The following is a 62,631-nucleotide window of genomic DNA, read 5'->3' as shown; positions in this document are numbered from 1 at the left end:
AAGTATATATCCATTATTTTGTTGTTGCATTAATTTTTCTTTTTTTCTTTTCATATTGTAATTTTCGATGAGTTAACTAAATTGATAAATAATTTACGAATAAGAACATTAGCATAAGTTAGTAAAGCTTTTATTTCAATTATTGTTAAACATGGGATCAAATCCCCTTTCACCAAGAAAAGGAAAAAATTTGAGATATATTATCATTATATCAAAGGTGAAGTACCAATATACCTAGTGCCAGCTAATGGGTAAAGTTATCAAAGCAAAAGCGAATCTAAATTTAGGAAAGTTTCATAATTTTATAATAATAATAACAATAATAATATAATTAATTATATTAAAAATATACAAAATTAAAATAAATAATAAAATATTTACCTTTTCTTCCATACATAATAAATATTTATTTTCTCTCACTTCTACATCTCAATTAATTCTCAATTATTTATCTCATTTTTTATTAAAAATATATAAAAATCAAAACTAAATTAATAAAATGATATATTCTCTCACTTCCTTAAAAAATCTCAATTTTTTATCACTTTTCAATTCCTATCATGTTAATTCTCAACTATTTCTCCAATAGCTATTTTTCTCTTGTATATATCTCCTATGTGTAATCAGTTAAGGATAATATATATTTAATCATCTCCAATAACTATTTTTTTAATATATAAAATAAATTATTTTTTTAATTTTCAGAGCCAAAAATTTTAAAATATATATATTCAAATTGAAGATAACAACTTAATTAATATACTTAGTGCTTGTTTAATCTGATTTTGTTTTTCAGTTTATCTATCGATTAAAGGAAAAGTCAGGTCAAACAGGATTTTTGAAAAACTCTTTAAAAAAAAGTAACTTATTTTTAAAGAATAAAATTAAACAAAAAGGCTCTAAATCATACAAGAAGACTAGATTATTTTTCAAATACATTTACTGCTTTTAAAATAATATTAACAATTCCCGTAAGCATTGCTTAACAAAAAAATAAGATTTTTTAAATTAAAATTAATAAAATCTTATTTAAGATCAATAATGTCTTAAGAAATATTAAATGAATTGACCATATCATCAATTGAAAAAAATATTTAAAAAACTTGATTATAAAAGTTTAATTAGAGATTTTGCATCTCAAAAAAGCTAGAAGAATAAAATTTTAATAAATTTTTTTATGTTAATTTTAATAAAAGATACCTCATTTGAATATTTAACTTTAAGCTTTTAAAATTATTGAATCACCCTAAATATATCATATGTATATCAAAGGTGACTAAATGTTTGTTTGACATAGTTTTGAGATCAAAACCAACTGTGGGACAAAATGTGTTCGGCAAAAAGCGGTGGTGGGAATGAGATGAGATTTGATTCATAGGAAAAATAATTATCAAGGACAGTAAGCTAAAAGTGAGTAAATAAATTATTTTAATGTATATTTTGTATTTTATTTCACATCATATGAACGGAAAGGAATTTTGAATAATAGATGTTAACATAATTCTTAATATAATAATTTGTAAAAATATTTCCAAAAATATTAACATAATTCTTAATGTAATAATTAGCAAATAATGTCACAATTATTATTTTTCATATTTTTTATTGAACTAATATTTGAACTCTATGCATTTAAAAAACAATATATATTTCAACTCTACAATATTAACAAATATATAAAATTGTCTATTATTGTATTTGTGCCAAGGACGCTGCCATGAAGGTCATGCTCTTTCTTCTTTTTTTTAATTATTATATATGTTTTCATTGGCTTCTTAGATCATGCCTTAGGCCGACGGCATTCCTTGCTTTATAAGATTCCTTTTTTTTTTTTTTAACAAAAGGAATTGCCAATGCTAGTATTAAACTCTCGCCACGCGTCGGTTTTTTTGTTTTTTATTATTATAATTACGTTGAATAAAGACTTGGTAGATGTTCCCTATGCTAGAATTATTAATTTTGTTAAAGTTAAAAGATTAAGACGTAGTAACAACTACGGACATGAGGCAGCTAGGCAGGAGACGTGTAAAATTTGAATCCAAGTTTAATTAGAATGGCCAACAAGATTGGCTTTTTTCTTTTATTCGATCCACAAAATAAAATTGTCATTTGGCTTTTACACTTTTCTGCTAAGCTTGCATCATCATTCCGTCTTTGCTAATTGCGCCTAACAATTTGTTGTAAATTACAACGTTGGGTGAGATTTGTCCATTAACCATTCCAATTAGCAAGCTTGCAGATAAAGATGTGAATGGGTAAGATATTTATTAATTTTAAGGTACTCGAATTTTATTAAATTATAAGATATTTAAATTTTATAATTATTTAGATATTTTTAAAATTTATTATCTAATTTAAATCTTAATATATATCTATTATATTATAATTATTTGAATTTATTTAAAAACTCGATTATGTTAAAAACTTTTATTTAACTTTTAATAGGTACCTAATTACTCTAACTTTTAATAGGTACCCATATCTATATACAATTGAATTATATTTCACAATTTACATCTATATTCCATACGATTTACTAGTAATTAAATTTATTAAAACAAACAAATGATAAAATTACAAGTTTATAACAATTATTGTTTAATTTAAATTTATTAAAGCAAACAACCAATAATTATATTTTAATCTCACAACCTCTTTTTAGGTGTATATATAATTTAAGTTTATGTAAATAAAAATATATATTTATGATTAATAATTTTATAAATTGTAATTCTTTTAATGTTAACATAAAATAGAAAATAAATATGTTAATATTAAAAGTATATATAATAATAATTATTATTATATTCCTTATAAATTAATATAATATATAAAGTACATATATTAAAAGACATTACAAATTGATAAATAATTATACTTTCATGAATTGATTTAATGAACTCCATAAGTTTATCCTTAATTATATGAAATTTAAAACAAAAATAAGTTGCAAAACTATTTTAATCTCACAGTCTCTTTTTAAGTATATATATATATATATTATTATAAGTTTACATAAACAAAGTATTATTATAACTAATAATTTTATAAGCTATAATTTTTATAAAATATAAAATAAAAAGTAAATATATTTATATTAAAAGTATATATATAATAGTAATTATATATTTTTTAATATGATATGATATTCAAACATAACTAATAATCTAATAATTTTTTAAGTTAAATAAATTAATGACACAATATTTATAATTTGACTAATAATCATATATCATTAATATATCTATCAATTTCTATCGAAATGAATTATTTCAAATCCAAACACCAAGAAAAATTTACATAATTTAATTAAATTATCTATTATATATTATATAAATAATAAAAAAATATTATTAAATAAGTATAGGGTTCGAGCTTAGGACAAGCACCTACCTAAATTAGAATATCAACATAATCAAGTTTGGAAATAAATATCTAATGACCGGTACTTAAACCCGTTTCAAATTCAATTATAAAATATTCTAATTTTATGTAGTTGAATTAAATATTCGTATTCATTGACATTATTGTATTCAATTATAAAATATTCTAATTTTATATAATTGAATTAGATATCCGTATTTATTGACATTCCTACTTGTTGCCTTTTCCCATATGCATTAAAGAGTTGTACATGAAAATGTTGGGTTTCACAGCTCTTTGCATCATCCGTTCCAACAATGTACATAGTGGCATTTTCAAGTGTCTTTCCCAGCAAAGGGTATCAATTAAAGAGTTAAAAAGTTTCTACAGCTGGATGAATTTCTTCATCCATCATTCTGCCAGACATGCCTGCTTGTCGCTTCTTTCCAATGGTTGAATCACAAATTCTTTGAATTAAAGAGCTGTAGGTGATGACATCTTGTTTTAAGCCTTTGCAAATCATTAATCTTAAAGACTAAGATGTCTTTTCTATTTTTCCTTCCTTGTATAAAATTTATATCACGTAATTAAGAGTGGTAACATTACCTTGCGAGTCTGTTAACTTGACTTGCATAAGCTGCGAATTTCAAAATTATAAGTCACAGCATTAAGCTTTGAGTCATTAATTCAAAAATGGAATTAAATCTTCTCATTCGACATAGAGAATCGAAGGTACACCATATTTGGAGAGATTCCCGTATCATCCATGTCACTTAATAAGCTTTTGGCATCATCCATCACTCTCGAATGCTGCATAATCAATCAAATAATGTAGTTTAAGTAACATTAGGCTCGATACTCAAATCTAGCATATCTCGGAAGATAATCAAAGCTTAATTTATGCTTCTTGTCCTCAAGAGTGTGGTTGATTTGTACAGTCAGCTTTGAACCGGGGGGAAATCATGCGGGTCAAATCTACATGTCTTTCTATCTTTTTATAGTCTTCTTCTTATCTAATGCTAAAAGGTTTTTCTTCGTTTTTGGCAAGATAAAGTAAACAATCTTATCAAGTTAAAAAGGAAAGAAAATCGCATAACCAGTCCTTTATTTTATCATTGTGCTATATAAATGAGAAGATAGATCAATCATGTCACTCTACAAACATATCTTTTATATTGAAAATATGAGCCCATGACATATGGTATTAGAATAAATTTAAATTTTTATTAATATGAGACTTCTATTAAAAATACAAAAGTCGAAATAGATCTGAACTAGTGTAAAGATTTTTTTTTTATGGGCAAAGTGCAACAAACTAGTGCAAAGAGTCCCTCTTTATGGCAAAAGTGCAACGAACTAGCATAGGGGTTTCTCTCCTCTATAGATATGATAAAATGTTAGTATAGGAGTCTTTTTTTCTATGGATGTGGTAAAATGTTACGTATCCCATATCAATTAGAGATGAGATATATCTTGAATGTATAAATATAAACTTTTCTTCATTTATTAATCATGCTTTTTTTGTTGACAACGTAAACTTGTGACACTTAGCTTCAACCTCTTGACCGTCAAGCCTTTGAATTATTTAACATATGAGTGAATGCAAGTCTAGAAATAAAGGTAAGCCCCCAATGGCATACATTAATACTGGATTTATGCACCTATTTCATGGATGGTTAAGAAGAAATGGATAGTTATTTTTTTTTTCCGAATAAAAAGCTGTAATTTTTTAACGTGAAGTAGAACAAAATAAGAGTGAGACTCACTTCTCATTTGTGAAATAAAAAAGTCAAAACGAACAAATTAATTCTTTTATATATGTTTTCATACAGTTTTTATAAGTTTTTATATTGACCTGTGACACTAAATTCAGTCAAGTTCTAATATACCATAAAATGGTTATTATTGCAAAAGTTTTGAAATCTGAATAACTAAATTTAAAATAAATTATTATAAAAATATTTTTTGTTGCCTATGTGAGACTTTCCTTAGACTTCATGTGCTCATGATTCATAAATTAAAAAGTAAAATACACTAACTCTTCAATTTTTGACCATAATGATATACGGGTCCATTAATTTCAAAATGAATGTTTTGTCCTAAACGAATATTTTGGTTAGATAAATAAATCTTATCATTAGGTAATCATTAATGTTTTTGTTAATTTGATGATATAGTAATATTTTTAAGATAATTTTATCGTTTATTAATTTTAAAAATTAATACTATATAAATTATATTTTAATTTTTTTTTTACAAAATTGTTTTTCTCTCGTTTACAATAAAAATGCTCCCAACTGGCCATCTCGCGATCACAATGTTATCCTGGGGAGTGCATCAAGAGAGTACTAGATATGCTACTCCTTGATTAAGGGAGCACTAGATATGGTGCTCCTATGAGGAGTGCATCAAGATAGTACCAGATCTGCTGCTACTCAATCAACGGAGCACGTTAAGAGGGCAACAAATCTGGTGCTCTCCGCAAGATTTAGAGTGTGCGGTTAGATCTCACATTTTCTAGAGAGATTTGGTCGGATTTGTGATTTAATTGCAACAAAATAGGTTTAGACTCTAGATGTCCCAATTTCTATGTTTCATACGCTTGTGTTTGTGGGTGCCATCCTCCAAAAGAAAAGAACAAACAAATTTAAAAGGTTGGGCAAAGAAAAATGAGGTTTAAGCCTAAAGAATTGAGGAGACCGCTGATGCCATCATTTTAGGGGCAAATTTTGGCCCTATTGGACATTGAAGTTATTGGGCCATTGCAGCCCAGCTTTACTTGACGTGACCAGAAGAAGGAATTAAGCCCTTAATGAACTTAGTGAATCATAATATTTTTTAATCAAAAATTTTAATAAAAAATCTATTTAATGAAAATATTAATTTTTAAAGTCATATGAAATTTGTCTATTCCATTTATTTGACAAGATTTAATAATTATTGGATTTGAATTTTTAAGTTTCTTAATCCCAAGTTTCAGATATAATTAACCCCTTAATATGCATTTGCACATTTATTTATTTATTGTATGCATTTCTTTTGGTGAGTATTTAAGTAGATAATTATTTTAAAACTATGTTTTCCTAAACACGTAAGACTCGGATAAGACACATTCTTTCAAAATTTTTTCTCCTGAAAAAAGAAAGAAACTTGAAAAACCATTCATTCTCTAATTTATGTGGCGGATGAAAGCTTGGACCCGCAAAATCAACCGAATTGACCAAAACACCCCAAGTGTTACACTCTTCACAAGTTCAGGTTAAATATTCCAAGTACAATATCGTCTTTGCACCCTCCAAAAATGAAATCCTCACCGGTCCCCATCTTTCCACTGCCACGCCTCCTTCTCTCCCAAATCCTAGACCTCTCATTATCCGAGCCAAAAGTTTCTCCATCTGACTAAAATACCTTGAGATATTCCACAAGAATTCTCAATTTACAAGGTTAAAATCGTCTTTCTGCACCAACATAGAAAAACCAATTTCCGTCTTTCTATATGAATTCACTCAGTCCTCCTTCCTCTCTGCAACTCATTGCTTTCTCCAACCAGAGGAAATTTTTTTTGACATTTATTTTTGTCCTAATTATTATAATTTCTCAAAAATGTCGCTTCTCCAATTTTCCTTGTCTCCTCCGTCAACCACTCGTTCCTCGCCGTCACTATCATGCACCGCGGCACACCCAATCGCCGCCTCCTGCTTCTTATTAGAATCGTCGTCGTCGAAGACCGTTAAAGCCATTTCGAACGTCAAGAATAATGGAAGGAACGGCGCCGTTGTAAAGGTGAGGTCGAGCTTGGACACGGCTCGAGCAACGGTGGGAAAGGTGACGGAGGTTACAAAGGACACCTTCTGGCCCATCGTCAACGCCGCCGGGGATAAAACCGTCGTTCTCGATATGTACACTCAATGGTGCGTATAAGGGTAGACGTAACTATGTCATTTCAACTTACTTGTACGTATATATACGGTATACATACGTATTCTGTTAGTTCGTTAGTGTGAGGCAAGAGTTTAGTTGAGGCTAACTTTTGTTCTTATTTTTGTTTTTAATCTAAATTTGGAAACTTGTTTTTTTCTGTACTAATATTTAACAAAATTAATGTGCATTCAATAAATTAAAAAGTTTCATTCTGGTCCTTAACTTGAACTCAATTCTTTTTTATTTAAATTCTAAACCTCTTTAAATAGTTTTAATTCAATCATTTATTAATTCCATTATAAGTTGACGGAAAATGTTTATGTCATTATGTGAGATTATTTTGGACATATGACCAATTCTATTTAACTTGTCTTTCGGTGCAAGGGATACATGCACGCACCTTTGAAACCATATGCTTAGTTTTGAGCGATGAATTTCACTCCTAAAGGTTATGGAGAGTATATTTCATGCTTTGTTAAGTTGTAAAATGCATCAACTGTGACATACGCTTTTTGGAATTAAGATTTAATTTTAATAAACTGATCGGTGAGTTTTAATCTTCAAGAAATTGATTAAGATCTAATAACAAGCTGGAAATTGGATTAGATGAATGGAAATGATGACAGAAGGATGTTTGAGTTGCCATAGCAAACTGGTTATATAGCAACTGAAAAGCAGTAAAGTTGACATGTTTCTTAGGGTGAAGAAGTGAGGAAAGTTTTGGTGTCTAAACATACTTTTTTAGTAGCATAGGGTGTTAGATTGTGTGGAATGGAAAAAAAATTAATCAATGTGATCATACCCAAAGACTAGTTGAGTCGATATATAGATCATGATGCTATAATCAGAAGATTTAGGTTAAGATAAAAGCCTATAGTTAAAAAGGACAAAAGAAACAATATTTGAGCCATAACATACCCAAATGGATGGTTGGGTTTCAAGCATTGGAAAAAACTAGTTTTGGGTTGTGTCAGTTCTAAATTTAAAAATTATCAATGGTCATTCCTCCTTATCATGTTTGGTACATAGTGTTTTCTCTCCCAAGCTTCTTGTATATTGTTTGCTCTTTTGTTTATTTATTTACTTGAAAGATCCATTTCTAACTTCTTTATGCATCGAATTTAATTATATAACTTTTTTGAATGTTTTAGGTGTGGTCCTTGCAAGGTGATGGCTCCCAAGTTTCAAGAATTGTCTGAGAAATACCTTGATGTTGTCTTTCTAAAGCTTGATTGCAATCAAGACAACAAGGTTCGCATTAATATATAATTCCAGTTCCATTAGTTAGCTCAACTGTGTTAGGATGTTTAAGTTATGTGGGTTTAGGTGAATTAGCAGCCATATAGTGCTTTAAAGGGAGATTATGTTCCTGTCATGGGCTCTTCTATATGGTACCAAAATTGTGGACTTGTAGTCATTTGGTTGTGCACAGTGCATAACTTCACAGGTGCATACAAGCGTCAACTTGTTTGTACTCATCCCGAATGCACACAAACACTCTCTAAGCAACATTTCTCCGGCTATCTCTCATGATGGATTTTGTAATGATTTGGCAGCCTTTGGCAAAAGAGCTCGGCATAAGGGTGGTTCCCACTTTCAAGATTCTGAAGCACAACAAGATTGTACAGGAGGTCAGAGGGGCGAAATTTGATGACTTAGTGCTTGCTATTGAGACCATTAGATCCAGCTGACTGTCTTCCCCTTCTTTCCCCTGTAAAATACTCCCAACGAAAAGAACAATACCTGCTTTGAAATAACTAGTGTACTTATATGTATCCATTCCTTGTTGCTGCCCAAATAGGTTTCAAGTGCAAGGGGGAACACCCGATGCCGGTAACCGAAACCTGTTTCAGATAAGCGAATGGCGTAGGATACATTACCTTCTTATTTCAGTTTATTGGGAGAGAACGTGTAAATGTGAAGTAATTGTGAATCTACTATCAAGAAACTATCAGCTTGATAGCATTTTGTTCCTGTTGGTAGCATAAAATTTCTAATATAAGGTTGGTGATTTTTCATAGCATTTCCAATTGTTCATTGCAGTGATTCTGAAGTGCTTTACATGTCCTGTATTCACTTCCAGTATAGAAAAATGTAACCATAGTACACATTGGACATATAGTAACGATAAACAAATATAAAATCTGCTGTCAAATTTTCATACCTCGTTATAGCAAGAGCAGAAATTTTTATTTAAATTGAAATAATCAATAAAATGGATTGTCACCTAAACATTTAGCTCATTGATTAGTGTATTATTCTTCTATCTAAATAGTAGGATTCGAATCCCTCCCTCTTTAATTATAAAAAAAAAATCTATAAAATGGATCGATTTCAATTAATTTAATTTGATTTTTTTAAATTTTGATATTAATTGATTAACACATATATTTCGATCCATTTTTAATATTCCAAATTTATAATAAAATTGGTTGAGAAAGTGACCAATATTGATATATTTTAAACTATATTATACAAATATTATGAACATGTTATATATATAAATATAATATTAGTATAGATATTATTAATTTTTTTCAAATATAATATTAAACAATCAACTGATATGGTACAAAAATAAAATTTCATTGTTTTCAATTTTTATTATAATTTAAATTAGTTTTAGTTATATTTAGAGAAATTCAATTCATTCGATTTTAGAAATATTAAGACCAAACGGATAAAACTGAAGAATACTCACCCTTAAAACTTTTGTAAAAATCTTAAAACAAGCTCTCACTTGGATCCTATTTAATATTTTATTTAATATTAAAAAAATATTTTTATTTTAATACTTTTTTAAAAAATTTAAATTAAGTAAAAGTATAATATTTTTTAATATAATACTAGCGTGGGCATTGGAGTGTTGGAATTGAAGTTTTCCCTTACTCATTCCAAAAGTGTTGAAGTTGTTAATTTTAATTAAACGATTATCGTATATCTATTTAGTAAATTAACAATTTCCATGAACAAACACATCAATCTTAATTTGCTTGTGGAGTATTAATTTTTTTGTAATTAATTATTAAATGGATATATGATAATTATCCAATTTAATTTGTAAAGTTAACTTTATTTTTATTTTCAGTTTATAAATTTAATTTCATATTATTTACGCTTTATAAATTACAATAAATATCTGTTCTTGATTCCTTGAAAAAAGAGAAAAGGAAACTAGTCTTGATTTAATGTACTTTATTATTTCTTGTATGCTTCATTTTATTACGCTTTATATGTTCCAGGGCGGCACTTCCTCTTTCCCTTGTCCACTCTCTTTCTCTACTCAAATTCTTTTTCCTTTTCTAGGGTTTCAGATCTCATTTTCTCAGGTATCTTTACGGATTTTTTTCTTTTATACATAACTTCTTCCAGATTTAATTACTCAATCAATTTTGCCGTCCATGGTTTTAAATTGACTTCATCGATCCCAAGATCGATCAGTTTTCTTCATTTCCTAATCTTTTTTTTTTTCTTGCACGCACTTTCTCAGTAACCAAACAGTGCGGTGGATTTGAGATGTCGAGGTTCCATGTCGGTGGCAAAGTAGTGGACAAAGTCGATTTGCTAAGAAGGAAACACAAAGCATGGCGATTAGACGTTTGGCCTTTCGCAATTCTTTATGCCCTTTGGTTAACTATTGTTGTTCCTAGCATAGATTTCGTTGATGCAGCCATCGTCTTGGGCGGCCTTGTTGTTACTCACATATTGGTCTGGCTTTTCACCGCTTGGTCCGTCGATTTCAAGTGCCTTGTTCAATACAGTAAGGTAATAGATATTATTTTAGCATATTCTTTTTCGTTTTCTGTTTATTGCTTTATAATTTTGGAATGCCATGGTGTGTGTAGGTTAACGATATTCACCTTGCTGATGCCTGCAAAATCACTCCGGCAAAGTTTTCTGGTTCGAAAGAGGTAGTGCCACTTCATTTTCGTAAACAGGCAAGTTCCTCTCTCTTTTTTGGTTTTCTTTTTAAAATATGTAGGTATAGTCGTGTGTGCTTTTGTTTCTTGCTCTTTTTCTTTTCATTCTGTACGTTTGGATGGAACACTGAGTAGTGATATTTTTGAGAAATTAAAAATTAATATCGTAGTTCATTTTTCTTTTTTCATTTTAGAACAAATTGAATGATTTTAGTTTTATATAGAACATCAAATATTAATGTTAGAATTGGTGTTGCATTTTAATTGTTTTTTGTTTCTTGCTTTTTTCATTCTATAAGTAGAACGCAAGATGTCCGTTTGGAAGGAAAACTAAGCGGTAATATTTTAATGAATTAATTATTAAAATTGTAGTTCCTTTTTTGCAGAGCAAAATGCATGATTCAGTTTTATAGAATATATTTGTTAGAATTGGTGCTGCATTTCTGTTTTAATTTGCAACGGCTCAACGAAATTGCATCATAGTTTTTAACTTATATTAAATTTCCAAAGTTATAAGATCTATTGAGAGATTTAAGGTGTATTCTTAGTCAAATAAAGGCAAGGAGCTTAGGTATTTTTTTGGCTTATTTTGAAAATTGGATAGATGTTGTGATTGTTCTAGTGTTATGATTGTTGTTTTCTTATTGTTTTAGAGTTCTATTTTCTCATTAATTTTTAGGTTGATTGCATTAGGAGTAGAAATATGAGTGAGAAGCATGGATGATGTAGTTTTATTCGTGGATTTATAAGTTGACATCAATTTTGAGTGCTGTGCATGCATTTAAGGAAACTTCATAAGATGGACATTTAGTGGAGCAACTTTGGTTCCCATGAAATTTAAGGTAGCATGCATTAAATGTTATTTTGAGGTTGGACCTGGCATTGCCTTTGTATGACTTGTTTAGGGATAGTTTAATAAATGAAAGATCAAACAGACTGGAAGGCACCAAAGGTGGATGCCAACCTAGTAGAACACCAATTTTTATAGAATAAATGATCTATAAGATCAATAGCATGAATTGTTGCCTTTTGAATTAAAAGGAGAAAGTGTAGAGGGGATTAAATCTATAGCTTTTCACCTCTCTTTGAAGCATTAACCCACTCTTGAAAAACAATGTTTTGGATATTGCTACCAAGCAAGGAATGGGAAAAATGTCATGAAGTAAATATAAAGGTTGGAGTATACTTATAATTAGAGTACGCCTCCTTTTGAAAGATAAGGTGACTTCTATTTTGGCTATCTTTCTGTCTAGCCTCTATACTGGTGGTTGTTGTTCACCTTTATTTTTGAACTTTGTCCCCATGGGGAGGCTTAGGTAAATAAAAGTGAATATCTGGCTAGTTTATAATGCTTTCATGCAATGTTGTCAAAGGTGCAAGATGTGCTCTAGGCAATATTGCAAGGCAAAAAAAAAAAAAACCCCTGTCTGAGTGGTTGTAAGGGCTAATTTTTTAAAGATAAATAAGACAAAGAAAATCCTATATATTTGTATTTGATAAGCTTAAACTTTATGATTTTCTTAATAAAACATTAAAGAATTTACTCCATTACCTAGTATAACATGTTCTAAATATCTGGAATTATCACAATTAACTTAAAGTCATCATCAAAGAAATCTCTACGTCTCCTTCACTTTAATTTTCAAAATAAATTGTGCTTGGACTAGAAAACCCATTATCTTATTCTTGTAAAGGGAGCTAATATTAGCTTTCCTTTTTGACAATTGAAAGAAGAGCAGATAAATTAAATTGGAAGTTAAAGAAACCTAAATGACACTAAATTCAGACCTTTTTCTTTTTGGCACTTTTTTGCTTCAAAAAGTGTGTGCCTGATCAAAAGCACCTTGCAAAAAGGGTGCGAGGCACATTACCTGGTTTATGGTTGTGCCTTAGTGCGATGGTGCACGCCTTGTAAATACTGATCTGTAAGGTTCCTTTGGATTAGGGACTTTTAGATTGACTACCTAATAATGCATTATCTTTTGTGGGCTTGCAAATTTGTAGTTTTTTCATATGTTATGTTTATCACTCCTGTTCATGTACTCTATAACAATGAAGTTTAGGCCTGTTTTATGTAAACTAAACCTGTGCACTGCCCAGTTATGTTTGTGTTGCATGATACGTTTGTGCCATAGGTATGAGGATGCATGCACACTTGTGCAAAAGTCACTAAGGTGTTAATGTTCTACAGCATATACCACAGCCTCTAAAACAATAATGTAGCTGTAGACTTGAGTTTCCTTGCAGTGATAATTGTTGTTTCTGAGTTTGTTCCTCTGTTTTAGCTTTTTGAATCTGTGTTTTATTCTTCTTGATCTTCAATTTGAGTTGAAAACTATTTATATAATGTTTTAATTATTGGAAATATGCCATTATGGGTAAGTGTGATCATCATTTTTGGCTATTTGTTCTTTCTTTCATTGGTGCTTTGTGAGTCAAGCTAGCATCATTAAAGCATCGTTTGAATGTGCTAAGGTGTAGATTGTTTGGGAAGGGGTTGGGGGGGGGGCAGGTTTATAACTGGAAAGTGTAGTTGAGAAGCAAATGCTAGATTCTTGAGACCTAGAGGACTATCGTTGTTTCTTAATTAGGTTCAGAAGCCAACAGAGGGATTAGTGTAGAATGGTAGGTCAAAGAGTTGTGCTCTTGCAGATGCACACCAACCCACTAATTAATAGTCCGATTGCATTTGTGTGTGGTTAAATACACTCAGATGTGCCAACAGAGAGAGGGAGGAGGGAGGGAGATTCCATCTAATCTCTTGTGGTAGTTGTTGAATGGTTCTCTTTCTCCCCATCAGGAGTTTGTTTGTATAGTTGTGTAATTTGTTAATGCATCTTCACTTGCCCTTTTTTTCCCCTTTCTTGGGTTCTATGTGTCTCACTCCCTTTCAATTGTCTGTCTTTTCATACAAATTGGTGTATTTATATTTGCTCCACTGCCCTTTTTTTTTTCCCTCTTCTCCTTTTTGGGTTCTTAATTTGTTCCTTTCTTATATTTGCATAGGTGGCAAGTTCTTCATCTGCAACAGAGGCAGAGGAGATTTACTTTGATTTCAGAAAGCAGTGCTTTATCTATTCTAAGGATGAGGAGAGCTTTTGCAAGCTTCCATACCCTACCAAGGAAACATTTGGCTATTACCTAAAAAGTTCTGGCCATGGCTCTGATGCTAAAGTTCTTGTTGCAGCTGAAAAATGGGGACGGAATGTGTATGTTGTTATTGTAACAATTTTGACTTTAGCCTTTCAAATTGACTTTCTCCATATCTATATGACTGTTGAACATAACCTTTTGATTGTAGCTTAATGCACTTGGTGATCAATGGATTAATGGTTTTACTACTGTATTATATGGAGTCTCAGTAGTTACTTGTTCTCATATGACAATGTTCTTGCAAACTAGTGTTATAGTTGGTTGAAGTAGAGCTTGTTAAATACATTTGATTCTTGATAAATTTGACATATTAGGTGCTGTTGTTTCACTAATTTCTAGCACCTGGTATATGCTGATTGGGATTTTGGAATTTGAAGAATTCTTTAATTTTGTAGATTTTGCTATCAGAAGTAAAAATAAGGAAGAAATTAAAAGCTTCATCAAGAGGACAAATTTTTCCTACATTAGAACATTATTCTTCTCATAGAATGAAAGATGTAATTCATGAAAAGAAAAACAAACTATCTTCCATTAGAATGTCATTCTTCTTTTGTACTTTCAGGTTTTCTGAAACTGAATATGATAAAGATTCCAGTTAGAACATTGTAATAATTGAAAATGCTCCTTGTTCTGGTAGTTAGGTGATTTCAGATGCTGTTTGTGTCTTCTCTGCTGTAGTGAAAACTTCTGCAACCTCTTTTTGTTTTAATTCTATTTTGATGCCTACCAATTCCTTTTTACAGATCACAATGCTTTCCTCCCACTCATTTTTAAAATGATAATTTACTACTTATATCAGTTGTGACTTGTGAACTACATTTGTATACTGTGACATTTAGGTTATTGTTTTAATTTTATGATAATAAAATGACTTTCATCTTCATGTATATGTCTTTATGTCATGCAGATTTGAATATCCACAACCTACTTTTCAGAAATTAATGAAAGAGCATTGCATGGAGCCCTTTTTTGTCTTTCAGGTTTTCTCCTTGTTACTCATTCAAATCTCTCTCATATTTCAAGACATTTTAGTTTTTTCTTGAACATTTTTATCTTGTTCGTGCATAGGTCTTCTGTGTTGGTCTTTGGTGTCTGGATGAGTATTGGTATTACAGTTTGTTCACCTTATTCATGCTGTTTATGTTTGAGTCAACAATGGCAAAAAGTCGGTTAAAGACTTTAAGTGAGCTAAGACGTGTTAGAGTGGACAGCCAGACTCTAATGGTGCATCGATGTGGGAAGTATGTTTCACTATCATTTTTGGTTAGAAGTTTAAAAGCTATTTCAGAGTTGTAGATTTATCCGTCAAACTTTGGGAGTTGCAGGTGGGTGAAACTTTCTGGCACTGATCTATTGCCTGGGGATGTTGTCTCCATGGGTCGGTCATCTGGTCAAAATGGAGAAGATAAGTCTGTACCAGCAGACATGCTTATACTGGCTGGAAGTGCTATTGTGAATGAAGCGATTCTCACAGGCGAGTCTACTCCCCAGTGGAAGGTGAATCCTTTCTTCTCTATTTTAGTAATCAATGATCTCTTTCCCCCTGGGTATCTGATGTGTGATGGAGAGGGAAGTTTATTTCGTCTGTATTTGTGTGGTTTATGTACTCAGGTTACTGAAGTGTTGAATTATCTGTTTGATTTTTACTTGTATGAATGGCTTGATGTGGAAGTACTATTTTAGGATGTAATTTTTCTATAGTATAACTAACTCTTTTTCTCTTTGATGGCTAGTATTGCAATCTTTTAAGTATGGCTTGAAAATTTTGTATTATCTAGGATTAATGCTGTAACCTTTAAATGCTTTTCCTAAGTTTTATGATTATAGTTTGGATCAGTTGGTATGTACATCTGTTGGACTTCATTTGGGGATGTTTGTCAAATTATTTCCCTCATAGGTGCTGGACTAGGGTGAAGCATTTATCACTTCTGAGTCACATTTGAACAATTTACATGAGATGGAATTATTTTTTAGGTTTCTATAACGGGCAGGGGGCTTGAGGAGAAGCTATCTGCCAAGCGTGATAAAAATCATATTTTGTTTGGTGGGACTAAAATATTGCAGCACACTGCAGATAAGGTAGGTCATACCAAGATTCAGTTATTTGTATATCTGATATGCTTATTCCTTTTATTTATGTTTCTATGTTTCTAATTGGAGTCAGAGCTTCCCTCTGAAAACTCCTGATGGTGGCTGCTTGGCTGTTGTTCTGCGCACTGGTTTTGAAACAAGTCAAGGGAAGCTTATGAGGACAATTTTGTTTTCTACAGACAGGGTAATTTGTTGTTGTTCTGTACTCTGATACACTTTTTTAAAATTTTACTTTATCTATAGGATTATATCATTCTCGTATTTGATTTTTCAGTAGCTCCATTTTCCATGATGTCTTGTAGGTTACTGCTAACAGCTGGGAAAGTGGCCTCTTCATTTTATTTCTTGTTGTGTTTGCAATAATTGCTGCTGGTTATGTACTTAAAAAGGTAAATATTTTTCCTTGAGGTATGTGAGAGAATATTAGGCTTATGCTGTATGGCTAGCTATAGGATAATGATGCTGTTTTCACATATATAGGGGCTGGAGGATCCTACAAGGAGCAAGTACAAGCTCTTTCTAAGTTGTTCTCTCATTATTACTTCTGTGATTCCCCCAGAGCTACCCATGGAATTATCAATAGCTGTTAATACATCTTTGATTGCCCTTGCACGGCGTGGAATATTTTGTACAGAGCCTTTTCGAATCCCATTTGCTGGAAAGGTTGGTTGGCCCAATTCTTTTAATGGGCTAAAGGCCTAGGAATTTGGCATGAAATAGTTTAGAGAAGATAGTTGTAGTTTTAATATCCATGGTTTAGACATGATTGTACAGGCTATACTTTATTTTCTCATGCTTTTTCTAATCCTTTGTTTTGGTGAGATTCTGGTGTGCATGGCACATTACAATACCTTTATGCTGCTTTGGTTCATACTAAATCAGTGCTGCCTGTTGTTTCTTTCCACAGGTTGACATTTGTTGTTTTGATAAAACTGGAACACTGACGTCAGATGATATGGTATGTCACTAATAAGGCCAGATTTAATTTTCTGTAATGATTTTATTTTCATAACACGAATTCATTTCTCTGTGCTCTTTTCCAGGAGTTCTGTGGAGTTGTTGGGTTAAGTGGCAGTTCAGACTTAGAATCTGATATGACTAAAGTTTCTCCCCGCACAGTTGAGATTCTGGCTTCTTGTCATGCCTTGGTGTTTGTAGACAACAAGCTGGTATACTGGTTGGCTAAGCATTGCTTATAATTCCTGTCTTTCGAATCTGCTTTCTTATAATTATTTTTTGGCATGCAATATTTTTCTATTTGATGAGAAGTAGTTTTATTGGAAGCACGAGAGAAACCAGCTAACGTAATGGATGTATATCACATATTTTCAGTGCAAGAAACCTTTAGCATGAGCAAAGAGAAATGCGTTGAGGATGTAAAAATCCACCATTGGTTCTATCTCATTTTCTGTTGCTTGATGACAATCTCCATCAGATGCACCCATGTATTCTTATAGCAGGCTAAATTTTGGGCCTTTCTATGCTACATGGATGACAACCTACAGATGAACTACTTACTATTGGCTTTATGTATTTACTGTAAAATCATTGGTGAAAAATATTATTTTGGTACAACATAACATATTTCACTGCATTTGATAAAAAGTTTCACACTGTATTTGCATCGAAACTATGATTTTAAAGGAAATGACTTGGATAAATCTTTGATGCAAGTCATTGTATTGATGAGGTGAATGATTGTTCTTTCTCTTCTATAGCCTCCTTTTATTTTTTTATTTTGAGTTGTCTCGCACAAGTTACATCAGGACCAACTTAGTTTCTTCATTTAAATTGTACAATTCGGCAAACAATAAATTAAATTCAAAAGTCACTTTTCTTTTAAACAAGTCTAGGATTGTAAATGTTTTGCTTTCTTTTCTCCCCTGGAAAAATTTATGTGGAACAGGGTCTGATGGTTCATCAGTAGGTTACCATTGCATGCACTTCAAGGGATCATTTAGTTCTTCCAACTTGATCTTTGGCAGTATCATTGTCTTCTTTCTACTGCAACGTCAGCATTCTGTTATTGACTGTTAGTTGCCAATTCACTTCTTTGGCTTGCTTCTCTTCTTAGAAAACTTATTTTATTGTTGTAATTTTTAACTTGGTAATGAATGTGCACTACTGCCGGCTCAAACCTAATATCTTTTAACTTGGTAATTTGTAACTAGGGCATTTAAATTAATCCTCCACATCTGCCTTTTGGCTTTATATAACTCTTTAGATTTTTGTAATTCACTCACTTCTACAATCCTAGTTTTGATATAGTCTGCTCTGGAGCATGGGTATGTTGACTGTGCTTTTGTGATCCTGGTAGTGTGACGTTGTGTTGCATTTTTGTTGTCAATTACATATTTGTAGTTAGGTTTTGTATTTCTTACTATTGTAAGTTGCTTTTAAATTCTGCAAATGCTTGTAGGTTGGTGATCCTCTTGAGAAAGCTGCATTAAAAGGAATTGATTGGAGTTATAAATCTGATGAGAAGGCTGTTCCAAAAAGGTAATTTGCAATGCTCATTAGTCAGGTTTGATTTTCGTATGGATTCATGTGTTTGCAATTTTATTTCTATTCTTTTATTAGTGGTTTCTAATATCTGCTGCTTTTTTACATGTTCCGGAATCTGGGCATACTTCATACAAGTTTAAGTAGTTTATTCCCCTTTCTAGGGGAACAGTAAGGTAAAAGGAAGAAAGGGATTCCTTAGAAATGTTGAGAATGGAAAGACAAGATTTCATCCTTGAAAAATTTCTAACTTTGAAAATAAGCCTAAAATTTCTTCCTCTGTTCTTATTTGATGGTGGAGGTGCTGTTTGCAGAGACTTTGTGCTGACTGAACTGAGCCCACCTTATACAGCAATATGAGTATTTGTTGCTACTATGGAATAATTGATACTACTGGAACTCTAATGGATAGTAATAGGAATTTTTTTGTTTCTAGAGAAGAAAAAAAGTTGTCTTTGCTTAATTGATCATTCATTTGATTAAAAGTTGGCTTGTAAATGTCATTGGTAATTAAGAATTAGGGAAAGGCTCTAATATTAGGGTAATGCATTGCTGTACATGACGTGTTTGAAATTTTTAGGTTACTATGTTTTGGGTAGAGTGCCAGTTAACTGTTGGTTAAAATTTAGAGCAACAGTCCCTTAATAAGTTAAGGTGTCTTCTAACTTCAGCCATATGGTTTCTTATTTGTTAGGTAAGAAATGTTCAAAATGGAAACTAAAATTATAGTGAGTTTATGTTACAGCGTTATATTCAGTGCTTGGATTCTTTGGGAAAACAAGCAATGATATTTGCTATTTAGTTAGACTATAAAGAAAAAACTGATTCCATGCTGCCCTATGTACGGGGAACTATATTGAAATGGTTAGAAGACATAAGTAAACTATGTGACCAGATAAGAAACTTGATAAAGTCCAGGATTTGGAAAGTTATTAACAAGATATACTAGTTTAACTGATTGAATCTGAAAGCCAAGTACTCTGACTGAAATGAAAAGAAGTAAATGTGGACAGGAAGTTGGACAGAGAGGTGATAAATGAAACTATTAAGTAGAAGAAATGGATCATAAGCTAGAAGGAAAGTTCAGGATAACCAAAAGAAGGGATGTGATAGACAAGAAAACCTGGGATCCTAGCATTCAGAACTGCTCTTTCCAAAGAAAAAAATGAAAAATTTAAGCAAATAATTCAACGTATAAATGCTGCCTTTCCTTTGGCACCAGTAGTTTGATATTTTGTGAGTGAACAAGAAACACAAATACAAGTTCAGTTGGAGAAGGTTATTATAAGCGTCACTAAAATTTATATATATATATATATATATATATATGAATAGCTGATAATGGGAACTGGGTTCCTAACATAGAGCATCTGATCAGATGGATTGAATCTGTTGCTGAAGTTAGAATTAACAAATTTGACTAGCCCTGTCATACCTATATGATTACTATATGTTTTATTTTTATCTAACCTGCTAGAATATTAAATACGTGGTCCAGCATTTCGTTCAAAATAGTTATTCACTATTTAGAACCTGCTGTTGGCTGTTAATAGTTTAGGAGCGGACTGATGGATAATGACTGATAATTCAAAATACACTTTTAGATATTAATATATGAAAGCTAGCCTGTTATTCAGGTGCAACTTTTGTTTATATTTCACACGTGTTATATTTACATATTTATTCGTCCAGCACTCGTCCCCACTCACTATTTTAGAAGCCCTCTTCTCTGTTAAGTTGTGGTTTCACGCACTCATTTGTTAATCTAATGAACTTCAGGGGAATTGGCAACGCCGTGCAGATTGTGCAGAGGCACCATTTTGCATCCCACTTGAAACGAATGTCAGTTGTTGTTCGTGTCCAGGAGGAGTTTTTCGTTTTTGTCAAGGTCTGTTTGCTGTTGTCCTTTTTTCTTTTTATTCTCTGTTTTCTATTTGTATGGATATATTGGTTTGCTATATCAGATTCTTGCCAAAAATCAGGTTCTGTGCTTGGAGCAGAATTTTTGGATATATTGGTTTCCTTGGAGGCTGTTGATTGATAAAACTTTCATAATGCAATATAACTATCATAGATGTTTATATGTCAAATAGGAAGAATCTCTCACGTCACAAGCGTTTTTGGTTTAGGAATATTTGAAGCATTGTTACCCAATTAAGGGTTGATACTTTTGATGTCTATTAAAACTATGTTTCTCCTCTCTTTTCCATGTGCTAACTTGTTAATAGGTAATAATTGAATCTCCAAGAATGCATTTCCTAGCTTGGGATTGTTGATCTACTGTATGCCATGTGTCATAGCCATTTAGAAAGAAGGAACTATTATATTAATTTTCTCATTAGTCAGACCTTATCCATGCAGGGTGCACCTGAGACTATCCAAGATAGACTCACTGATTTGCCACCATCATATGTTGAAACCTACAAGAAATACACACGTCAAGGGTCTCGTGTGCTGGCTCTTGCTTACAAATCTCTTCCAGATATGACAGTAAGTGGTCCATAGATTTATATTAATCCCCACCCAACTTATCTCTCTCTCTCTCTCTTTCTCCTTTCAGTAGAAGATCAATAATTATGAATCTGTAAGATTGATAGCAATGTTGTTTCAAGTACTTAATACATGATTGCTGAGTGACACTTCAGCCTCCATTTTCTTTTGTTTTAGAAAAACAAAAAATAAAAATTGTTGATACGAAGAATTTCTTGTTCTCAACATTTTGGATACATTTCCAACACTTTTCATGCATGAATGAACAGTACTTTTGCGCAAGCATTACCTCTTTTTAGGGTACAAAAAAACGAATTGAGAAGATTTCATTTTGTACTTGAACCAAAGATCTCATATTTTCTAACCACGTCTATCACTTGACCATGGACACACTATTGCAACAATTTTACATAGCCAAGCATGTTGCCTGTTGTTAAAAATTAAAAACAAAATGAATGAAAAAATTTTGTGAACTCAAAACATAAAACAAAGAATCGACAACTATATAAAACAACCTCCCAATTATTCAAATATTCCGTGCAACTTTTGTTTTAATATAAAGAGAGGAAAAAATGTTTTCTTAAGAGGGGCTTGGATGGGGAATGATGGAGAATTTGGTGCCTGACATGGTATTACCATAGTTCTTTGGATCATTGACCTTAGCATCCCATCTGGGTTCAGCATTTGGTTCCCTCTCATATATATATATATCTCCCTAGAAAAAAAAATTTACTGTGAACTACTTTTTACTTGGGATTAGTTCTCTCATCTTACACCTGAGGACTTCAGACACCTCAAATATATGGAAGAGACCTTGATCGTCAAAAATGTTTAGACACCCTTTTCCTGTGGATAAAAACCAGAAGTGGAAAAGAGTGGAGTCTATCAATATATTATTAAGATAATTATTTGTCTGAGTAATGCACAAGCACCTGCAGTTTTAACTTTTTTTTTCTTTTACTTGTAAATTTGTACAATCTTCTGATCTCAAGTTCTTAAGTTGTTGGCCTGTCTTCTAATTTCAATGTGTCTTCTGCAGGTTAGTGAAGCTAGAAGCTTGGAGAGAGATACCGTGGAGTGTGGCCTCACATTTGCTGGTTTTGCAGTAAGCATTGAGCAATAAATCCTTTCATCTTTGTAAAATTATTTTTTTGTTTGTTCTTTTGGGGCACTAATTTGCACTTTGAGATGTTTAGATCAGTGTTTTGAGTTATGATACTACTTATCCTTTTTACCACTGAATGCTTAAAACTTAATTTTACAGGTATTTAACTGTCCTATTAGAGCAGACTCTTCCACTATTCTTTCTGAATTAAAGAATTCTTCACATGATTTGGTAAGTGGCATCTTCTTCTGGACATCTCTCTCTAAATGTTGTGGTATTCTTCCTTGTAAATAAAGGGTAAAGAAAAGGACTATTGATTTTACTAATTGCAAATCTCAAATTTTCTTTCATTTAGCTCATGTCAGTCTCTTAGAAAGTGGAGTTGTGAAAATTTTTCTGCCCGCGCAAGGTCATTTGTACCTATATATATGCAACAGTGAAATTATTTACTTTTTATAATTTCGGCCTTAGGTTTTCAAGTCTGCCTAGAAATTGTTACTGGAATCCAAACATGAATATGGATTTTGGGGTGCATGTGGATACCTTCCCCCTCCAAATGCTAAGCTAGCATGTAACCTACTCTGAGCATGTACTTTTAAGCTTTAGTTGGTAGGGATGAAGGGAAAATACAGAGATAAAAAGTGAAACAAAAAAAGAGAAGTTAGCTGGTATATATTGTTGGATAGATGGAACAGTGGATGGAACAGAAAAGATGTCTCTTTTCTTTCTTGGTAAGATAAAAAATTGATAGGAAGGAAGATAAAATCATTAGATACTTACAGGTTTCCTATCAGTAATGTTTTTTGGAACATTTAGAATTTTCCTTTCAATCTCTTTTACCAGGATGTACAATTTTTTCCTCAATTTGTATGGAAGTTCGTGTATATTATAAGGAAAAAGAATTGATTCTACTATTTAAGTACCTTACTAATGAAATAAATTGTGGGGCTCTAGAGAGAATGATCTTCATATATATTTTTTTAATTTCTGCCTGCCCTTTCCTTTTTCAGTTCTTGGTTTGTCCTTTCCTGTGAATCATGTCTTACTTTGAGAATGGAAAGTAGTTTTTGCCATTTGTCTGGCATTCCACCATGAGGTTGTTAGGGTTTGTTTTATGTGGAAACTACCCCTAGGTTTCATGTGCTCTTCTTGCCTTCCCCTCTACCCTTTTCCTCTAATTGGAGAAGTCTTGGATTTGGGAAGGAAATTCATATTCTTCTGACTACAAAATTTCCTAATTTTAGGTGATGATTACTGGTGACCAAGCTTTGACAGCTTGCCATGTTGCTGGCCAAGTTCATATTGTATCAAAACCAGTATTGATTCTTGGTCCAGTGAAGAATGGAGAAGAATACAATTGGGTATCACCAGATGAGATGGAGAGGATTCGCTACAGGTTAAGTTTCTGTCTTTGTTATCTACTGTATTTTCTTTACATGTAATTTCCTTTTTCTGGGTTTAGATTCTCATAAAACTTGCTGAGAATAAGTATTGGTTCTTCCATATATATTAAGGTTTGTTTAATCTTACATTTTGTATGGAATTAGTCATATTGCCCTTGCCCCGCTGATCTGGTGTGTAGTATTACTGCCAGCCCCCCTCCCCGAGCCTTCCTTATTCTTCTGCTTAACTGGACTGACAAAAGGATTTGACCTGACATTCAGTGAGAAAGAGGTTGAAGCTTTATCTGAAACTCATGATCTCTGTATTGGGGGTGACTGCATCGAAATGTTACAACAGACTTCTGCTGTTTTACGAGTCATTCCTTTTGTTAAGGTTGCAACTCTACCATCCATTTGTTATGGTCTTCTGCATCATGTAATCTAAGTAATTCCTGCCACAATGCCATTGTAGGTTTTTGCGAGGGTTGCTCCAGAGCAGAAAGAACTAATCATGACCACTTTCAAGACAGTGAGAAGGATAACTTTAATGTGTGGTGATGGGACCAATGATGTTGGAGCTCTTAAGCAGGTAATTTTTTTTAAGGGTTTTTAGGTTGTACACTCATTTTGGCTTCTCATTTTAGCTCTACGTATCTTTGTTTAAGGCAGGTCTTATTTTGTTTAGAGCATTTAAGTTTTGTAGACTTACTTTGGCATCTCATTTGAGCTTTATGTATCAAGGCTATATAGTTTTATTTGTTTATTGTGCTGCCATTGGTTATCAATCTATGAATAATCCCATAACAAATAAAAAAAAAAAGAAATAAATCTTGCCTAGAAATCAACTTAACTAAGCCTCAAGTAGGTAATGGGATGTGCTGGATGAGCTGTCTAAATACCTCGTAGGATTACATTGGTCAGTCATAATTATTTTTTGGCTACAAGATTGATCTGTCTTTTTTATCTGGTTGGGATGAAATTGAAATTGAAATCCAAGTTGCCAAAAGTCTTTCTGTGTTGTTTGTGGCATGGCTGAGATGCAGAACTACAATGTTTTATTTACCATCCTTTGGTTAAATTATAGAAAACTTTGTGTATACATACAAGGTTTTTTTCCCTCTTTACTTTGTCATATTTTACCATTTGTATCTATTGATTTTATTATAAATTCTTTTCCACTGTTGTTTCGTGATTTTTATGCAAATATGGATTAATTTGTGTCCATATTTTGACTAAATCTAATAATGAATTTAGTTTGTAAGCAAAGCAACATCAATCCAATGGTGTCGTTTGATAGAAATTTTTCTGCTTACAATATTTGGTTTAAAATTAAAAAAAGTGAAATTAGTTGTTCAGAGAAGCTAAGATAGCAGAAATGTATGGACATGTAATACCCTACTTCTTTTCAGGCAGATGTAGGTGTTGCCCTATTGAATGCAGTGCCTCCAACTAAAAGTGAAAGTTCTTCACCAGGGACATCTAAAGATGAAAGCACAAAGTCATTAAAGTTAAAGAAATCGAAGCCTAGTGTAGAAGCAACAGGCAAAGCTGTGAGTCTTAATGCAGAAGCCTCTTCAAAAGGCAAAGTTGCTACAAGATCAGAATCTAGCAACCACACAGCCAGTAACCGGCATCTTAATGCTGCAGAGATGCAGCGGCAGAAGCTGAAGAAGCTAATGGATGAGCTGAATGAGGAGGGTGATGGTCGCTCAGCTCCTATTGTCAAACTGGGAGATGCCTCGATGGCATCCCCATTCACGGCAAAACATGCATCAGTTGCCCCAACCACTGACATCATTCGTCAGGGACGCAGCACTCTCGTGACTACCCTTCAGATGTTCAAGATACTTGGCCTTAACTGCCTGGCTACAGCTTATGTCTTGAGTGTGATGTATTTGGATGGTGTTAAGCTGGGTGATGTCCAGGCTACGATCAGTGGTGTATTTACAGCTGCTTTTTTCCTGTTTATCTCACATGCCCGCCCACTGCCCACCCTTTCAGCGGCACGGCCCCATCCCAATGTTTTCTGCTCCTACGTCTTCCTTTCTCTCATGGGACAGTTTGCAATGCACCTATTTTTCTTGATTTCTTCTGTGAAAGAAGCTGAGAAATACATGCCTGAAGAGTGCATTGAGCCAGACTCGGACTTTCACCCCAATCTAGTGAACACAGTTTCATACATGGTGAGCATGATGATCCAGGTAGCTACATTTGCAGTCAACTACATGGGTCATCCTTTCAACCAGAGCATCCCGGAAAACAAGCCGTTCTTGTATGCTCTTGTGGCTGCTGTTGGTTTCTTTGTGGTTATAACATCCGATCTGTTTAGGGACTTGAATGATTGGTTGAAGTTGGTTCCATTACCCTTGGGATTGAGGGATAAGCTATTGCTGTGGGCTCTACTAATGTTTCTGGGCTGCTATCTGTGGGAGAGACTGTTAAGATGGGCTTTCCCTGGTAAGATCCCAGCCTGGAGGAAGCGGCAACGGGTGGCTGCTGCTACTTCAGAGAAGAAGCAGGTCTAAATGAACGGAGATTGGATTGGTGCAGTTACTCTTGGAATGTGTTTGTTTTGAAAAGCAGATGCTGGTTCTAGGATAGAAGTAAAGCTAGACCGAAGGTAAAGAGATTATTAGCTCTCTCTAGATATGCAACTGTTGCCAGGTTAATCGTAGGGCTTCCTCCCTTGAAATGGGAATTTTTGTCAAACGTTATATTCTCTATACTGAGAAGGTGATTCTTTAGCAACTGTGATTTTTTTTAAGCTCAGGAGACCTGGAAGAATAGTTTAGACACGTAAAAGCAAATCTTACGTTGTGAGCTATACAGACCAGAAATTGATGAGATTTACCACAGAATTGTCGGTTGTTATCCTAGGATTATGATTCCTTCAACTATTCATATGAATGTCTGAAAAACATGTGACCCTGTCAACTGCAGGCAGTTATGGCTACTTCTTCCGAGTATGAATGTTTCAGCCTTTTTTCTTTTGAATCATGTATACATATGGTCAGATAAATATCTCTGTCTAGGATGTGATAGATGAATCGTTATTTGTCCTAGAAACCGTGTCGATGCCTGAGTGATTTCTTTGCCGGGAGACAAATCATGCTTCATGCTGTAATTAATTACTGCTGCTGGGTTGATTGGGAAACATAAAAGAGTAATGGTTATATGATATGGTACAGATCAGAGCAGCAGTGCTTCAAAAGAGTATTGTTCCATCTTATTTTCTTCACTCCCAATCCAACTCTGTTATTAACCCAAAATCAACAAACCCCTCCAACATCCCTGAATATTGTTGCAATTCAACTCTTTACTTGTCCGATACAAATTCATTAGAAGATGTGGATGGATCCAAACCCAAGCATGTTTCTACTTGTATGCTTCGATAACTTGTTCATCATTCACGCTATATGATTGTTGGGCGTCACAGGTCTCTTTCTCTGCTCCAGCCCCACTTTCTTCTTCACAATCGCTCTTAAGGCCCTCCTTCCTCTCCCTCGTCAAAACCTGCCCTCATTGAAATTTTCAATGAACCTAACAAGGCCTAATTTGTTAAAGCAGCCAATATGAATACCTCTGGTATTTCGATATTTTCCATAGTTTATACACAAGGACAAAATTATGATAAAATTGTATAAGTTGAGTTTGTGAGGTTGTCTTTTAAAATTAATTTAAGAAAATTACAATTGAAAATCCCAATCAATGGATAGATATAAATTATTTTAAAATATATCAAGTATTTGAATAACTTTCATTAAAAATTTAATACTTAAATAGACATTTTTTTATTAAAATTTGACTTAATATCTAAATAAGCCTCTAAACTATATAAAAAAAAATCAATTATATCCTTATCCTTTTATTGGATTCAAATAAATTTTTAAATTTTTATTTTGAATCAAACAAGCCATTTTCACTAACTGTTGACTAACGAAAGTTAGTCAACTGTATTATACTACGTCATCTACAATGTGAAATGATATCAATATTAGGTGGCATTAAAGCATGCTAATTAGAAATTAGATTTTCTCCTTCTACCCATCTAAATGTCTAAAAATAGTTAAGGATTTGAAAAAAATTAAAAAAAAAACTAATTGTTTCAAACTAAGTCTTGACTATTCTTAACATAGTGTTTTTAACCAAAATAATAAAAGCAATTGGGTTTGAAAAAAACCCAAACATCAAGGTTTAGAATTTATGAAAGTGAGAAATATGTAGGAGAAGACTTTTTGTTACAAATCTTTTTCATAATCATAAATACCTTTAGAATGAATACATGCTTCAGGTTTGGGAAACTCATCTTCAATTTGTATCTGCTTCTCAACATAACAAATTTTTTAAAGAGGCCTAAATTTTATTTTTATAACTTTGTGTTGGGGATTATAGGAGTACTTTGTTCAAAATTTGAAGTTTCAAATTTGATATCGGAAGAATATTTCTCTTCAATATATGGTATATGCTAATCATTAGTATCAAGCTTCGAATTCTCATTCTCACTGAGTTTCCAATTATGAAGCAATGCCATAATCATCCATAAAGGGGATGGATAGATCAGTAAGAAAAAGGCTTTCTTTTTAAGGGTTGATTTTCTTGCTCTAAACCCTATCCTATCCTGGAACTATAAGTTCTATCGAAAGCTTGGACAGTTTTGGCAAGAACTTAATCTTTTTCCCTAAACCCTATCTTGGAGATTCTAGAGCTACAGGTTCTAGACAGTTATAGCAAGATATCGCCAAATGAGCCTGGACTTTTCATCAATATGATTTTTAATGTTTTTTTTTTTCTACACCAAGAAGAGTTTCGACGTACATTTATTCAGGTAAGAGATTAAAAAGGGTGTTGTAAATTTAGAACGTGTAAAAAGAATAATTTTATTTTGAAAAGAATTGTATTTTTTTAATATAAAAATTAATATAAATTTATATAAATAAAATAAAATGACATGTCAATATATCATATTACGGATGAAGTGGTATAAAATTATTAATTATATTATTAATTAATGAAAGTTAATTAATATTTAGTAAAAAAAATTTATTTAATTTAAAATAAAAATTTATTTAATTTAAAATAAAAATTTAATTTATTTTTTTTATATGATTCAAAGACTTATTTGAATATTTTATCTTAAAATTTGGATAAAACTTTGTCATTTTATAATTATTGATTATGATTTGTGCATTATTTAGTTAATATTACAAAACTTGATATTTATCCCATCCCACGACAAAGACAAGCATCAAACGTGCGCAGACAAAATCGCGCGACTGAACGAGAAAAGCGGGTCGGCGTTGGAACCAACGAGCGGGGCCACTTTCTGCTGCGTAATTGTAAAATCCATTTGCCAGGAAACTCTCTCCTAATTTAAGTTCAAAAGGACGCGTCTTTTTGTAGACTTATATATAGATTTGCTTAGCAGTGAAGGAAACTCAATCAAATTTAAATCACAACGAGCCTTCCCTACTGTTAATTTAAAACTCACCATGTTCGGCTGCGCAAGTCAAACTCGATGTTGCCCGAAAGAAAGAAAGCTAAGGGCAAGAAAGGCGGCGATTGCACTCAAGGGTGTCAAGCGCCGCCTTTTATTCTCCCAAAGGCTTTCTAAACTGCTGCCGATGAACACACGGGTGGGTATATCTTTGAGCTTCGTTCTTGTTCATTTTGTTCTTTGGGTTTGTTCCTGCAGAGCTCTTACATGGTTTTGTTGATTTTGTGTCAGACGGTCAAAATAAACGCAACCATAACTCGGTTGAAGAGGGAGATGAAAGAAATTAGGGAGCAACAGAATAGCATCAGAGAAGGGCAAAGGCAAGTTAAAGAGAGATTCGATGACGTTTTATCTGAATGCGAAAAGTTACGCGACGAGACTCAGCTCATTACGCAGCAGAGTATTTGTACCGGCTTCCGCCTCGCCCTTATGTTTCAAATCCTTAAGGCACGACAGAACAATGACTTCACCAAGGCCGCCCAATTGACTACTTCTCTCCGGTTGGTCTCAGCCCCTCACCCTAATAAACGGTCATTTTCTGATGACTAGTCATTTCTACGTTGAAACCAACACTGTTAGGCTTTCCTAATTAACTAAGGAACGATTGCTACTCTGAAATTTTAACTAAGTCGGAAAAATCTAATGTTCAATTTAAGAGAGAACCATCACCTTCACGCTGGTATAGTTAAAACTAACAGAGACAAACAGGGGATCAGAGAGTGATTCTCCCGAAACAGGGGACGCTCTAACTCAGCATGATTTATTGAAAGTTTAAACTCTCAAATACCAAATCCCTGGCTTGTTCTCAAAAGCTTTAATTCATTTTCTTGAAATATATAACTTAAATTTTTCTTCCCTGTTTCCTGTTTTGTTCCAGTGAACTGATAGCGCAGCAGAAGAACCAAAATAGCGCAGCAGAAGAACCAAAGTTTGCAGCAAGGTGATGGGGCAAAGGGCAAGTGACAAATTGATGGCAACGTTGTCGAATATCAGTAGTTCTAAGTTGTGTGTGCCTCTTTTATGAGTTTTATCTTATGTGGCTTTGCAAGGTTATGCTTCCTCTGTAAGGTGGATTGACTGGATCCTAGAAACCGATGTAAAAAAAGTCAGCTTTAATAAATCTCTTATTCAGTAGAGTTATAGAGATTTCTACTTATTTTCGACATGCTCAAACCATGGGAACGTTAGCTCTTGAGCAAACGATAACTGATTCGCTGCCATTTTTATCGTGCATCACTATTGGAGGAAAGCACAAGCTGTTCCACAAACAGATCCAAGTGCTCCTGTAAAGCGAGGAAAAGACAGATTCTGGTGCTTCAAAAATAGAAGGGAAGTACATCTGTCACGCACCGCGACATCAGCCCAGAGGATGGATGCCTTGAGAACACCAAGGACAGGAGATCAAGGCAACCAGCCGAGCAGATATAGGCTAAAAGGGGGCTATGGATCTGATCAGGAGGGCTGGAGATTGTGCACACTGGGCGCTCAGCTCGCTTGCGCACCAGCTAAACACCACAGCAAACAAGCAGCGTGCCAAGCGCTGCTCCAATGGTTCGCTCGCTATTCCAACGGGTAGAAACAGTCTTCTACGGGCTAGAAGTTTGAAAATGTGGCAGTGGCTCTTCCTAGCTGTTAAAGAGTGGGGGAGGGCTTCATAAGAGGTTCCCTTGGCCTATGCAAGGGCACACTCACCAACTGTTATGGGCATAGGTTTTTTAGGGGCTTTTCTTGTATAAATATTGTATATTTGTGAATACAGTATCTTTTTCCTCACTCCTTTCTTACTTACTTTTCTTTGTACATTTTGTTGGCTAAAGATCGAACTAGATGACAATTCAAATTAGTCTAAGATATGGTATATTATCTTTAAAGATAATTTTTACTTTTTTAAAATATGAAACTTGGTGTAAATAGACTAAAACGATTGCCTCTCAAGATTCAATAAGTTTTTTTAAATTAGTTTACATAAACAATTAAGGATATAAGAACAACAAAAAATAAAAGAGAAGGAACCTGTTAAACAGAGAAAGGGAAAGTAGAGAAACGAAAGTAATGAGAACCGAAGGTTAAGGGTTAAACAGAGAAGAGGAAAGCATACTCTTTTTAATTAGTTTGTGCACATAATCAAAGGTTAGCTAGAGAATAAGGGTTAAACACAAAAGAGGAAAGCAGACTCTTTTTAATTAGTTTGTGCACATAATATAATCAAAGGTTAGCTAGAGAAGAAGAAAGCAAACAAAAGAAAGCAAGGTTACCTAGAGAAGAAGAAAGCAGAGAATAGGAAATAGTGAGACCTTACGGTTAAGGGTTAAATAAAAAGAAGAGGAAAGCGAGTTAAGCAAGGAAGATGAAAGCAGAGAAGAGGAAATATTGAGAGGAAAGTAGAAATGAAGAAAGCAAAGAAGAGAAAGCAATGAGAACCCAAGGTTAAGTGTTAAGTAAAAAAGAAAAAAATAGACTCTTCTTAATTAGTTTGCCCAAACAATCAAGGATATAGGAACAACAAAAAGTAAAAAAGAAAGAACCTAGCAAGGTTAAGCAAAGAAGAGGAAAGCAAAGAAAACGAAAGCACGAAGAGGAAATAGTGAGAGTAAAGTAGAGAAGAGGAAACAGTGAGAAGAAGAAAGTAGAGAAGAAAAAGCAATGAGAACCTATTGTTAAGGGTTAAACAAAGAAGAGGAAAATAGACTCTTTTTAATTAGTTTGCACAAACAATCAAGGATACAATAATTATAAACAAAGAAGAAAAAACCCACCAAGGTTTAGCAGAGAAGAGGAAACAGATAATAAGAAAGTAGATAAAAGAAAATAATGAGAGGAAAGTAGCTAAGAAGAAAGCAGAAAAGAGGAGGTAGTGAGAACCTAGAGTTAAGGGTTAAATAAAAAGAAAAGGAAAGTAGGTTAAGCAAGGAAGAGGAAAATAAAGAAGAGGAAATAGTGAAAGGAAAGTAGAAAAGAAGAAAGCTAAGAAGAGGAAGCAATGAGAACTCAAGGTTAAGGGTTAAACAGATAAGAGGAAAATACACTATTCTTAATTAGTTTACACAAACAATCAGGGATATAAGAAGAACAAAAAATAAAGAAGAAATAACCTAGCAAGGTTAAGTAGAGAAAAAAAAATTAGAGAAGAGGAAACAGTGAAAGGAAAGTAGAGAAGAGGAAACAATGAGAAGGAAAAATAGAACAGAAGAAGCAGTGAGAACCCAAGGTTAGGTTAAGTAGAGAAAAGGAAAGTAGACCTTTTTAATTAATTTGCTTAAAAAATCAAGGATACAGGAGTAATAAAAAATTTTAAAAAAAAGAACCTGGCAAGGTTAAATAGAAAAGAGGAAACTAGAGAAAAAGAAAGCAAATAAGAGGAAAGCATTGAGAACTGAGGTGAGAAAAAGAGACAGTGAGAGGAAATTAAAGAAGAAGAAAGTAGACAAAAGGAAGCAGTGAAAAGAAAAAAACAAAGAAGAGGAAATAATGGGAACTCAGGATTAAGCGTTAATTTGAGAAGAGGAAAGTAGACTCTTCTTAATTAATTTGCACAAACAATTAACGATACAAAACAACAAAAAATAAAGAAAAAAGAACCCAGCAAGGTTAAGCAAAGAAGAAGAAAGTAGAGAACAACAAAACGGAGAAGAGAAAAGGAGTGATAATTGAAGTGAGAAGAGGAAAAAATGAGAGAAACATAAAGAAGAAGAAAGCAGAGAAGAGGAAGTACCGAAAACCCAAGGTTAAGGGTTAAGCAAAGAAAAGGAAAGCAAACTCTTCTTGATTAGTTTGTACAAACAATCAAGGATATAGAATAATAAAAAATTAAAAAAGTACCCATTAAAGTTAAGTAAAGAAGAGGAAAGTAGAAAAGATGAAAGTAGTGAGAAAGTAAACTCTCTCTTATTAGTTTGCATAAATAATAAAAATGCAAGAACATAAAAAAATTAAGAAAGAACCCATCAATGTTAAGGAGAGAAGAGGAAAGTAATGAGAGTTGAGTTATGAGCAAAGAGAGGAAAGTGGACTCTTCTTAATTAGTTTGCACAAAAAATTAAAGATATTGGAACAATAAAAAATAAAGAAGAAAGAACTCACAAGGTTAAGTAAAGAAGAAGAAAGTAGAGAACAAGAAAACAGAGAAAAAGAAAGTAATCAGAACTGAGGTGAAAAAAGGAAATAATGAGAGAAAAGTTGAAATGAAGAAAGCAAAAAAGAGGAAGCAATGAGAAAAAGAAAATAAAGAAGAGGAAATAGTAAGACCCTAGGTTAAAGGCTAAGCAGTGAAAAGAAAAACAGACTCTTGCACAAACCATCAAAGATATAGGAACAACAAAAAATTAAATCAAGGTTAAGCAGAGAAAAGGAAAGTAGAAAAGCACAAACAATCAAGGATACAGAAACAACCAAAAATTAAAAAAGAACCTATTAAGGTTAAGCAGATAAGAGAAAAGAGAAAAAAGGAAAGTAGTGAAAACTAAGATGTGTTAAGGTACAAAAGTATCACTTGTGTGTGTAAGGGGAAAACTTGCATTTTTTCAAGGCTTGATCCTATCTCGTGTGCACGTGAGCTCACTTTGTTTTCTTGCTTACAACAAGTCTATGATGAGTTTGCTTATATCAAGCACTAACATATTTTGTACCTAGGCAATGTAAGATAGAAACCTTATGAGATATCACTGTATATCTAATAATCCCTTACATATTTCACAAAAGTTCGTAATAGGAAGTTTTGTTAGGTCTAATCTCATTTGAGTGTAATGCATTGAGATTGGTGCTTTTTGAGCTACCAAGTCTAGAAAGAATAAAATGTAAGTAATAAAATTTTTGTAAAGTTTCTAATTTATATGAACCATAAATTCTTTATGTGAAATATGATTTTTATCCATTGTTGTCGATTTTATCATGCAAGTGCACAAGTCGTAATAAGTAATATAATAGTAAGTAGAATGTTGAATCTCATAGAGAATTATACCAACTATTACTAAGTACTAAAATTAATATAACTTAATCTTATTCAAACAACTGAATTAAAATGATTAATTAAAAGTCAAACCAAAACTAAATAATAACTAAACTATATCTAAAAGCTGATTGAAAAAACTTTACTAGGAAAATTCAATTAATAAAAAGTCTAGAAATATAATATCTCTTAACATTTCGTCTTAATCTTGTTTTTCTCTTTGAATTTACTTTAATGAATTAAGTTAGTAACCTAGAGTCTCAATTTATTTATAAGCCTCTATCGAAGTTCTTATATTAAAATTACATTAAAAAGCATGCAATTGTGTTAAAGTTATATTTTTCATATACAAAGATAATTCTAGAAATTAACAACATATTCCTAGTAAAGTGTTTGTAAACTAAATAGTACAATGTTATATTATCAAGATTTTAATATGCATTTTTATATGTATACCAATGTTATATTTCTAAACAATTACCTTAACAATCACTTAATATGACACCAAACACAACCTCTGTTTCTTTTTCTTTGATATAGCTAAAATTTTGTTGAGAAAAAAAATATGGTCAAGAGCACAGTCAGGATAAAAGTGACTGACCATGAGCAATAACAATTTTATATATATATATATATATATATATATATATATATATACTCGTTGCTTCCTTAGAATTGATGATCTAGACTGATAGTTTGCACCTTGTATTCTAGTGTAATAACATATAACCCAATCTCTCAATTATTATGTAGTCGAAATATGCCCCATTCACAAATGTGTCTCAACCTATATATATGAAAGTTGCCAAGTCAACGCTTAGATGCTTATTGCATAACTCAACATTTTATCATGTGGACATATAAGTGTACTATGTGTTTTGTAAATGGTTCTTCTAATAAGGAGAGATGAAGTATTGCAACAAGTAAGGTGAGATGCACTAAAGGCAACATGGAAGAAGATTGGAGCAATCCTTGAAGTGTTGAGTCCTTTGTGGTGAAAGGTAAGAGATACATGTTAGGAAAAAGGTAAAAAAATTGTGGTGGTGAGCATGGTGAAGCGAAGAGAGAGTATTTAGAAAAAGCTTTAAGAAGAGAATATGTTAAAGAAGGGAATTTGGTGAAATTCTTATATCTCTTAAATTTTTAAAACTCATATACTCATACACACACACCCCAAGTAAAAATAATTTCTTAAGCGTAATTGGATAAAAACTTTTTATTGGTTATCATGGAAAACCACATTTAGGAGAATATGTGTATCATGTAATAACACATTCATCATAGGGATAACATGGTAGCCAACTACATGTGTGGGTATGTGTATTGGATAGTGGGAAGATGTTTTGATTTATTGACATTGTGGAGCTTAAAGCCACATATCAATGTGTCAAGTGTTTTTTTGAGAAAGAGGGAAAAGGTAAAGCACATGCGTTTAAAGGAAATGTTAAAAGAAATACTCTTTAATTACTTTCATAATTTAATCATCAAGATAAACTTTTTAAAATAAAAATTAAAATAACACATAAACTAATACTTGTTTTAAGTTGTCTTTTTTTGCTCTTTATCTGACTTAACTGTCTTATATTTATTCATATTTTACAAAATAAAATTTTAAAAAATAATAACATGTTAGTTAAGATCAGACATTCACATATTTCAATAATAATTTTTAAGTAGACTAAATTAAATTAGATCTTTATATAATTTCAAATAGCAAATAGAAAATTTTTCTATTTTAATATATTTTATATTAAAATATTTTTTTATAATTGATCTTCAACAAATTTTTAATAAAAAAAGTAAAATGTAATGAGATTTTTATAATAGGAAATACAGAATACAAATATATATTAAATGTTAATTTTTTTTATAAAAAAATGATTTTCAAACTTCTTAAAGAGAAAAGATAGATAAAAATTTGAAAAGAAAAATAGACACTTATTCCTATGCTCTGACCGGAAATTTTTATGTCATTGGGAGTCTTTTGACAACACTCATAATGGCGTGCTGTATAGAAAGTTTGAAAATATTTGGCTTTGTGTGGGTTCAGTCTACGAAATCGGTACGAAAGGACAAAACAAACAAAGCAAACGATAGCAAAGGACAAGGTTATTTAGATTCTAATTGAAGTGGCCCTGACAAAAGCGCAATCGTAAGATTCGCGAGGTTTTCTTGTGATATGTCACAATAAATCGGCTGAGTCGAACGAGCCCTGACCGCATGGCAGAATTTGTCCCAACCCCACCTACTTTTCGTGACGCAATTATTTTGTCTGTTGCTTGTGTCACACGTCACAATCCTTATCAGTCCTTTTACTTGATGCACTTGATATTTATGGAAAGGGTTATGACATGGTGTAGTCAACAAGGTCATGCTGGCATCTGTTTGCAAATATCCGGGATGGACAGACATAAAGTGAATGATGTCAGATGACATAAGTAAAGTGTTAAAATGTTTTATTAATTATATTTTTTATATTAAAATTTTATATAATTAATAATATTAATAAATTTATTAATTTTTTATTATTTTATAGGTGTGATCAAAAATTTCAAATTAAAATAGATTTATTTATGATATAGACAATATCTCATCATTCATTGAAGATAGACTTCTCTATTGAACAATGTGGAATTATCGCAATCGATCATTCTCATTACCAACTAATCCTTATTTTACTCCAACGGTTGGTACTTGGATCGATTTATCTTGACTAACAACGAAGATCTAAACTTTTTTTTTTTTAATTTTTTTTCAGCAAACATACATAAGATCAAACCATTTGATAAACTGTTCTTTCTTTGATTTTGTTGTACGATCAGCTTTCCATGAATCAAATACCAGTCTAAATGATCCATCTTCAATCAATTGGGTGTTGATTTTCTTGGTTCTGCTGTGGCATCATGAGTTCACTGCAAATTAATTTGTCATTAAACGGAGAATAAAATTATAGTCCAATGGATACGACAAACTCGCAGAGACTAAAAATATTTGAAGAAAACCAACCCGAGAGACCGAGTGAGGAGATCAACCATAGTTGCATCCCCTTCATCTTCAGCACTGACAATACCGTGCATGATATCAATGCAAGCCTGGGCCCAAGCACTTTCTTCAACCAACTGCCTTTTCACTTTTCTTAATTGATTACATTTTTTCTCTATCCTTTTAAGCTCTGCTTTTGATTTCTTCTCCAATTTTCTCATCCGAATTCTCTTAGCTCGCTTCTTTACCGTTTTCTGTTCCAATCGCTTCACAATGTCCTCCAATTCCTTTTTGCAGGGAAGCAAAACAAAGATAATTTCATGAAAAGAACACTAAAACAGATAGGATCATTAGCATACGAAAAAAGTAGTAATTAAGATATGGAAACTCGAAGAATCTACCGATGCTAGCTACCTCAAGCTTCATTGAATTCCTCGGAACTTTCACTTCACTTGCTTTCCTTTTCGCCATGGAATAATCGTTCTTTTTGTCCAAGAATAGGTACCGCAGTGCACTGCTATTGAAACTTCCGCGAAAGAACAAACAAGTCTACTTATAGATGGGTTATGACAGAAGAACCCTTAAGTAAACTAAACCCCGAAAGTTCCAGATAAAAGAGAGAGAATTGGAGATAATGCATGCATTGAACCTGGTCATTGACTGTCGAATCAGCCGGAGCCGCGTCTAGAACACCGATCAAACCATTCTAGACGGGGTCAAAGATTCTGCAAGTTCTCTGGAATTTCTATCTCATCGATCGTTATCTACGTGTCTAAAATAGTTCACGCTTTTTCTATGGTTACTAATGTTTGACATTACCAAATAGAAAAGAATTTTGCTACTGAGTGTATTTAAGGTTATTGCTGTTACTAAAATTCAATAAACAATTATGTAATTTCATTATTCAATAAACAAATATGAAGCACATATATATATATATATATTTGTGATCCAAGTATTTAATTTTATGATAAATGTATGTATTCTTGTTTAAAAAAATGAATTCAGAAAGCACTGATGTAGATTTTTTTTTTTATTCTCAAATTGGTTTGATATATATATGACAAGGTTTAAAGAAAAAAGAGAGTCTAATTTTAGATTAATGCTTTCGGTAGAGGAGTTATAGTCATTGGGTCAAGTCTAATAATTATTAGAAATTTTTTAAAAATATAACTATATATATTTAACTTATTAATAAAATTAAAAAATACTGACGATATGAACTTTCTCCCAATGAAAAAAAGTATATATGAAAGAATTCATTTTTATTAGGAAGTGGCAAACCAAAGTAATTGATGTAACTATGCATATTTTTTGAAGTATTTTCATATAGTTTATTTATCTTTACTGCTTTACTTAAGTAAATTATTTAAATCAGAAGATTTAAGTTGCAACAAACAATTTGTCGCTGTCTAGAACGGAAACCAACATTTCATTACAAAGTACTTTTAATTTTTTTAATAAGAAAAAGGATTTTATGTTTTGCATTCTTTAACATAAGTATTAAGGACATTAATTTATATTTTTATGATATATTTGTCAAAAAATACTCGAAAACCCTAAGAATATTATGATATATATCATATGACCTCTTGACATATTTAATTTCATAATAGGATACTCGAAAGCCTTATTTTGATTATAATATTCATTGGGACTTTCTTGACCCAATACCCAAAAGAAAATTATTTTTGCATACTTTACAACGGTTTGTTGCTAGCCTTTATTTGGGAGGGTCGTACTTTCATAAAATGGTATAAATATATATTCCTAAACTTTGGAATGTCAGCATCAAGCATTATTTTGATAGAGTATACTGTTTCCTTTAGTGATGAAGACATCAGAGGAGGTCGTAATCTTGGCCTATCGCACGTCCCACCTATGTTGACATCTTTAACGTACGATAATCGCACGATTACCCTTAAATACCATATTATCCTCTTGGTCCCTTAACTTAGGACTACGCTCACTTTGGTCATCCAAGTTCAAAAATTTTTTATTTAAATCTCTAATTTTATGATTAGGATTCAAATGTATGTCTTTTTTTTTTTTTTTTCATTTGAGGGTTTTTCCTTTGTCACGCATGGATAAAAGTATGGGTTTAAGATAACAAAAGAATTTTAAATGGAGAATCAAAATAAATGAAGAAAATAGCTGAAAATTTTATGTTATCTTGAATAATTTACTTATTTTAGTCCATGTCAAAATCCTCCCAATTGTATGACATCTTTTTTGGTATTTTTTATTCAAATGATATTAATGACAAAAATACATATTCCCAATTAAATCATGATGTAAAAAAATGGTAAGAGTGAGGTAGGATTTGAATAGAAATTTTTAATTTTTTCCAATACTCTTTACTAAAAAAAACAATGTTTAGGCATTTAATGAGAAGTTTTTTTTTTTTTTATGAATTTTGGATATGAAAGTGACAGAACCCCTTAAGCCTTGGAGAGATCAAAACCAAAAGTGTTTATCCGTACAATAATGATCTATAAAAGGAGGCAGCTCCTAGCAGAACGCTCCTCCGATACTTTCCAAAGGCTTGTCTCGTTACATTTTCTTTTCTTTCTTCTTCTGTCTCTTTATACTCTTTTCTATTTTCCCAGTAAATAAAAAATGTAAGGATGAAGTGTCTGAAGATGAAACTTCCAGTTCCAGCAAACATCTTTCTCTCTCAGGACAAGGCTGCCGTTTTCTCCTTATTGGACCTATTAGCTAAAAACACAGGCTCTTTTCTGTCTCCGTCGATTATCCTTGCTTTCTCCAGAGTACCGAGACATATCATGTTAACCTTTCTTCATTAACGCCATTCTGGCTTGAACCATTCAACAATTAGATTAACCAAGTTTTTGCAGTGATTGCAATATTTAGCCATTATTATCGGAACTGGACCAGATAATTGACGCGTTCAAAGTTTTGAATCTTGGGTACTGGTTCAATCATCAGATTATTCAAGTCAATATTGAGTGAATAATCTTTTTTTGAAAAAATGGATCACTACATTTTTCATAAACTCGATCTATCAATACGGATTTTTTGGAATTAATTGCACAAATAATCTACTTGAAGAATTGACTTTAAATCAAGAATCGAGTCACCCGGTTCAACTAGCACGCTAGTCCAAATCTGATAATTATGTATTTAGTTATTATCTTATTGCTTGTACATGCTCGTTTAGCAAAGATAAAAATTATTAGCCAAAATTGAAACGTGAAAACCGTATAGAGAAATTAGCAAGCTAGTAAGATTATTATTCTAAAAACTAATGATGAAATTTTTAAGTTCCACAAACAAATTTATATATATATATAAAATACGCGTTCATATTGTAATTATGTTAATTTATTAGTTTTCTTAATTATAATCTAACCAACATCTAACAATTTTATAAATCCACTAGTGGGAAATAAAATTTTTGTCGTTGGCGTATGAAAGAATTTGCCCTACCATGTACGGCGAGTTATCAAGTCTCGAGTCAACAATAAAATTACCCCTCAAAACAAGCAAACGTCTTTCCACAGTGGTTACGTCATTGGCTATGGATCAATTGAGACGTCAGCGTCATATACTGGCTTTAACTCCGCAATATAAATGGGGATTTGTTCTCCCAAAAGCTGCTGGTGAAATCCGTGGTTGGCTTGTCGGCATGGGCCCCCACCAATGAGTAAAGTACACAATCGGGCGTTTCTTTCCTTTGTGTCGGACCATCGCACGTTGAACCGAAGGTATCCCGCGCGAGTCGCCACCAACCTCTCTGCGAGCGCAAAGTAGATTTGAACATAAATGTGACCCCATGGTGCCCGAAGAAATCCACACCAATTCCTAGAAAAGTCCTGCAGCTTTTTCTTATGTTTTAATAATTGAGGAAAGAGATTGGAATTATATTTTTTGAGTAAGAGATTATATATTAATTAATAAATTAAATATTTAAATGTAAAAATATCATACAGCTTAGTTCTGTTTTCTTGCAAAAGAAAAATCAAGAGCTCCTATGCACTGATTAGAGGGATCCTTTGTTGGATAACTTGTTTATTTTTTTTTAACTTTTAATGCTACAATAAAAAATATAAGAAAAAAAATTAAATATGTATTAATTTAATAATAAAATAAATTAATATTTAATGTACAAATAATGTATTGCTTCCATACATAATGAAGGCATCAAATCTTAATACCTCATTAATGAAATATTAATTTAGAAAATTAAAAATTGATAAAATCTCAAAATGATTTTAAATTTTAATGTGGTGTAAAGATTTGATGATATGATAGTATATAAAAATTATATATTATTAATGCATTAAACATATTTTTTAATAAAATAATAGATACGTGATAAGTTGTTATGAGATGCAATGGGTACAGAGGTTTTAGATTCAGACGTTATTAATTTGTCAAAATTATGGCCTTCCTCCAAATTTCCTCCAGCTATATTCCACATGTACAAGATTTTCTCTCTCTCTCTCTATTTATTTTTGTTTTTAAAACAAGATGTCTCTCTATATAAACACTTTTAAGGTCAGGATGTATCACCAGGGCCGGATTCTTTCTTTTTGGCTGGTTGCAATGACTTTGGGCGTCAACGTTAACAAATGTAGTAAGAAAAAAAGAGGGAGAGTGGCGTACGCAGAGGCGTTTCGCAAGGTCAGGCTCTCAACATTAATTGTGGGGAGGCGTCGCCAATCATCCCGAAGAAGAATTTGGGTAACTGTAATGTTGGTGTTGTTAAAACTTGTTATCATCTCTTATTGTTATAATCTTGCAGGATATGTAATTTTGTTTCTTTTGAAAAAAGCATGTTAATTTTCATTGATTGCCTCCTCCAAAATGCCATATTCAACCTTCAGCCTTCTTTGGTAAGAGACTGAAAATGGCATAAACAAAAGGCCTGGTTTGAGGGCTTTCAACTGTTCATTTGCTTTGAAGCATTCCTAAGATAACTAACATAGCTTGTTTCTGGGTAGAGAAACGTACATAATCTAAAGACATAATTTTGTAAAATCCTAGCTCACTATATCAGATTTGCAGGAGAGATGTCCTAAAAACAAACTCACAAAAGATATCCATCTTAAGTTCTTAAAGCTGAGAAAAGCACTTTGAGTTAGTAGTTCAGCAATCTTCACTGGTATGTACTTCAAGAAAAAGAGCCGCATGCTGGAAGCCAACGTACCTTACCCTTATGAAGAAACATCTGGCCCGTTACTTCACTCCTTGAGTAAGGATCCTGTACAAAGAAACAAGCCCAGCACCAAGGCCCTAGGTGGCCACCTGTGGTTCCCAAAATTCGAGTGTCCCTTTCTTTTTATACTTCTTGATATGTACTAAAACCAAATGGTTGTTGTTCCCACTTAACTATCTCCTGATCATTGTTAATCGTCATTGATCCTGGCTCATGCACGATGGTATTTACACTTCTTTTTTTGCTAGCAGAAAAGAAGGCTCGTGAACAAAAAAATGGTCACCAAATTAATGCAGTTAAAAATGGAGATGGAGGAGATTAGGGAGCAACAGAGTTTCATCAAAGAGGGGCAAAGAAAAGTTAAAGAAAGATTTGAAGCCGTTGAATCTGAATGCAGAAATCTTCATGCCGAGACGATGATCATTATGAAACAGAGTGTCTGGTCCAGACTCCGCCTTGGCATCATGTTTCAAATCCTAAAAGCACGAGAGAACAACGATTTCGCCAAAGCCGCTGAGCTCACTCTTGCTCTACGGTTGGTTCCATATTCACCATTTCTTTTTTTGTTGATATGCCAATTCATTTTATTTCGAAGGGACATGCATCTTGGCTTAAAGCCATTGCATCAGAGTACATGGTGCCCTTCCAGTAACAGGATACAGCTCAAGTGTATCCTGCTGGTGACTGATAACATCTCAAGACACTCCAAACTATGCAAACATCAGAAATAAGCATGCCCTGCCCATGAGCAATTTCCAGAAACAGCCCCATCGTAGATAACCTTGTATATCCACACACCAGAGGAACATATCCTGCATGTGAAAAATACCAGAATGCAATATCCACTTTCCACTACATATATATGCCACACGTACAAGCTAAAATTCTAAGACCTCTGCTTTAAGATATGGCATCTTTTGCAACTCCTTTCCATTTCCCATGACACCTTTAATCTCCTAGAACAACTTCTCTTGAATATGGTTCCATATTCACCATAATTTTCATTTGAAGAGTTTTCTCGTTAAACCAACGTAAATAGGCTTATATTTTGGCACTGGCAGACCACTAATCTTAAACTTTTGACTGGCTTTGAAATGTTCACATATAGACACAGGCTTCAGCCCAAGATACTTACTGCTTAAAAGACCAAGAAGGAAAAAGAAGGAAAAGCATAACAGAGACAAAACATGGCAGGAGATTTTTTTTTTTCTGAAAGGCAAATTCTAAGCTTTCATTAATCGACAAATGTACAAAAACTACCCTTTTAACATTGTAGTGTTGCAGGACGAAGCAGAGGGAGACAACCCCTCTCACCAAGCATGGTCTGCATAAGGACCTAAGCTACTTATTATATGAACTATTTAGCATGGAAGGAGAAATATTATACGAAGTTAAAGCCAAATTAACATGCTGCAAAGAAATAAAGATTAAGTGGCCGAATTCCTCATTCTTTAACATAATATATTGGAAGATTTAACAGAATAATTAAGAAAAAGTAAAGTTTGTTTTTCAAAAAATTTTGATAACATTGGTGACAAAACTAAATCCCTCTTTCTTTTTGTTCTTTTAATATGTATAGTGAATTGATAGCCCGGCAAAACCAGAATGAGCAAGCTTTGGAGCCAAGTGCTGGGGCATCTGGCAAATAAAACACTCGAGAACATCTGTGGTCCAAATGAAAGCAATGGCGACTGTTGTTTTTCTTCTATCTTGTGTGTTTATTGGGATCAAGTTTGAAGAGTTGCAGACTTTGACAGCTCGCTGCAGTTAGTTAGTTTTCTTCATGTAAATTAAGTTCAGGGGCATGTATTAGTGGTTTGTAATCATGTAATTTTGAATCAGTAGTTATTGGCTATGTGCTCATGTTGACCCTTACCATTTGGTCGTTTTCCCCTTTCTTCGTGTGTTAAAGGGGTAGTTGCTCTTTTTCTTGTATTTAAGGCTATTAGGCATTATTAATGAAGTGTGAGCTTTGTTTCAATTTTAACATGATATCAATGCTCCCTAAAGGATCTTAAGAGACTGACAACGTAAAAATATCACTAATAATTTTGTTTGTTTGGAAATTTTTGTTCTTAGGCTTCTTAAAGTATAGCACCTTAACCTTAGCTTCCTCAAGCTTTGATGTTATTACTCTGTTTGTGTTTACAAAACACAGGAGAAAATTATGCCATTTAGGCCGAAGATGGAAGTATATCTTACCGCTTTTGATTTATGGGATGTTGTGAAAGTGGGAGATGAGTCACCAGAGATCCAATCCCACAGTGACGCAAATGAAGCAATACAATGAGTTAAGTGACATACAATGAGGAAGTAACGAAAAGATATCTATTCAGTTGCGTAAAATGTTATTTTCATAAAAATAATGACTTTTGAATCGCTTAAGAATGTTTGGGATCACTTGAAAGAGGAGTTTCATGACATCGAGAGAACCTGTTAGATGCGCAAGTCTTGAATCTCCATAGAGAATTCGAGACGTTGAAGATGAAAGATGAAGAGAGAATTAAAGAATATTTTGATTAGATTGGACAATTTTGGATATGATATGGGAAAACTCGAGATTAAACAAGTTTGGATTTAAACTTAATATGTTTTGTGTTTAACAATGTCTTATACATTTAAGACACAAAAATTTTCGTATCTTAACGTGTGAGATAAGAGTAACATGTTTAATTAATCATGTTATCGTGTTTTAAACGTATAAATGTGTATAAACATATTTAATCGTGTTTAAACATGTATACATGACATGTTTATTAATTTATAAAAAATTAATAGTCGCAATTTATTTTAGCCTTACTTAAATAATTTTAAACAACTATTATAATAAGTTTTTTAAATTTTATAAAGATAATAATGTATTTATGCTATGCCCAAACCTTAATTTTGAATTTTTGTTGTGTTATATTTGATGTTATTTTTATTTTATTTTGTTATAATTGTTTTTAAATATAAATAATAAAATTATATTTAATTGTAAGTATTTTTATTTAAACGTCTGATTAATCGTGTCGCGTCGTATATTGACATGTTTAACAAATGTGTTGATCGTGTTGCGTTATATTACACGGTTATTAAATATATACGTATACATGTGTAAGATTTAAGACACAAATATTAATCGTATCGTGTTCGTGTTTAACCTTAACGTGCTTTGTATCTAATCGTATCTAACACGTTTAAGACACGAAAACACAAATTGCTAGTCTAATTTTGACAATATTATAAAGCTGATTAATCAACTCAGATTGCTTGTTAAAAATTTAACTGAATGCAGGATCATGAACAAGATTTTGATAAGTCTTCCTGAAAAATTTGAGGTTAAGCTATCCTTATTTGAGGATTCCAAAGACATTGTTCAATTGACAGTTACTGAGCTTATGAATGCCCTCCAAGCTCAAGAACAAATATGCGTCATGCGAAATGATGAACATGTAGAGAGTGTCTAGATGGTTAGGAGTCGAGAAAAAAATGTAGGCAATAGTCAAAGAAAGAATGACCAAGACAAGGAGAATGAAAGAATAAACAATGATGGGAAACAATGGAAAGTTAAGGCTAAGTTTCAACCATGCTCGTATTGTAGAAAACAAAATCATATGGAGAAATTTTACTGGGTTCGTCCTAGTGTGAAATGTCGATATTGCAATCAAATGAGGCACATTGAGAAGGTTTGTCAAAGCAAAGGTATATGCAATGAAAAAAAGACTGTAGTCGTTGAGGAGAAAGAAGACTGTAATGAGGCGTTGTTCAGGGCAAAGATTGTTGAAAAACAAACCTATAAGGAAGCTGTGCGAGCTAACCAAGCTCAACGTCAAAGAGGTGTGTTGAAATTGAGGAGAGTTGCAGACTTTGGCGGCTTGTTGTAAGTAGTTATTTCCTTTCTTGTAAGTTGAGTTTACGAACATGTTCTCATTAGTGGTTTTTAACCATGTACCCATGAACCAGTAGTTATTTGCTATGTGGTCATGTTGATCACTACTCTTTGATACTTTTTTCCTTTCCTAATATATGTATTAAGGAGTAGTTTTTCTTTTTCTTATATTTAAGGCGGTCCGGTACCATTAATGAAGTATGAGCTTTCTCTAAATTTTAACATTGTTCACTTTCTTTAATAACCAGGAAGTCTTGTTTCAATTTTTATGGTGACAAAATATTAGCAGACCATGGTGTTGTAACTTATTAAGTTTATCAAATCTATAATTCAATTCGAAAGTGTCTTCCATCCTTCATCAATCCAAGCAAGCCCCTTAAGCTAATACAAATAATTATCTTATTGGTATTTTAATTCTCTCATAAATAGGCAAATTCTTGTCTTTCATTTCTGATCATACCGAGATTTACCAATTACTCCAAAATACTCTAAAAATATTTAAAAAGGTTGCGAATGAAGGATTTGCAATTTGCTTGCATAAAACATGCTAAAGAAAATACGCTATTACATAATCATTAAGGGTTTTATTAGGTTCAACTTATAATTTATATACCTCTCAACCTCAAGAAATTATAAAATAAATTAATATTATTTTCTAGTTCAAAATATCTCATCTCATTGAATAAATTATATCTAAAAAATCATTAATTAATTATTGATATTAACTTGACATAAGTCAATTCATTTATTTGATCGTAATTTAAAAGAAAATAGCTAACATAATATCTAAAACAATCCTGAATTTATTGAAAATGATTCAAACTCCAACACAAATAATTTGAATTTAAAAATTGTCTAAATTCAAAATAAACCCAAATTCAAGACTGTCTAAAATCGAAGAAAGTTTAAAGGATTCGAATTTTAAGTTCTGAATTTAATTTAAATTGACCTGACCCGAACCCGCTGTTAGAAATAATATAGGATTAAAGGGCTGTGTAAAGAAGGGCTACCAAATGAAGCATATGAGTTGCTTAGGAAAATGGAAGTGGATGGTTGCATGCCAAATAGCTGCCCTTATAATATGATGATCCAAGGATGTCTTCAAAACAATGACATATCGAGGGTAGCACAAATTCTTCATGAAATGGTTAAGAAAGGATTTTCTGCATATATTTCTACAGCAGCCATGCTAGTGGATCTGATGTCTAGTGATTCAACAGGTGAATCTTTTTGTGCACTTTTCAGAAACTGTGAAGACTATCAAAGTACTTATATGAAGTGTCTTCTTCTCAGCCAACATTTGTGCGATAAATCCAAATAAGTTTTGTGATCTGTAAATGATCAAAGCGGTCACTAATTCCTTCCTATTAACTTGAGGAAGAAGGCAGTATTTTACCCCTTGATCAGGCATTATGCAGCCTGCAGGCACTCTTGAATTGAGAAAGAAGGCTGATTTGGCATTTTGCAGCCTGCAGGTTTTCTTGTTTCTTTCTTTCTCTCTCTCTCTCTCTTAATGTTTCTAGATAACCTATGGGCAGAGCATGGTTGAGCTCTTTTATATGGTTGTACCATTCATTCTAGTTCTGATAACCTTTAAAGGTATAATATTCTCCTTAGCAAAACAATTGCAGATGGTCCTTCATCCCTCTCAAATCAGCATGGTCTTCAAAGCATCCATGCACCTGAAACAAAGATACTTCACTTTTTTATGCTTACTGTAGTTTAAAATCTGCTCCTTTTGACTCTAAGTCATAGTTGTATGGTCGTGCTCAATTACAGGTATTGGTTATGAGCATGGAGTCCCTACCATTGTAAAACATAGCCCATTCATAGCTTTGCTTTGTCTCCCTTATCCAATTGCAAATGCATATATACATGTATATATTTCAAATGTTCATTTTATCTTCTCTTGCAGGTCAGTATTTGCTCAAGTTCATGGGACAATGCTACAAAAGGTTTCCAAATTTCAAGTCAATTTATTTCTAGCTGGAGTAAGCTTAGCAGGTTTACAAAACTGGTAAGAAAATTCATTCAAATTGACTATTATTGTTTCACAAGGCTAATTTTTACGTTGGGTAAAAGAATTATATAATCATTCGAAGAAGAAGAGAAAATTGATGTACTTATTCTACTAGTCTATGTTTTCTTATTTTGTTTTCTGTTGTCTTAGATTTTTTTTTTCCTTTAAAATGATAGTGCTATCAATTTGGATAGCACTAAGGCAGAACTCTTTGTTTGCAGGATACCTTGTACTGTATTATTTAATTTCCTACTTGATTATAATAAGCAATTGTAGGAGTTGAAGTTTGAGGATCAAATGAGTAGTGGTAGAAAGCACCATATCAGTTGCATTTTTTTCGCTTCTTGTGCAAGCAGCGGTGTATATGTTTGGTTACTTTCTTTCTTTCTTTTTTTTTTTTTTAATTCTAAAATCCTCTTCTTTCATGCAAATTAGACATACTTGCAATATATGATCTTATCAATCACATCGTATGACTTTTGACGAGCAACATCTCGGAATCTGGAGGGAATGTAATGTCACTGATGTTGCCTTCCTTGGCAATGTGTGCGTCTGAAGCTCTTATTGTGGCTCTTGCTGTAAGTGTGTGTTAGGTCATCTGCAAAGAATGTGACGCAAGCATGAAAGGCATATGGCCAAGCCAGAGCTATTTGCATCTTCTCCTTTCTCTCCTCTAAGCATGTTTGTTTTGGTTCTTCCACTCCTAATCATCTTTCCTGTAAGATATTAAAACAAGGAGCTTTTGAGTTTTTGCATCTGTATAATTCATCAAGTTACTATCGCCTTCTTCAAGTTCAAAAGCCTTTGCAAATCAAACAAACTTAAAGAGTATGGTGGCTTAAAGGTACATTATAAGTGCATCAATAGCTGTTCTTCTTGAGTCTGTTGTACTGTTTTAAATGCTTTTACTGACTCCCTTCGCATGATTTTCATAATTTAGGTTGAATGGTAGTTATGATCATGGTGGAAAAAATGTTCAAAGTCGACATAGCTGTTATGGTTCTGTGAATCAAGTTATGCTTTCTTCATAAATGGTTGACCAGACAAATTAATAGATTGAAATATATTGTAGAAACGAATTTGCCAAGAAATTTTGTTGTATGTTGTAGTGGATATCAAGATGCTTGTGTACCACTAATTAGAAGCAGGAGAGTAAAGACATGTCCATTAGCTGAGGATTCCAATTTCATGACAAAGCTACAAAAAGCTTGTTTGTTGGAAGACCAGTTTACTTCTGTGCTTACCTCTCTTTTTTTCTTTGAATGGAAACTATATATGCATGGTTTCCAAGCAATAAATCCTTCTCTATTCCTTTATATTTTCTTTTATTGTTATTGCCTCAGCCCATTCTTTTAAGCAGTGTTCTGAAAACCATCCAGAACCAAACTTGTTCTGCTGGGATGTGGCAAATCCACCTCTTTTGCTTTGTAGGCTACAAAAGTAATTAAAGTTGTGGTTTAACCTATTTTGTGAGTTTGGTAGAGTGGATTCTACTTTGATACAAAGTGAAACTGTGGATTTTAATTAGTTGAGGATGGTCTAAGGTTTAGTAGAGTTAAGTTTATCTAATGTATGAAATTATGCTGTAAATAAAGTATGATATTCCTTTGGAGATCTCAAGTGTAGTGAAAGCTGCAATCCTAGTCAAAGTGGCTTGAGTTATACCTCCCTTGAATAGGCGTTTGGGATTTTAATATTAGAGACAGCTGGGTGTTTGATTCTACTTTTCATTTGGGGACAGCGGGATTTGAATCCAGCTCTTTGACCGGGGATACTAGGTGATGGTGTGGATTCTACTTTTAAATCAAAAGAAAGACTAAGTGAAACAAGACTGTTTAATTCCCCTTTTGAGTGTGGAAAATACTCCCCTTGTTTTTGTTTTCTGTGGATCTTTTATAAAATTTTAGTTTGTAGGTGCTTCAACCGTGTTTCTGCTTAAAGTTCTTGGTCTCCTTCACGATGGCTCCCTTGTCTCATGAATTGTGTTCCTAAGGTTACTATTGCTATTATTTTAATGCCCGATTAGGGTTAGTTAAATAAACTAAGTTCTCTTGCCACCTTGATCATTTTCGGCCTTTCTTCTCCTTCAAGGGCTAGTGTTGTAAAATCCAGCAACTGTTCCTGCTCAATTCCTTCTATGGCTATTCTGTGATCAACAACTCTGCTGAACTGATTATTTTCTACTCAGTGCTTTGCACTGTTTAGCACTATAGAATCCACATTTATGTAATATGGTGGCCTTTGTCCACGTAAAAACTCAAATAGAATCATTCCAAAGCTATAGACATCTGCCTTCTCAGTCAAGTAGCCTATAAGAGCCTGATCAGGTGCAAAGGTTGACACTCTCTCCCCAACGACACCCTCTGCGTGTGATTGACCTTCATGAATCGAAATAGACAGTGAAAAATCAATCAGCTTAGGAACATTGTCCTGATCTAGTATGGTATTTGAAGATCGAATATCTAGATGGATAACAGGTCTGGAAAGTGCAGGGTGGAGATATGCAACTGCATTGGCTAATCCATTGCAATTTTCAACCTGCATTTCCATGGTAGTTGTTGATGTTGTGGTCCACTAATATCACAAGAAATACAGCTACAGAAGGTTTTTTTGCCTACAAATTCATAAACTATAGTTAGATGTGTAGTCTCTAAGCAGGATCCCAAAAGCTTTAAAACATTCTTGTGGACGCGATCACGATATCTTTGAAACTCATGTCTGTAGCTAGTTTGAATGGATGGTTTATGTCATACATCTTCAGAGAGATCAGCCGGTCCTCTCATAGAGAAAACATTGTTGTTCATCATAGTTGTTTGTATCTCTCCCGGGCTCCTTTGTGGAGAAGCTGCGGATAGGATTACTTCTGCCATTATGAAGGGCAACGGCCAACGAGCTCTAGTAATAATATCCATCCATTCTCCATTAATGAAGTCTGATCCTCTTTGAACTCATCCTTGGCTTGCCTCTGACCTTTCCAAACATGCAGTTCTCATAATTAAGCCATATGTAGTACAGACATGTTCCTATTTCAAGTAGTTTGCATATCACCAAATTAAGCCAAGCAAAAGAAAACAAATGCTAAAGTCAACAACTGTTCTTTGTTAGATGTCCTCCCTAGTTAAATACATACAGAGAGAAAACACCCCGCCATAAGAAAAGGGGGGAAAAAAAATCCATTCAGAGTGGCATAACATTCATCACCCCAACCAAATAGTGTTTTGAATTAGGGGAAATTGTTGGAGAGATGCTTATTGCCTAATTCTTAGGCTCACAACAGATCAAGACAGGTTCATGTTCGTGCCAGTGAAAACAGAGCACTGTTGACTTCCCAAAAGTGGAAATAAACTAGAAGCTGCATAAATATCTGCCTGAGGCTAGGTTAAGAAGGTGATACTAAACATTTGTAAATTTGTCTGAGCTCTCTGGCCACTTCAATCATTGTTGGCCTCTCACCTGTTTCTTCAGAGAAGCATCTAAGGACAAGTCTTGCAAAATCCAACAACTGCTGCTGCTCGATTCCTTCTTCGATTATTCTATGATCAATCACGCCACTGGACTGATTGTTCTCAGCAAGGTGCTCCAGGCTATCCATTCCTATGGTAAATGGTAAGTGTTCTAATTGTTTCTTTCCACTTAAAAGCTGTAGTAGAAGCACGCCAAAGTTAAAAACATCAAGGGTAAGAAGATACTTGGCTTCAAACTCTTCTACATGTAATTGACATTCAGGAATGGATATGGATAGTGCAAAATCAATCAGTTTTGGAACGTTGTTCTGATCTAATATGATGTTTGAGGATCGTATGTCCCGATGAAGGATCACTGGTTTGGAAAATGCAGTGTGGAGATATTCAACTACACCAGCTAAATCGATTGCAATTTTCAACCTGCATCTCCATGGTAGTGGCTGACATTGTGCTCCGTTAGTATCACAGAGAAAATCAGATAAGATTCTTGTGCCTACAAATTCATACACTATAATAGGATATTTGGTCTCTAAGCAACATCCCAAAAGCTTTAAAACATTCTTGTGAGCACTCATTTGTGATCCAATGGCAATATCTTTGAAAATCTTACTCAAAACATCAATGCTAAGGTACTTCTTCACAGAAACTGGCCGATCTTGTAAATGCCCTTCATACAAATTGTAATAGTCAGCACCCCACGTTCGTTCGGGATAGGTTTCTGTTAACATCTGGAGGACTGTTTCAGAGTAATCTGCAATTGAATTAAAGTTGTCATGACTACGCAGAAAGCATCGACCTTCACTGTAGTTATTGGTTGCTATCTTCAGCTCTTCTGCAGAGAAGTTTCGAATAGGGTTAGATCTGCCATTACAGAAGGCAATAAGTTCCTCTAGTAACATTGCCCCATTCTCCATGAAAAATGTCTCATCCTTTGTTTTCTTCTTTACTTTGAAACACACGTTCATCTTGCCTGTCAATTGAAACTATATGAAATTACTACTATTAGCAGTATAGGAAAAGTGCATTAAGAGGATCATATCAGAAAAATAAAGTAGGAAAATAAAAGCAGATTTTCTTTTGATAGCTTGGACCTCATCAATCCTAGTATTTTTATATCATTTGAGTTGCTGAACCTAGACATCGACTTGGTCAAGCAAAATACGTATTGTTCAGTCCATTTTCCTCGTTTCAGATAGTTCTCCATACGAACCATGCATGCCTATTGATCTTTTCTTTCTTCTTTAATAAGCAATTTTTTTCCTTGGATAAGTGCTCAATTTTAAAAGTAGCTTCAAGATCTACTAACTTTAAGAATCCAGTTTAATTTGTACCCCAAAAACGCAAAAAAGCTTACTGTCCAGTTATTTTTCTACAGAGAATCCAATAACAAAACTGGTAAAACTGCAAAACATGCAACAATAATAAAAATATTTTGGAGCATAAAGAAAGTATCTGTGAATGTTAAATCCGAAATCAAGCAGCAAAAAAAGCACCAGCTTCTAGGACTCAGCATAAAGCTCAAAATCTGAATTAGGTAAAGCCTGCAGCTGCAGCAGATGTAGGAGTCTTCCCAGGCATCTGTGGAATTCCCACGTACAGTTTAATTTTTGATCAGAAGTGCAAAGCTTTGATTGCAATGGTCTGAGCCAATGGCGTACGTGGGTGAGACGAAACTTCCATAAGCAAAACACAATAGTTTTATTAAAAAAAGGTAGCTTCCTTAGACTTCTCTCTTCAATAATTGCCGAATTCTTTGAATCAAAACATATGAAAAATGGGGATGATGTCATGTGGAGTTTTAGTTTTGGATTAAAGCTCTTGGTTGAAGAAATTCTATGGCATATTAATAATTCAAATTAACTGTAGTCAGTGTACTAGCCCAAAACCAATATAACGAGCTTTAGATTTATGTTTCTATTGGTCAATGAACAAAGGTAAATATATCTTTGCCCCCATTGGAGGAAAATCCTGCTCTCTTGTTTGGTGACTGTTTTCTGACAAGGTGTCGCTTGTTGAAATAGTTCCTGCATTGAAAACCGTACCGGTTCATGCTATTAACCTTAGCACCATATGTGACCATTTTGTATTAAGACAGCTAGCCTTCTATCAAATTATGATAGCTATGCATCTAATGAATGACTTATGTGATGATTGGTATGTATTCTTGCGCCTAGCTACTGTTCAAAGCTTAATTGTTCAGCTTTGCTATGTATATAAACTATGTCAATGCATATCAGAAATATGTAACCTACAGTTATAACAAAACTATCTTCACTTGCTCTGTTTCATACTTATCCTACATCTACTAAAACACAACATTGCAGGGTTGCAGCTTTAGAGAAAATATAGCAGTTTTAGCCTGCCTCATAAAAGATCATGAAACAGTTCTTGTATAGGTAGAATACAACAATTTCATATCTGATAGAACTTTTCATGGCTTTCAGAAACAAATGGTTGCAGCATATTGATGGATTCATCTGCTTTTTTGTTTAGGACAAAGTAAGTGGATACAACCAAATTTCCACTCAAGATTGGAATGCCCCGAGAGGACAATTTGGATTTCTTGATCTATATTTTGTGGGGTGGGTGAATGCAAATTTGAAATTTGCGGCTTTCAAACGTTTAGCTGGATAAACTAAAGTAGTCAAGGGGTCAATGCTGTATTCTTGGTTAATTAGGGTAAGACTTCTACATCTGCTGCAACTGCAGGTTTACCTGCTTCAGATTTTGAGCTATTTGCAAACTACTGAGTCCTAGAGTCTGGTGCTTTTTTGCTTCATGATAAACTAGAGTATGATTATTTGTTATCTGCAAATGTTCTGCATCATGAACTCTGCTGTATTCTTCATTCGATAGATGATAAATTCAGAAAAAAAATTCCAAAATTTCAATGACATGACAGGCAGCTTGCTTTATCTTCTCTCTTCAATAATTGCCTAATTCTTAATCTCATAACTACTAAAGAGGTAATGACAGATTAATTTTGAGTTTTGAATTTAAGATCTTTTGTATCATCGGATTTCTTGTGTACATTAAACATTAACAATTTAATAACATGAACATTCAGTTTTTATTGACTAAACACTACCCAAGCTAAACATAAGGCTTTAACAGTGTTAAAAATTTCTCCAACAACACATCAATCTAAAGTTCTCGGCTAGTCTATACTTGTTGGAGAACTTGAATCTCTGCAGTTTGTAATGTGGACGATATCCTGCATAAAGCTCCTTTGATTAATCCGCCTAAGCTCCTTTGCCACATCAGTCATTGTTGGCCTATCTCCTGCTGATTCGCAAATGCAGTTCATGACAAGCGCTTTAAAAGCTTCCACTTGCTGCACTTCCTCAAGTAACATCTCTCTGAGAATCATGGGATCCAAAATCTCATCGAAGTCATAGTTTTTAACATAATCTGCTATATATATTCTTTTATTGTTTTCAAGAGGGTCTTTGCAGATTTCTTTTTGTCCAGTCAAAAGCATTAACATAAGAATACCAACACTATAAACATCCTGCTTAGCCATATACTCAGCTGTAGGAAGTCCCATTATTTCTGGCACTTCATCCTTTGCATCCACTTCATCAGCAGATAATGACCTTGAAACAGAGAAATCCGATAGTTTGGCTGTACAGTCTTCACTCAGGAAGATATTCAAGCAGCGGATATCGCAATGGATGATAGGCTTGGGGAACGCAGTGTGGAGGTAAGCAACCACATTGGCAATGTCCATTGCAATTTTTAATCTACATCTCCATGATAATGGCTGAAAATGACAGTTATAATTCTGACTAGAAACTAGATCACCAAGATTTCGGCTCTCTGCAAATTCAAATACTAGAGTAGGAACTTTAGTCTCTAAGCAGCATCCCAACAACTTCAAGACATTCTTATGGACACTCATCACCGATGCAATCACAATCTCATTGAAAACAACTTCGCGTCGTTCAAATTTGCCTTTAAACTTCTTAATGAGCACTGGTTGGTCTCTCAGAAAACCTTTGTAGAACTTGTAAAATCTATTCACATGTAAAACTCGTCGCAGGTCATAGTTGTTTGTTGCTCTCTCGAGCTCCTTGGCAGAGAAGCCACAAATAGGATTACATTTTCCATTACAAAGGGCAATGAGCTCTTGTAATAAAATGCTTCCATTCCTTATGAATGCTTTCTCTTCTTTGGATTTCAGCATAGTTCTAATTCTCGAAAGCAGAGTCATCCTACCTGCCCACAACAAATGTTCATAAAACGAAGTAAATAAAACTTAGAACGAAAGCACATCTACAAGTTTTTAGCTCACACACTAGCAATCGATAGTATTCTGATTTAGAACACAGTCCTTATGCAGAAATACTTTCAACTACTTTAATTATTGGACTTAAAACCCTTGCTGAAATGACAAGGATTCGAAAGTAAACTGCACCGGGAAGATCAACTCCGAGCCATAATATATCTCAAAAACATTCCTTTCCAAATAACAATTTCTGGCACAGAGATGGACAAGAGATCACAACCATTCACTTGCCATGTTAATTGCTGCAAACAATATGAAAGCTATCTACTGATAACTGACTATCTATTAGTTATAAAAGATATTCATTTGGTCTTTTGGATACTCAATTACTTCTTGTTAAACGAGACAAGCGCAAGTTTAGGATCAGGGAACTAATAGATGTTTCTGCCAGTAATACCTATTCAGATTCCAGTTCATATAGGGTTTCTTCAAGTATCAAAATTATTTTGCTTGACTAAGCTTGATTTGGATCCAATTAGCAGACTCCATGGGTTAGGTACCTACCTTACACAACGAGAAATATGATTATGAACTGAAGGATGCATAATCCAATTCAAGGTGCTTGCTACCCTTCCCTAAAATTTTATTACTACCTCAGTCGTAACATGATAACTGCGCAGGTTTTTCTATTCTTAACTACACAAGGCAGAAACAAACACAAGAGGAGTACAATTAGATACAACAAAGCAAATTTAAATCATCAATTCTTAGTTCGTAATCAACAACAAAGCATGAACACAGAAAGAGAAAATATTTAGGAAGAAGTAGAGAGAATGAAAATATATAGTGCTTAAGCCAAAGATTTAACATATGTGAATAAATCTGTGTGTGGGTTTATCAGAAGGAAAGGGAGAGAGTACCTCTAAATGATTGGTCTCAGAGGTGGGGATGTTACAAAGTAATTTAGAGTTTAGTAAAAGCTGTAGCAGTTTAAGCCAATTTTGAGCTCAATCATAAACCACCCTTTTTCTTGTTCACTCCTTTAGGTTTACCTAGAGCTGACCACGCCAACTAACTGGTCCTAGCTACTTAACAAGGTCCACACTCCAAGAGCCACCGTTTTTCAACCAGTTGGTCTCTGTCATTTTTGTTTGTGTGTGCAAATTGCTTTCATCAATTTCTAATACTCCTATCTTCATTTATTCATTCTTTTCAATGGATGGTATATATTTCATTGCATTTGCTTTCCATCATTGTTTCTCCTCCTTTAGGGAGGACTGAGGAGGTTCTTACTTTAATTTCAAAACAACAAAAAAGTTTCATACGTAGATCAACTAATGCCACCCTTTTGACCTTCAATGCTGGCGAAATGTTTGAAGATAATGGCATGACAATATGGCTACTAGAGAACCATTTATGTGTTAGTTTCTTTACCTTGAATGCGAAATTTTAAATTTTTGATGCAATAACAGCAATTGTTATTTATATAAAAATTAAAGATCTATCACAAAAAAATTATAGACCAAGATCCATGTACCTCAGAACTGGATAATTGAATGTGCTTGCATGCCTACTTGACTCAAGTCTAGTGGAAAGCTCTTAGTCTTCATACTGACAATCATTAGCAGTGTCTGCAGGTCTTATCTTAAAAAACAAAGGCATAGTTTTTTTCCATAATTTGACCTACACTAAGTAAATTTTGACTGATCTCAAGGGCAACCATTACATCAATAACATACTCCTACAACAGTGTGAACAACAACAGCGTCTTTTCCTTTTGCATGTAGGTACTCACCATTATCAATTTTAACTTTGTACCTGTATGAGGAGTCCAGATTGATGAATAGTGCAGCATTTGGTGTTATATGGTTGGTACAACCACAATAAATTACCCAAGTCTCACTCTTTTTGTTTGTTGTGCTACTTTTTCCCATGAACAATTGTTCATCTACTGCATCAGCATTGTCTGTGACTTGTGCAGGCTAGCTTTGATGGTTTGTTTTATTCTTAAAAGCCTTTTCAATGTGTCCCAATTAATTGCAGCCTCTGCATCTGATTCCTGGCCTAAAATTTTCTACTTGGTTCGTTTTCTTGCAATGAGGGTATTGAGGGAATTGGCCTTTTCTACCTTGCATTCTGCTGTTATTTTCCCTTCTTCTCTTTGTCTTTTGTATCACCATAGCATTCTTTGCATTGCCTTCAACCATAGCTTTGTCTCTAAATTTTGCATGCAGTGCTGTCTCTATGGTTGAATTAGAAGGTGCATTGAAAACTGTCTCAAGACATATTATTAACCAAAGGTCTATGCTTTGTTAATTTTGTACTATGACGGCTGCTTACTCTCAAGTTTATGACAGCTAAATGGGTGACTAATGTCATGGTTAGCATATAATTAAATATCTACATACTGTACAAAGTTTGCCAAATACGTTTTGCAGTATATCTCTCCTTTTATGAACGAATATCAGAAGTAGCCTATTGTTAAGAAAAAATACTTCACTTACTATGTTCTTCATGCTTGTTCTTTAATATGCTGTGTTGACCCTACCTCTACTCAAAAAACCAACATGATATTAGAGATTTCATGGTCTTGAAGGCCTATTAGCAAACTTGGAAAACCTTCAAAAAAATAAAATAAAAAACACTTCTTTATCAGAACTTGGCTTCAAGTGGTAGCACTTCAACCCTTTTACCACAAGTTTTCAATGGTGAAAATTATGTTGTTTGAACAGTCAAAATGAAGGCCTTCCTTAGAGCATTTGACCTATGGAAAGTAGTTAAGCAAGGAGGTGAGCCTCTTGCACTAAGAGCCAATCCTACCATAGCCCAAATAAGACAGCATAGTGAAGATATGGCTAAAGAATACAAGGCCTTGTCCTACATTCACAATGCTGTGACAAACACAATTTTTACAAAAATTTAGGCTTGTGAAATAGCTAAAGAAGCTTGGGACAAGCTCAAAGAAGAGATAGGTAGCAATCTTTTGGGAAAAAAAAAAGGAAAAAAGAGAAAAGAAACAAAAAGAAGAAGAAAAAAAAAAGCTCAAATAAGAGTTTAATGGTTTTGATAGAACCAAGAAAATGCAAGTTATAAACCTAATGAGACAATTTGAAATGCTGAAGATGCAAGAGGATGAGATAATGAAGGATTATGTGGATAAGCTGATGAAGATTGTCAACCAAGTGACGCTTATAAGAGCTGAGTTGTCAGATACAAGAATTGTGGAAAAGGTGCTTGTAAGCATTTTTAAGAGATTTGAGTAAAAAATTACAGCTCTTGAGGAATCAAAAGACCTTACCATGACGATCTTATAAGAGTTGGTTAATGTACTTCAAGTTTTTGATCAAAGGAGATAGAACAATTAGACTTGAAGAGCACATTGAGACAGCTTTGCCAGCTAGGTTCAAGGACAAAACAGTCCTAGAAAGCAATGGTAAGAAGTCTTATGGTGACAAGAAAGACAAAGATAGAAAACCTATTACAAATCAAGATGTGCAAGGTGAGAAACATAGGTATCCTCCCTGCGCCTATTCTCATGGCATCCGAGGGAATTTTGGAAAAGTTTTCAGAAATTTGGCTACTTGACGGTGCTTGTTCAAGTACATGACACCAAATGCTTCCATATTCTCTTCCCTTGATCAGAGTCAGTTTGAAAGAATTGAAATTGGAAGTGGAGACTACTTGGAGGCTATAGGCAAGGGTATAATTGCTATTTCTATCCCTGCAGGCACTACGTATGTCTCAAATGTAATTCTAGTACCAAGTATTAGCCAAATTTGCTTAGTGTCAATCAAATGATTGACAATGAATATTCTTTATTGTTTAAAGACAGGTATGCACTATTTTTAAGCCCTCAGGCAGTGTTTTGATGACTCTTAATATGAAAAACAAATGTTTTCCTTTGGAATGGCATCAATTAAGTTTGGTTAAATTATGTAATTAGTCTCTGTATCATACAAAAAGTATGGATTTAATCCTTGTACAATATTTTGTATGAATAGGGTCCTTATACTTTGTTAATTTATTAATTTCAGTTTCTAACTCAACACCGTTAAATTTAATCGTTAAATATGTTGATATGATATTTTTGATTAAGTTGACATTGTATTAATAGAGCTGATGTCATATAATGCTGACATGACAAAATGTTTACCTAGTAAAAAATTACTCTCTCCATGTGAGTTCAACAAAATTAAAAGAAAATACCTAACCCTAAATTAAAAATTAAATGAGATTCACAAAAATAATTAAGAACTTAATAAAAATGATTAAGAGAGAAAAAAAAATCTACTACCGAAGAAGGAAGAGAAGAGAATCAATGGGTTATGAATCTGGACTTGAAGGTAGGGAAAATAATAGGTTTTCTTTTGAAGATTTAACTGGTTTTATATGAACAATTTTTCATTGAAAATTCAATCGGTTAAATACAAAGGCCTTTGATGAGAAGCATAAGTTCACATCAATTGCCGCTGCCAGAGTTGCTTTTCTATATCAGAAGATTGGTTTAATTGAGAAAATAAGTGCAGGCACAACCATGGTGAACAACAAAGCAAGGGAAATGGACTAGAAGGGCCAAGTTTGCATTTGCAATTGCTGAGCAGATGGTCAGCAGTGCTAGATCTGCTATTTTGTTAAAAGAAACAAACATATATGAAATTGCAAAAAAATCTTTATATTAACCAGTTGAATTTTCGAAAAACAATTACTGATTCAAAAACCAATTGAATCTTCAAAAAGAAAACCCATTATTTTCCCTACCTTTAATTACATATTCAAAATCAGTTGATTCTCCATCTCTTGATTCTCCCTCTTCGACGGTAGATTTTTTGTCTTTCTCTCTTAATTGTTTTGTTTTTTTGAAAGTTCTTAATGGTTTTTTGTTAATCTCATTTAATTTTTAATTTAGAGTTAGGGTGTTTTTTCAAATTTCTTTGTTAAACTCATGTGGAAAGTTAAACTTTTTTTTACAAGATAAACAGTTTGCCATGTCAGCATTATGTTATGTTAGCTTTGTCAAAATGCCACATCAACATTTAACGATCCAATTTAACTTAACGGTGTTAAAATTAATGATTGAAATTAAAAAAATTAATAAAGTACAAAAACTCAATTCATACAAATTATTGTATAGAGACTAAATATATACTTTTTGCATCGTACAACGATTAATTGCATAATTTAACCTTTAAGGTTAAATGTTTTTGAAAAAGATGAACAATTTGACATTTTTGGCTTGTGACCTAAAAGTTTAGTTCATTACAACTATACTACCCTGAAGCTATTAAATTCTAAAATTTAGTGACAGATATGCCATCCATTCATGTTCATGAAGCTATCTATGAAATTTGTCAAAACAATGAAACCTTCAATGTTGACAAGAGGAAATGCATAATCTTTTGTCATTTTAAAAAGTTACTTCCATCAAACTACTCCAATCTCACAAAGGTAAAGGTCAATTCTCTTAGTGTTCTACATGCGACAACTATAGTTGAAAAGAAAATAAAACTTTAAGATTGTTAGAACACCGAATTGAAAAATATAAAAGTTAGTTTTAAGGCATGTATCAATATCACTATTTTTAAAGTTTTATTTGCCCCCATTTATAGGTAGTGCTTGATACTTTATAATGCAATGTGATTTCAAATAATGTAATTGCAAATAATGTAATTGTAAGTAATGTGATTATAGGAAAAATAACATTGTAGCATTTTGTATATAAGTAAAATTATGATTAAAATGTAAGATAACATTGCAACATTTGGTTTACAAATACTTTGCTGCAAATGTAATGTCAATTTTTAAAATTATTTATATTTATTAAAATGCAAGTTTAATCTATTTGTATTTTTTATTGTTAATTTTGATATAATATTATCTCTTAAATATATTTTTAATGTTATATGTTTTATTTTTTTATTATAATCTTATATATTTTATTTTCATTTTTAATATAATTTTCTATATCATATATTTTATTGTAATTTATTTTTCCTTTAAAAGACAATATAAATTTTATTGACAATCATCATGACTACTGAGAATAATTAAAAAACATTTTCGAAATCTATATAAAAAAATAAATTATGATATTATAAAATATTTTTAACAAAATAACAAAATTGAAAGGTAAAGATGTCTTTAAAAACATTATAAAGAGCAATACAATCTAATTGCATTGGTTTTAACTTATAATTACATTACATCTATTGATTATAATGTAATTACATTATAATCTTACATTATAGTAGTTTGTTGCAAAACAAATACTGTTGTAATAGACATTAGCGTTTATGTATGCTGCAGCTTATTGTTGTTGCTACTCACAAGCAACCAGCAGAAAGTATGGCATGGAATTCATTGACTTTCAGATTTTTCTCCTTAATGTCTCAGTTTTGAAACTAACTGCATGGTTCATGAATGTTTTCTATTGGAATAAAGTGATTGACAATTATTCTAGCGATAAGCTAGACCTGATTTGGATGTGTCAAGTTATTTGAGGCTAGCAGCTAGACTTGTCA

At 33.0% G+C, this 62,631-nt stretch overlaps 7 protein-coding genes and 1 pseudogene across 13 annotated transcripts; 4 read left to right on the top strand and 4 right to left on the bottom strand.

The window, feature by feature from the left end:
* Nucleotides 1-6,882: 6,882 nt before the first annotated feature.
* Nucleotides 6,883-9,307, top strand: LOC110415427 (thioredoxin F-type, chloroplastic-like). Its single transcript, XM_021427086.1, has 3 exons — nt 6,883-7,274; nt 8,436-8,535; nt 8,841-9,307. The coding sequence occupies exons 1-3, from the start codon at nt 6,967-6,969 to the stop codon at nt 8,973-8,975; spliced, it is 543 nt and encodes a 180-aa protein (XP_021282761.1). The 5' UTR covers nt 6,883-6,966; the 3' UTR covers nt 8,976-9,307.
* Nucleotides 9,308-10,378: 1,071 nt separating this feature from the next.
* Nucleotides 10,379-26,924, top strand: PDR2 (phosphate deficiency response 2). The gene is made up of 22 exons (XM_021427074.2): nt 10,379-10,613; nt 10,775-11,049; nt 11,130-11,222; nt 14,211-14,413; nt 15,265-15,337; nt 15,426-15,598; nt 15,683-15,854; nt 16,332-16,436; nt 16,522-16,632; nt 16,751-16,837; nt 16,929-17,111; nt 17,356-17,406; nt 17,492-17,617; nt 18,868-18,947; nt 20,730-20,838; nt 21,312-21,440; nt 22,480-22,545; nt 22,705-22,776; nt 23,790-23,941; nt 24,210-24,321; nt 24,400-24,516; nt 25,337-26,924. The coding sequence occupies exons 2-22, from the start codon at nt 10,801-10,803 to the stop codon at nt 26,450-26,452; spliced, it is 3,579 nt and encodes a 1,192-aa protein (XP_021282749.1). The 5' UTR covers nt 10,379-10,613; nt 10,775-10,800; the 3' UTR covers nt 26,453-26,924.
* Nucleotides 26,925-29,356: 2,432 nt separating this feature from the next.
* LOC110415428 (uncharacterized) lies at nt 29,357-31,194 on the top strand. Its single transcript, XM_021427088.2, has 3 exons — nt 29,357-29,560; nt 29,653-29,921; nt 30,299-31,194. The coding sequence occupies exons 1-3, from the start codon at nt 29,417-29,419 to the stop codon at nt 30,363-30,365; spliced, it is 480 nt and encodes a 159-aa protein (XP_021282763.1). The 5' UTR covers nt 29,357-29,416; the 3' UTR covers nt 30,366-31,194.
* Nucleotides 31,195-37,001: 5,807 nt separating this feature from the next.
* LOC110415429 (uncharacterized) lies at nt 37,002-37,912 on the bottom strand. Of its 2 annotated transcripts, none has more exons than XM_021427091.1 (3): nt 37,763-37,912; nt 37,373-37,635; nt 37,002-37,278 (listed from the first exon to the last, which is right to left on the bottom strand). In XM_021427091.1, the coding sequence occupies exons 1-3, from the start codon at nt 37,817-37,819 to the stop codon at nt 37,227-37,229; spliced, it is 372 nt and encodes a 123-aa protein (XP_021282766.1). In that variant the 5' UTR covers nt 37,820-37,912; the 3' UTR covers nt 37,002-37,226. The 2 variants fall into 2 exon arrangements, with proteins under 2 accessions (XP_021282766.1, XP_021282764.1); XM_021427089.1 differs by having other exon boundaries at nt 37,373-37,680; nt 37,763-37,852.
* A 3,901-nt stretch (nt 37,913-41,813) lies between these two features.
* On the top strand, nt 41,814-44,511 carry LOC110415425 (uncharacterized). 3 transcript variants are annotated; one of them, XM_021427083.2, is made up of 3 exons: nt 41,814-42,061; nt 42,782-43,065; nt 44,110-44,511. In XM_021427083.2, exons 1-3 carry the CDS (start codon nt 41,843-41,845, stop codon nt 44,177-44,179), a joined length of 573 nt encoding a protein of 190 aa, XP_021282758.2. In that variant the 5' UTR covers nt 41,814-41,842; the 3' UTR covers nt 44,180-44,511. The 3 variants fall into 3 exon arrangements, with proteins under 3 accessions (XP_021282758.2, XP_021282759.2, XP_021282760.1); XM_021427084.2 differs by having other exon boundaries at nt 41,815-42,055; nt 42,779-43,065; XM_021427085.2 differs by having other exon boundaries at nt 41,851-42,055.
* Nucleotides 44,512-50,449: 5,938 nt separating this feature from the next.
* On the bottom strand, nt 50,450-51,344 carry LOC149527256 (serine/threonine-protein kinase ZRK1-like; annotated as a pseudogene).
* Nucleotides 51,345-51,528: 184 nt separating this feature from the next.
* Nucleotides 51,529-54,044, bottom strand: LOC110415508 (serine/threonine-protein kinase ZRK1-like). Its single transcript, XM_089783407.1, has 2 exons — nt 53,379-54,044; nt 51,529-52,855 (listed from the first exon to the last, which is right to left on the bottom strand). Exon 2 carries the CDS (start codon nt 52,848-52,850, stop codon nt 51,801-51,803), a length of 1,050 nt encoding a protein of 349 aa, XP_089639533.1. The 5' UTR covers nt 52,851-52,855; nt 53,379-54,044; the 3' UTR covers nt 51,529-51,800.
* An 807-nt stretch (nt 54,045-54,851) lies between these two features.
* On the bottom strand, nt 54,852-57,245 carry LOC110415515 (serine/threonine-protein kinase ZRK1-like). 4 transcript variants are annotated; one of them, XM_021427187.1, is made up of 2 exons: nt 57,034-57,245; nt 54,852-56,103 (listed from the first exon to the last, which is right to left on the bottom strand). In XM_021427187.1, exon 2 carries the CDS (start codon nt 56,096-56,098, stop codon nt 55,043-55,045), a length of 1,056 nt encoding a protein of 351 aa, XP_021282862.1. In that variant the 5' UTR covers nt 56,099-56,103; nt 57,034-57,245; the 3' UTR covers nt 54,852-55,042. The 4 variants fall into 4 exon arrangements, with proteins under 4 accessions (XP_021282862.1, XP_021282864.1, XP_021282863.1 ...); XM_021427189.1 differs by lacking the exon at nt 57,034-57,245 and adding an exon at nt 56,571-56,957; XM_021427188.1 differs by lacking the exon at nt 57,034-57,245 and adding an exon at nt 56,678-56,957.
* Between the last annotated feature and the right edge of the window lie 5,386 nt (nt 57,246-62,631).

Source organism: Theobroma umbraticum, unplaced genomic scaffold (genome assembly GCF_002168275.2).
Source record: "Theobroma umbraticum cultivar Fairchild unplaced genomic scaffold, ASM216827v3 scaffold_147.0, whole genome shotgun sequence".
NCBI classification, from domain to species: domain Eukaryota; kingdom Viridiplantae; phylum Streptophyta; class Magnoliopsida; order Malvales; family Malvaceae; genus Theobroma; species Theobroma umbraticum.
This window is presented reverse-complemented; position numbering and strand designations above follow the sequence as displayed.

Bases quoted from the DNA above. Each gene is read 5' to 3' on its own strand.
- LOC110415427 (XM_021427086.1), top strand. From the start codon at position 6,967: ATGTCGCTTCTCCAATTTTCCTTGTCTCCTCCGTCAACCACTCGTTCC. The intron at 7,275-8,435 runs GTGCGTATAAGG...TGAATGTTTTAG, and splicing joins CTCGATATGTACACTCAATG to GTGTGGTCCTTGCAAGGTGA. The intron at 8,536-8,840 runs GTTCGCATTAAT...ATGATTTGGCAG, and splicing joins ATTGCAATCAAGACAACAAG to CCTTTGGCAAAAGAGCTCGG.
- PDR2 (XM_021427074.2), top strand. From the start codon at position 10,801: ATGTCGAGGTTCCATGTCGGTGGCAAAGTAGTGGACAAAGTCGATTTG. The intron at 20,839-21,311 runs GTCTGTTTGCTG...TTATCCATGCAG, and splicing joins AGTTTTTCGTTTTTGTCAAG to GGTGCACCTGAGACTATCCA. The intron at 22,546-22,704 runs GTAAGCATTGAG...TTAATTTTACAG, and splicing joins TCACATTTGCTGGTTTTGCA to GTATTTAACTGTCCTATTAG.
- LOC110415428 (XM_021427088.2), top strand. From the start codon at position 29,417: ATGTTCGGCTGCGCAAGTCAAACTCGATGTTGCCCGAAAGAAAGAAAG. The intron at 29,561-29,652 runs GTGGGTATATCT...ATTTTGTGTCAG, and splicing joins TGCTGCCGATGAACACACGG to ACGGTCAAAATAAACGCAAC. The intron at 29,922-30,298 runs GTTGGTCTCAGC...GTTTTGTTCCAG, and splicing joins CAATTGACTACTTCTCTCCG to TGAACTGATAGCGCAGCAGA.
- LOC110415429 (XM_021427089.1), bottom strand. From the start codon at position 37,819: ATGGCGAAAAGGAAAGCAAGTGAAGTGAAAGTTCCGAGGAATTCAATG. The intron at 37,681-37,762 runs GTAGCTAGCATC...TATCTGTTTTAG, and splicing joins GGAATTCAATGAAGCTTGAG to TGTTCTTTTCATGAAATTAT. The intron at 37,279-37,372 runs GTTGGTTTTCTT...ATTAATTTGCAG, and splicing joins CTCCTCACTCGGTCTCTCGG to TGAACTCATGATGCCACAGC.
- LOC110415425 (XM_021427083.2), top strand. From the start codon at position 41,843: ATGTCTCTCTATATAAACACTTTTAAGGTCAGGATGTATCACCAGGGC. The intron at 42,062-42,781 runs GTAATGTTGGTG...TTTTGCTAGCAG, and splicing joins GAAGAAGAATTTGGGTAACT to AAAAGAAGGCTCGTGAACAA. The intron at 43,066-44,109 runs GTTGGTTCCATA...TAATATGTATAG, and splicing joins GAGCTCACTCTTGCTCTACG to TGAATTGATAGCCCGGCAAA.
- LOC110415508 (XM_089783407.1), bottom strand. From the start codon at position 52,850: ATGAACGTGTGTTTCAAAGTAAAGAAGAAAACAAAGGATGAGACATTT.
- LOC110415515 (XM_021427186.1), bottom strand. From the start codon at position 56,718: ATGCATCCTTCAGTTCATAATCATATTTCTCGTTGTGTAAG. The intron at 56,100-56,677 runs GTAGGTACCTAA...GTGGGCAGGTAG, and splicing joins CATATTTCTCGTTGTGTAAG to GATGACTCTGCTTTCGAGAA.